The 72,089-nt window shown below is 32.7% G+C and overlaps 1 protein-coding gene and 1 pseudogene across 3 annotated transcripts; both read right to left on the bottom strand.

Annotated features, from left to right (window-relative positions):
• Positions 1-36,998: 36,998 nt before the first annotated feature.
• LOC140663534 (uncharacterized) lies at positions 36,999-43,482 on the bottom strand (annotated as a pseudogene).
• A 2,970-nt stretch (positions 43,483-46,452) lies between these two features.
• Positions 46,453-64,939, bottom strand: LOC140663742 (acyl-CoA Delta(11) desaturase-like). 3 transcript variants are annotated; one of them, XM_072888168.1, is made up of 6 exons: positions 64,848-64,939; positions 49,354-49,655; positions 48,574-48,704; positions 47,760-47,965; positions 47,301-47,486; positions 46,453-46,788 (listed from the first exon to the last, which is right to left on the bottom strand). In XM_072888168.1, the coding sequence occupies exons 1-6, from the start codon at positions 64,922-64,924 to the stop codon at positions 46,506-46,508; spliced, it is 1,185 nt and encodes a 394-aa protein (XP_072744269.1). In that variant the 5' UTR covers positions 64,925-64,939; the 3' UTR covers positions 46,453-46,505. The 3 variants fall into 3 exon arrangements, with proteins under 3 accessions (XP_072744269.1, XP_072744270.1, XP_072744271.1); XM_072888169.1 differs by lacking the exon at positions 64,848-64,939 and adding an exon at positions 53,690-53,841 and having other exon boundaries at positions 46,454-46,788; XM_072888170.1 differs by lacking the exon at positions 64,848-64,939 and adding an exon at positions 52,459-52,574 and having other exon boundaries at positions 46,454-46,788.
• Positions 64,940-72,089: the final 7,150 nt, after the last annotated feature.

Below are 72,089 nucleotides of genomic sequence, written 5' to 3'. Positions count from 1 at the left end.
GTATTTTACAGGTGCCCTGGTTAGTGATCGAGTCTTTCGTGTTGAATGGCACAAACACTTGAAACGTCTAACGCTCGATACTGTGTTGAATTTTTAATGCACACTCAACCACTACACTGAGAGTCTGTGTCAAATATCAGTCGAAGCACACGTCGCGGAATCAAAACTATCAATACCCGAAGGTGTTAACGCTCGAATAATTAACTATGAAGATGGAATAATTAATTCCGCGTCTCGAGGTCGAGGTCGAAGAAAATATTAGTACCGTGGACGAGAGATCGAACCGAAGTAGTGATGAAGATGTCGCGGCGCATTGCTCTTCGCATTAAATACTAGAATTCGTACCTCCTCTCCATTGGACAATTGGACGAATTAGAATTTTAATTAACGCCCCCTTATGCTTAGGGGGTGTTTCCTTCAACTTCGAGTCTCAAAAATTTCTTCTCTATTGGTTCAAGAGATTTTTCCATTTAGCCAATGAGGAGTTTGGTACCGTCAGAGTCGCTTATCGCTATTTAGAAATTTATTATAAACAGCTGTCACTTTAGGTGGTCCGTCAGGCGAGCTCTCTTATCGAATGCTTCTTAAGTTTTCATCGCCGTTTCAAATTTATGATTGCAGTTCTAAACAACTGCTTCGAGTTACGGCGACTCTGTTTTATTTAAAATTCTTTTGGAGTTTAGAGAGCCGTTCAAGTGTTTGTGCTCTATTTGATTTCTAAGATTTCTTTGGTTATCTTATTTAGAGTTGGTCTCGCCTTACGGAGGTTTGTTAAAATTTTATTGTCCTCGTAACGGAATATTCGTGGAGTGCGACTAGAGTAACAGCTCTCACGGTTTGATATTTCGCCGTAGAGCGTTCTCAGAATCACTATCTCTAAATGTTTGTTTATGCATTCCTTTCGAAAAGAAAGAATCGTGAAGTCTACAGGACGTAACACTTGTCTCTAAGCTAAAATATAAAATATAATCATTTATAAAGATTAATCTTACTAATCAGAAGGATCAGGGGGTGGTCTAATCCATAACTCCATTCTGTCGGGTGACAGAATGGAGTTATAACCTTTGGGCGATATATCATAGTCCGTTATGCTTTTAAATAACCACATATCTATTTTTGTTTAGAATCTTATTAAATAAAAGGACCCTTATAGGGAGTTTTTATTTTGCCGTCTTCACCAGATTTAAGAGCTGAATCCCTGATCAAGATTCTGTCCCCAATTTTGAATTGTGTGAGCTTTCTGTACCTTTTATTATAGTAATCTTTATTATATGATTTTACTTTGTTAGTAATTTTTGACGCAATGTCTCTACGTTCTTCGCGAACTTTTTCAAAATTAAGATTAACTTGGGCTAACTTATTTAGGAAATTAGTCAGTTCAGAATCTGACTGATTCTGTAAATCATACTCTAAGAGTATTTTTGCTGGAGTTGCCCCCAATGACATATGCAAAGTATTTTGTTCATCACATACTGAATGACATTGAAATGTTCGCTCCATGATTGCAGATCATTTATGATTTTGCGTAAACTAGATTTCGAAAATCTGTTGACTCTCTCTAGATATCCGTTAGCCCAGGGTGCTGCCACTGCTACGATAGTGTAAGATTCTATTTTTTTCTACAAAATTAGTAAATTTCCTGGAGGTAAATGCAGTTTTTCTAGCTGAAATTATCCTAAAAGAATTTCCAAAATCATGGAAAAGTTTTATTTTGCTTCGTTTCAAAATTATTTTATTTTCAGTATTTATTAAATTATCTTTATATTGTAAAATTGTTGACACAATTAACTTTTCGTCATACAGACTCGGTCTACCACGTTTTGTCGCCATTGCAAAATTGTTTACTTAAAAACCGTGGAAAACACACGTAAAACTGTATAACTTATAGTACATGCGAGCTTCCTGCTAAACCACTAACTGATTAGAGTTTCAGAATTGAAAGTAAATAACAAATGTACTTAAGGGGATACCGAAGCGTCGGCCGAACTCATACGCGGTTTTGAGCGCCGCCTTGAAAGAATTAAAAAAGTATTACCCACGCAGTCGGCATGAGAGTGAGCGAGACAGCAATAGGAGCGAGCGAGATAGCAATAGGAGCGAGCGAGATAGCAATAGGAGCGAGCGAGATAGTAATAGGAGCGAGCGAGATAGCAATAGGAGCGAGCGAGACGCAATAGGAGCGAGCGAGATAGTAACAGGAGCGAGGGAGACAGTAATAGGAGCGAGCGAGATAGCAATAGGAGCGAGCGAGATAGCAATAGGAGCGAGCGAGATAGCAATAGGAGCGAGCGAGACGCAATAGGAGCGAGCGAGACAGTAATAGGAGCGAGCGAGAGAGGAATAGCAGCGTGGAAGGAAAGGCTTGAGCCTCGAGTTCTCTCTGCCAGCTACTATGCCCCTCTCGCTCACTCCTATTACTGTCTCGCTCGTTCCTATTATTGTCTCGCTCGCTTCTATTATCGTCTCTTTCGTTCGCTCACGAAGAGATACTTGTTGTGTGGTAATAGTACACACTGATGCGTAATCTTTGTACATGTGTCGTTTCCAATTGTTATAAAGAAACGACTTTTTATCTCAACCAAAATTTCGTCGCAAGGCTGAACATAATGTAGAGGACTAATAGGCATATACAAAATGTGTGTAAACAAATTAAATTTGAGAAATGTGTGTATGTAATATAAACATCTAATGTCATACTTATTTTTATATCTATATAATAAATATAAATAAATTGTTAAACTTTTTCTTTTATAGTATTATATATATATATATATATATATATATATATATATATATATATATATATATATATTTGTAAAATAAATATTTTATCATACTTGATATCTCTTAGCACTTTACACACGTCTACTTCATCTTGTACGTGGCTTCATTATATCATGGCTTTGCATATGCAAAATATGCAATAAGTAGGAACTAAATATGTTACAATATTTTTTGAGAAATATATGTATATATAACATATATCTAATGTCATACACTTTTCTTATTTTTATCTGTATGTAATATAAATGAAAATAAATTGTCTATTAGAAATACAATTAGATCTTGAATATAAAATTATGCTTTTTTTTGTATTTTATACTATAATGAATGAAATTTTAAAACGTATTTTTATAATAGCATTCAATATATATATTATATAAATACATATATTTATTATTATTGTAAATACACGTATTTATAACTTTTTTCACATACATTATGGTATAAAATACAAAATAGAGATAATTATATATTCAACACCTAATATGTATTATAAATAAACAATTTATTTGCACTTATTACATACAGATAAAAATAAGAAAAGTATATGATATTAGATATATATAGTGTTACATACACATATATATTTCTCAAATTAAACTTTGTAGCATATTTAGTTCCTATTTATTTCATGTTTGGCATATGCAAAACCATGATATAATAAAGCTATGTACGATGTAAAATGAAGTAGACGTGTGCAAAGTGTCTAAGAGATATCAAATATGATAAAATATTTATTTCACAAATATATATAATACTAAACATTTATAAAATTAAAGAAAAAGTTGGACAATTTATTTGTATTTATTGTATAGAGATAAAAATAAGTATATAACATTAGATGTACAATGTTATTTACATATAATTCTTAAGTAATTAAATATTTTGTTTATATTTATTGCACACATTTTGCACGACGATTCCTCCCGCATATGGCTTTGCATGGCAATAATTTTGGTCGAACAAAGAAATGCAACAGAATATGAATATATTATATATCATTTGACATATGTATACATATGGAACGTCAATGTGTAAAAAGAAACATATAATGCCACTACACGTTAGATCGCCCCTGGCTTTATATATAACATATATAATATAAAATATATTTATAGAATATTTTATATATAGAATGGGCCCCATCCATCGCCCATTCTCGTAAGACGCAACCATTATATTTTCGTCTTTCCGATTTGTTAAAATATTTTATATATAGAATGAGCCCCCATCGCCCATTCCCGTGAGACCGCAACCATAATGTATGTATAATTTTCGTCTCTCCAAGTACAAAGAAATCAATAATATTGAAGCGTCTTTTTCCAATGATTCATTGGATTACCATTTAGGAAAAGGCGACAGTTCATTTTCTGCTATAATATTAAGAAAATATTGCCTCATGTATTCCATACGATTGGAATATTTCTCGTTACAAGGATTTCCTTCTAATGCTACAGCTGTGGCGAAAGCAGCATAAATTCCACACATGTGCCATCAGGTTATACTTGAACCTTTGCAAATATTATATCATTTGCACTTATTTGTGGATAACGACGATGAATGTAATTTTTTTCTTTAGACGCAAATTTATCGTATGTACAACCGGGTAAACTGTCGTACACTCGAAGCTTGATGCCATCAAAAAATATACAAAAATATACGCCAGTGATCACTACAATTTCCTCCAATAATTTGTAAGCTTTGTCGCTATGACTAGCTTCAATTAAATGAGGATATTCTAAATATAGCACACTTTGTGTTTCAAAATGAGATTTATTTCTTATGACGCGTAAAAATCGGTCCAATAATTCGTCGTTTAGTTTGCAACCTACAGGTAATACATTGTCCCTTACTAAATTAATAGCCCAGTAAAATGGAATTTTTTTGAAGAAATAATTGAACAAATGCTGCAATTTCGTGAAGAGGTGTGTTTTGGGGTGCTTTTTGACATATCAAAAGTCCCTATGCGTGGAAGCTACGGAAAACTCACAGTGGTGACAAAAAGATCCAAAAAACCAGTTTTTCGTAAATAACTCGAAAAGTATCAAGTTTACGAGCAAAAACATGAATATCAAAATTGTAGCTCATAAAATCCCGCACAATTTGGTTTTTTATAGAACTCCGTACGACCAATAGAAGCCGAGATAGAATTTTTAAAAATATGGGTCATTTTGCAACGCGACGAAAACGCGCTCGCGCGTCGTGCATTTTTCGTTAATATTTCGAAAATGGCCATTTGGATCGCAAAATCGTTTAAATAAAAGTTGTAGAGCACTAAATTGCAAATAAATTGCGTTTCTTTTTATTCCTGTGCAATCGATATTTGCGGAGATACGAATATTTAAAAATTTTTTGAGTGCGCTGTTAGTGGCTAAAACTACAATTTTCGTGTGAAAAAGTCGATTATAACTCAAAAAGTACTGATCGTATGCATATAGCATGTATTATAAAAGTAATAGAGAATAAAATTTTGAAACTTCACATGTATATTTAAATTCATTTTGGTAATGAGTGTATGAGATAAACGCAAGAAAGTTGCAAAATTTGAATTTTGAAAGGTATTTTGCAAAATAGCTCACTTCCGGTTGACTGTAGGCTATAATAACATATACATTAATTAAAGAATTAAATTATCTTTAAAATGAGCCGTTGCCGACCCTTCTACGATAAATCGTTTATGAGTTATAGGTGTTTAAAAATAAAGGCCAATATACATTTTTATTAAAAATTACAGTTATAGTGCAAAAACGTATGGGTAATAATTTTTTAAAAATTAGTTTCAACCTATTTTTATTAGTTCATATACATATGACAATGGTCCAGCTGCGTAAGTCCATCACAAGATGTGTTTTACTAAAAAAAACAGCATTGGAAAAATGCTGTATTTCGGATAAATTATGCCAAAATTGCATTTTTCTTTTCTTGTCTATATCTTCATTTTTGTCAACTTGATACTTTTCGAATTATTTACGAAAAACCGGTTTATTGGACCTTTTTGTCACCACTATGAGTTTTCCGTAGCTTCCACGCATGGGAACTTTTGATATGTCAAAAAGCACTCTAAAACAGACCTCTCCACAAAATTACAGCATTTGTTCAATTATTTTTTCCAAATCGTGAAATATCGAGCAATTTTACTGGGCTATAAAAGGAATAACCTGTTTATCGAAAAATTCTTTATGTCTCGCTATATCATCTTCAGTTAGTTCTTCTTTATTTTGTGAATAACTAACAATGATGCAATCATCATCTTGTTCCGCATTTGTCAGAACAGTAACAGTAGTATTAGTTGCTTCCATTGGTAAAATATTGGATTCGCAACATTGACTTTCTTCGATAATATTTTCGTCTATATTATATTGTCGACGATTTTTTTGACCAGTAAATTTTGGGCTGCTTCTTGAGCTTCTATTATATATTTAGGATTTCTAATAGGCATGTGTCTATTATGTCGATTATCCAAGATTTCGGGCAGCATGCAATCATAATAGAAACGTGTTAAAAAGGGCAGCATTTGAGTATTCCAAAATACATTGTCCCTATTAACACGTATTATTTTTAAGCTCCTTGGCGTTCACACAGTGAAAATACAATATTCTTGCTGCGTTACACTTAACTGGCCTTGAACTTGATAGAAAAACCAATGTTTTGGACTCATCTTATCTAGATTTTTCTTACCAAAACGCTTTTTAATTAATGCAGCGTTTTTATAGCCTCTTCCACTGTTAAATATTCAGCTCATAGAGGAGATTTTATTTCTACCAGGCCATCTTTATCTATGAGCCCATCAGGAGAAGCACCCAAGCATGGATTTTTAACATCAATGAATAATCCGCAAGTTTTAATCTCCTTTTTCTTTCTTTTGTCCAATTTTTTTTGCAATTTTTTTCCTCTCGCAACTAATTTCATAGCCGCGGTATCGATAGAGGGAGGGAACAAAATGTTCTTTACAATTGCAGCGCAAAATGTCACATGTAAACCGCATCTGGCATAAAATGCAACCAGCTCACGAATAAATCGCTTCTGGGATTATTTTTTAACTAATGCGCACATGTAAACCGCATTTAGTAAGAAATATTACAACCACGCTATTAATAAATCGCCTCTGGGATAATTTTTTAACCAGTGCGCACATGCAAACCGCATCTGGCATAAAATGCAACCAGCTCACGAATAAATCGTCTCTATGATAATTTTTTAACCAGTGCGCACATGCAAACCGCATCTGGCATAAAATGCAACCAGCTCACGAATAAATCGCCTCTGGGATTATTTTTTAACCAATGCGCTTTGCAAACCGCATCTGGCATAAAATATTGCAACCAGATTACGACTAAATTGCCTCTGGGATTATTTTTTAACTAATGCGCACATGCAAACCACATTTTAATAATAGACTTTATATATACTACTTATATATTTTATTTAGAAATTGTTTTAAAGATATAATTTGAAAAAAAATGTAAAACAATTTTCATAATACTAATGTTTTAATGGACTTTATGGAAGTCAAATTACGAAATATTATCGTTTTCAAAAGATACAAGTCATCACTCAAAAAGTGTGATTAATGACGTTAAAAATCCGTCTTGTGTTAATAGAAATATTTGGATTTTTAGATCAATGGACAATTTCAAGAACATTATAACATTATTTTATTATTTTGATAATTTGATTATTAGAGAATAAAGTATGTGCTTTATAAAAGTGAAAGTGTCAAATGAGTCATTGTAACTTTCTCTATATATATTATATTATTTAAATAATATTATATATTATTATATTTTATATATATATTATATATGTATATATGTATATATTATTTATATATAACTTATGAATCAAAATTCATATTTGATAAAAAATATAAATTTATTGGAAAATAAGATCGCTCTTTGAGTAATGAAATCTTTCATTCGAAAACGATATGTCATAACATATTTGGATAACAATATAATATAATAAATAACATATGATATAACAACATTAAAACAATTCCTTTTATATAAATGAAAATATTAACCTTTTCATCCAGCCTTCCTTGAAGGAAACTCTACGTTGACAGAGAGACAAATATTTCCAATCGTGCTGTTGACCCATAAATAACTAACACTACACAAATAACTTCACTACACAAAACTACACTAAACGATATTAGAGCGTGCATCAGTAATGCCAAATCAGATGCATGGCTCACTCTCCGTATGACGCACACACAAGCGCGAGTCGTGTATATGTGGCGCCGCACACGTGCCAAGCTCACATGTAAACGGCTCGCGCTTGTGTGTGTGTGTGTGTCATACGGGCCGGTTCGGTATCACCGGCGTGCATGTATATTACTCTACGCATGAAACAGACAAGGATAGTACTATTGTCCTTCCTTGTCACAGAAAAAGATTATAGCTCTGACTATCGCGACACCAGTCAATCTGCTGGTGCACTAATCTACTGCTCTTTTCTATCCATTTATTCTCAATTTTCATATGATAATATGCACGAAAGTGTTTTAAAACGAAATTATTTTTACTAGACCTTAAAATCATTTCTAAAAGTTTACATATATTTTTTCATGCATTTCCAAGCGGGAATCTATCTTATTTTGTACGTGCAAATTGCAAAACTTTTATATTAAACAAATATATGTATGACTTGACGCTAGCAGTCGATAATTTAAAACTGTAATTTTTTTTTGCTCGTTTTTAACTGAAAATTGAACACAACCCGATTCGTTACCGTTCGTTACGTATAGTACATATAAAGTACATTATATGTACTTTAATCATGGAGAAACATTTTTCATTTTATGCAACCAATTTAATAATTTCGTTTAAAAACTAAACAATCGTTTTGATCGGTAAGGTAGTACGGTACGGTATCCTCTTAAGGGGATCCTAAACGCACGGACGAACTCCGACGGGATAGCGCCATCATTTCAGCGGAATTAAAATTGTCGATAAATTACCAACAATTTTAATTCCGCCATTTACCGACATGCATAATTGCGATAGATGTCGTAAAAAACAATTTCTCATTGTGTTCACGGGTGCGTACGGGGAGATGCTTTTTGCGCTAACAGTGTCATTCTATCTCGTTTAATTAGTGACAAAGATAGAATGACGCTGTTAGCGCTTTTCTCTTTCTCATACCCAATATGTTGAAATCAGACAATATCACATATATTTTTCCAATGTATCATCTCATACGCGTCTGTAAGCGTATATAAACGTCGATGATAGGAAAATATAAATGTGTCTGACTTTTTTACGTAATTTGGACACAATTTATATTGTTTACATTGACACATATATACAGGGTGTCCTAGAACAACCTTTCGTCCGTAAAATGACGTATTCCTGACACAATTTTAAGACAATTTTTCCTTTACCAAAATTTTATTTGAAGCGTAGTTTTTGAGTTATAAACAAAAATAGTTAGCAAATCACACGTCGAGTACAAAAGGCAGGCAGGAGCGGGCGCAGCTGACCGTCCGACGAGTGATTACCGCCGCATAAGTTGCTAACTATTTTATCTTATAACATAAAATTATGCTTTAAATAAAATTTTGGTAAAGAAGAAAATGTCTTATAATTACGTCAGGAATAAGTCCTTAAAATAACGTTGGACGCTGCAATCAGCTGATTGCTACACGCGATGTGTGTATGTCTGAGTGTATGCGTAAAAGAAAGAGACAGAGTGAGTGAGAGAAAGAGAGAGAGAAATAACCGTCTCCGCGACGGCGACGCTCCTTCGATTGTCATCGACATTGTCGTCGACGACTTCAGACCGATCGATATATTGATTTTCCGGCTCAGCTGAGAGACACAACATTCTACAGACACTTCTACTTTTTCATTATATATAAATATATATATATATAATGAAAAAGTAGAAGTGTCTGTAGAATGTCTTTCAGACACTAAAGAACATTACATAAAATGTACTTTTAGATTTAATTAAATGTTGCTTTCATATATTTATACACCTTTTAGTATAAAGCTTTTCCACCACGACAAGGTATATGTAAATCGAGAAAGATTTGTCTGTTTCATTTTCCGGGGGGGGGGAAGAGGCAAGTGCCTTTATTGCCTCCTGCGAACGCCCATGTCTAACGGATATTTATTGCAATATTTGCATTTATTTATCTTTTGCAAAATCAATATAATTTCGATACATACAAATATATGCAACTTTTTTAATATGTATATATCATTAGATATATATATATATATATATATATATATATATATGTATAAAATAAGTATTATATAGTATATATATATTTGAGGCGTCTTTTTCTAAAGATATTCATTTTTTTTTATTTTGTGGAAAAGGCGACAGGTCATTTTGTATGATAATGTTAAGAAAATGTTGCCTCATGTATTCCACGCAATTGGAATATGTCACATTACAAGGATTTTCTCCTAAAGCTATAGTTGTAGCAAAAGCTGCAGCATAAATTCACAACTTGTGTTATCAGGTTGTTTTTTAACCTTTTCAAATCTAATATCATTTGCACTTATTTGTGGATAACGACGATGAATGTAATTTTTTTCTTTAGGCACCAATTTATCGTATGTACAATTGGGTAGACTGTCGTACACTCGAAGCTTGGTGCCGTCCAAAAATATACATCGCCAATGATTACTGCAATTTCCTCCAATAATTTGTAAGCTTTTGTCGCTATGACTTACTTCAATTAAATGAGAATATTCCAAATACAACACACTTTGTGTTTCAATAAGAGATTTATTTTTCACAACGCGTAAGAATTGATCCAATGAATCGTTGTTTACTAGACTATTTACAGGTAATACATTTTTCTCTATTGCAATAAAAGATATAGAGCGTTATCGAGAAAATCTTTTTCTAGTGCTATATCGTTTTAAGTTAGCTCTTCATTTTGTGAGTAACTAACAATGATGCAATCGTTATCTTGTTCCGCACTTATAGCAGTAACAACAGTGACAGTTGCTTCCTTTGGTAAAATATTAGATTTGCAACATTGAGTTTCTTCGATAATATTTGTGTCTTCTATATTACATTGTCGACGACTATTTAATTTTTTGACTCTTTTTTGAGCTTCTGTTATATAATTTGGATTTCTAATAGGCATATGTCTATTATATCCAAGATGTCTGGAAGCATGCATTCATTATAGAAACGTGTTAAAAAGGGCAGCATTTTATTGTTCCAAAATTCATTATCCCTACTAACACGTATTATTTTGAAGCTTTTTGGCGTCCACACAGTAAAAATGCAATAATCTCGCCGCGTAATATTTATGGCCTTGAACTTGATAGAAAAATTTATGGTTTTTATTCATTTTTTCTGGATTTTTTTATCAAAGATGGTCTTTAGTTGAATCGTCTTTATAGCCTCTTCCGCTGTTAAACTCTCAGCTGAGTGCGGACATTTTATTTCTACCAGACCGTCTTTATCTATAAGTCCATCTGGAGAAGCACCTAAGTATGGATTTTCAATATCAATGAATAATCCGCAAGGTTTAATCTCCTTTTTCTTTTTTTTTGTCCAATTTTTTTTGCAATTTTTTTCCTCGCAACTATATTTCATAGCCGCGGTATCGATAACAGGAGGATATAAAATATTTTTCACTGCCAACGCGCAAGACGTTGTCGGTCTCATACGACATACGGTTCTAAAGTTGGATGCCGTTAACATTTTGCGTCTCAATTGTAACCAGATTTCTGATTTATTTTGGTCTGTAGTATTGCGTTCAATTTTGTAACGCCTTTCCCGTCGCCGCGGATGTCGCTCGATCGACCAGGGTTCGGGACAAGGCTGGGCACGGGAGGGAGGAAAATAGTGACTCTCCTGCGATGTTGCGGTTAGATTCGTTTATTCTTGTAATACGATGGGGAATGTATTTACAGTGGAGGGCGATATGTATTTTGTACAAAGAGGCCTCTACTCGGTCTGTGGCGTGTAGGGTGCGTCTGGAAGAGCGATGGTTTCGACGCGTCCGGGTGTCGGGCGGTGGAGCGGTGAATCCGGTTGTCTGACGGAGGTTCGGTGCACCTCGTGTGTCGTGCGAGGGCTCGACGGATCCTGTTGCCGCGGACAGTCCTTGGCGGCGGCTCGGCCTTCGGGCTCGACCGGTGACGGGCAAGTGTTTTGCTGGCGTCCGGAGACGGACGGATGTTAACGTTTTACGCTCGGAAACGGGCGGTTGATTTGCTGGCGTCCGGAAACGGACGGTTAGTTTTTGCGGAGGCCGGGAACGCCCGGTCGAGTCAACGAGTACACCCGTCGTCCGGAGGATCGCGGTGAAGGAGCCGGAGTGGTCGCTCAGGAGTAGTCGCTCGTGTCTGGATCCTCGGAGAACTCTCTCGAGGCGGGATCAGGACAGGACTAAATGCCGACTCTCCGGCCGAGCCGGTTTATATACCCGGCAGCCGGTCTCCCACTCTCGGTTGCGAATTAAGTAGAGAGGCGGCTGAGTGGGGAGACCGAGCGCTCCAACGTCGCAACGTCTGGGGGCGCCGATTGTTTCAGGGGCGGGTGTTTGGCCCCTGGTGACTTTGTCACAATTTTATGCCAATTTATCACATTTTCGGACAACTTTTCTAAATGGTTTTGTCGAAGCTGCTCGAATATATCGGATGGTAGATCCGGTTTTTGCGATTGTGGACCATAATAACAATCTGTTCCTGATTCTTGTTTGAATTTTTTTGACCTTTCTTTTATTTGTCGATATTCTTTATTTTTTCTAGTTTTTCTCTTCGTCGCTTCTCCAAATTATCGACAATAGGCGGAACAATCTTATTCATGCTTTTATGTACTTCTGTAAGTACTTGTTGCGCATTAAATTGCAAAACTGCCCCCGCAACTTTAGCATTGTAGCCGCCTTTTTACAAATAAGAATACGTTTAGCGCCAATTAGTGCGCAGACCGACGAATTGAATGACTCTGCAATATTATTCGTATAATTTAACAATAAGCTGTCAGAATAATCACTTATATACTCGACAGCTTTTTCTATTTCTAAATAAAGGCCATGTGACTTTAAGGAATCTACATAATTTTCTTTTCCTTCATCACAAATCTCTTTGCCATGTTCTTTGCATTGCTTGTGATCGCCAAAAACATGCCTAGGAATGTTTAAAATATCTTTTTGTAGTTCCATAGCCTAACGATGTTGAGGTTGCCGTTCTTGTCTTCGTAGAGCGGTTGCCTCAATTATTTCCTTCTGTATTTCTAAAATGTTGTTTTTTACAACATTTCGCGCCTGTACAAAGCCAGGCTATCTTAATGTTTTTGGCCGAGTTTTCTCTGCTACAGTTTTCAATTTTTTACATAAATTACGCAGCAGATTCGTGCATTCTATTTTGTTTACTGTTACCATATTTTCTCCGTATGGATTATTATTTTTAATATTCTGGTATACGCTACTGGCTCCGTCAGTAGCGTCAACAAGCGTTCTAAAAATCAGGCTATACATTTCGAGGCTACAATTAAAACCTTCTGCGATGGTATCGCTCTCCATTTTTGTGGAGCTTACGTTGCGATCAAAATTTTTATAGCATTTGTGAGCTCTTGGCTCGACACTTCTTTGCTCTGTCATATCGCATATTATGCAATATTTATTTTTAACGCCGAGAAGCTTTCTCGTGCGGTAACCAATTATGGCTCCAATACCGGCAAGAGAATCGTAGGTGATGCCGTACGATCTTTTCATCCAACTACCATCCGTTACAACTGTTATGTACGGAATACCGTTTATAACTTCGTTGTTATCAAGAGCGAGTTTTTTTTCATTTTCACCAGCCGTTTTCATATTTTCTATGGATGTGTTTACAAATTCGTTGACTAACATGTCTCTACTTTTGATGTACATTGGCTCGGACATGCTAGGAACATTCATGGCTGCAAGTTGGGCATAACCACTGTAATAGTTCCTCTTACACAGCCGTATTAATGTTCATTATTTCCGGCCCTGTGAGTTCTGACCAGATGCTGGCTTCTTTATTGCACTTGAAAAACAACTTGGTCTTTAACCCACATTTTAAAAAGTTTACGAGATACAAATCGTAAAACGGGCACTGTAGTGTATGGTTGTCAAAGATTCTGTGCAGTTCAGTCCATATAAAAGAAAAGTCGAAAATGCGACGGCCTTCAAATAAATTATTCTTAATACAATTTACAACCAGAGTTTTTTTAATAACAAAATAGGGCACGCTATCGTCTGAATGTTCCGAATCAACATTTTCATCGCACGTGCTGTTATTTTTTTCTTTATTTATTTGGCATTCAATTCGAGAATCTTTTTTTGTATCCGTTATATTAGGCAATGATTCCGCAGCAGGCAGTGATTCTCGAATTCTGGATTCATCAGTTTGAGTACCTACGTCAACTAAGCGACGGCCTGCAAGTGTACTTTCTTGGATATAATTCGTATCCAGACGGCCATTTTTGATAACAAAATTGTTGTCATTTTCGCAAAGTTGAACATTTTCTATATTATACATGTCAATATTTGACTCCTGAAAATGCATTTATTGGATATTCGAATCCGTCGTATCGGGAAATGATTCTTCCGATTTTTTTAAATCGACGGATTCATCGCTAATATCCTCAACGCTTCTTGAGTCAATTAACTCTTCGTTATCTTCGAAAAGTCTGATATTTTGTTCATGCAAATTACACATACCTGTATTTGACTCGTAACATTGCAATTTTGAATCCATCGTATCGGAAAATAAATTAACCGACTTTTCAAAATCGATAGATTCATAATTAACATCTGAGTCATTTTTTATTTCTGCAGCCTATTTTAATAACCGCCGCCTGCAAAAGAAAAAGAAAAATTAGTATTTTGTAAAACATTGCACCAAAAATAAGATGTGTTACAAATATATATTTTATTAGTTATTTATATATTTTAAAAAATCTTTAAACGTATAATTTTTTTTTTAAATTAACTATTGCTAAAAATTAACTATTGCATAATAAATATAATGTATATATTTAAAAAATATTAATCAGAGCGGACATGCAAACCGCGTCTGGTGTGAAACAACCAGCTTACGAATAAATCGTTTCTGGGGTTACTTATTTTCTAATCAGAGCGCACATGCAAACCGGGTCTGGAGTGAAACAACCATCTTACGAATAAATCGTTTCTGGGGTTACTTATTTTCTAATCAGAGCGCACATGCAAACTGCATCTGATGTCAAATATTTTTAAAATAGCCGGCTCACTGAGATAGATTACACTGCAAAATACTAACTACAAAATACACATAGTCAATTTTTAGTTAAAAATATAAAAATGAAAAAGATAACTTTGTTTCAGAACATTTTTTCGAGGTATATAAATAAGTAATAAGATATATAATTGTGACATATAAAATTATATACATATACAGGGTGTCCCATTTTAATTCCTCCAGTGAAATATCTCCTGAAATATGAAAAAGTCGAAAAAATGTTTCAGACAAAAGTTGTATGGTTTCTAAGGAGGCATAAGATGGTGCCATCAGTTTGAACTTGAAGAGTCACATGAAGGTCACGTGAACGTCATTTTGAATTTCTTAAATGGAACACCTTATATATTTTTGCATATTCTTGTAGCTTATCTCGAGAGCTTTCCAAAACACTATGATTATATGTTTTTTCATTAAACGCTTTTTGAGTTATAAGGCTTCAAAGTTGCAATATTTTGACATAAAATACAAAATATCTCGTAAAATATTCATTTTTCGATTATCTTACCCTAATACTTTTATGCATAGAGTAACGAGACAAATCAATTGGCGTAATTAAAACACATAATTATATTAAAGTAAAAATGTGTAACTGCTAATTGCAAATTCAGATTTTTTCTTATAGATAAATATGGGTTTTCTTTACACCAATTGATTCGTCTCATTATTCTGTGCATAAAAGTATTAGGGTAAGATAATCGAGAAATGAATATTTTACGAGATATTTTGTATTTTATGTCAAAATATTGCAACTTTGAAGCCTTATAACTCGAAAAATGTTTAATGAAAAAACATTTTATCATAGTGTTTTGGAAAGCTCTCGAAGTCAGCTACAAGGATATGTAACAAAAAATAGGGGGTGCCATTTAAAAAAATTGAGTTGATCTTTACGTGACCTTCAAATGACTCTTCAAGGTCAGATCAATAGTATCATCTTATGGTCCCCTCGAAACCATACAACTTTTGCCTGAAACATTTTTCTTTCCCAGGCTTGGTTTTCGAGATATTCAACTGGATGAATTAAAATGGGACACCCTATATAAATGTTGTACAGGATGGCTTTCGTAAAGTGTGACAAGCAAATAATTCTAAAAATATTTTTCTCAAAAAACGTTACACATTTGGATCTTACGGAAAAAACAAAATAATGTTGGACACTTGTTTGAAAAATGCCTCTATCAAAAGTTATAAACATAAAGTAGAATGTATTCAAATAATGATGAAGCAGTAATTAAATCATTTTTAAAATGAGAAAAATAAAAAATTTAAGAAAATTGGAAGTTTTAATAAATTAAAAATTATATATATATATATATATATATATATTGTGACAAAATCAGCAGAGGCCGAACACCAGCTCCTGTAAAACAATCGGCGCCTTTCGGCACCATCAAACGTTGCGGCGCTGGAGCTCCCGGTCTCCCCACTCGACCGCCTCCCTACTCTACTCGCAACCGAGAGTGGGAGGTCGGCCGCCGGGTATATAAGCCGGCTCGGCTGGAGAGCCGGCATCTAGTCCTATCCCGATCCTACCTTGAGGGAGTTCCCCTGAAGCTCCAGACACAAGCGACTTTTCCGATACGATCCTCCGGACAACGGGCGTTCTCGTTGATCCGACCGGGCGTCCCCGACCTCCGGTTCCTTACCAACCATTTTCCGGATAACGGGAGTTCTCATTGATCCGCCCGGACGTCCCCGGCCTCCGGCTCATTACCAACCATCCTTCGGACAACGGGAGTTCTCGTTGATTCGACCGAGCGTCCCCGGCCTTTGGCCCCGTGCCAACCATCCTCCGGATAACGGGAGTCTTCGTTGATTCGACCGGACGTCCTCGGCCTCCAGCCCTGTGCCAACTATCCTCCGAACAACGGGAGTTCTCGTTGATTCGACCAGGTGTCCCCAGCCTCCGGCCCCTTACACGAGCCGAAAACCGTCCGTCTCCAGACCCCTACAAGTAAACCGCCCGTCTCCGGGCAAATAACGTTGACATCCGTCCGTTTCCGGACGACACCAACCAATCCGCCCGTCTTTGGGCGAGGAGAGAGAGAGAACCGTCCGCCACCAGGACGCCACCGACCGCACAACCAAGCACCCGCCTTTCGTACGCTTCCACCAAGCGGTCCGCCACCAGGACGCCATCGACCGAATCGCCAAGCCGTCCGCCGCCAGGACGCCACCGACCGAGCTGCCGAGCGTCCGCCATCTGGACGCTACTGCCAAGGCGTAAACCACCAGGACGAAACCGACCAGCCAGCGTCACCAGGACGACACCGATGGCCCTACACAGGGCCAGCTTGTACATATCGCTCCTTGTATATACACATCCCCTCTCGAATGTAAACAGCGTATCCGAGCATAGTATATCGAACTTTTATTGTACAAATACAATAAACTCGTCTAAGAACGACACAAGAAGGAAGTCTATCACCCGCCGTGCCTGTCCCTTTCCCGAACCCTGACCACGAGAGCAATTCCGTGGCGTCGGGAAAAGCGAAACATTAATATATACAATATATATATATATATATATATATATATATATATATATATATATATATATATATATATATATACAGGGTGATTCAAAACAACCTGATATCTTTAAAATGACATATTCTTAAGCGAATTGTAAAACAATTTTTCCTTTACCAAAATTTGATTTGAAGCGTATTTTTTGAGTTATAAGCAAAAATAGTTAGCAAACCACGCGTCGAGTATAGAAGACAGGCAGGAGCGGCGCGACGCGCCGCGAGCACGGGCGCAGCTGACCGTCTGACGGGTGATTACCACCATATAAGTCGCTAATTATTTTATCTTATAACATAAAATTATGCTTTAAATAAAATTTTGGTAAAGAAGAAAATGTCTTAGGATTATGTCCGGAATACGTGTTCTTTAAAATAACGTTACTTTAATGACCAAAAGTTATTCCGGATCGCCGGCCGTCAGACGCTACAATCAGCTGATTGCTACACGCGATGTGTGTATCGGTGAATCGGTAGTGAGTGAATAAACAGTAAATTCGTTATCGCTTAAACTGTATTGTGTCAATCGAGTGTTGTGTCCGTGGTGTCTGTATCGTCCGTCTTTGAAAAAATATTGATTGACTCTATCAGCTGAGCCGGAAAATCAATATATCGATTAGTCTGAAGTCGGTGACGACAATGGAAGGAGAGTCGCACGAAAACGGTTACTTAAAAAAAGAGAGTCTCGTTATGGAGTTTGGTCAAGAGAGATTTTTCAATGAGCATTAAAATTATAATCTGTATAATAATTATTCTTATAAAGATCGTTGTGAATTTAAAAAAGTCTCGAGAGTGAAATTTCGAAAACGCGATTTTTACAAAAATGGCAAATAAATTAGAAACGGATAAACGAAGACTAAAGTAGTAATTAAAATTTTATTAAATTATTATTACCTTTAAGAGAATCGACGAGTATTTGTATTCCTTTACGGGGGTTTATTTTATCAAGAGCAGCTTGAAAATTTCTCACTTCACCTTTTACAATTTCGTAATAAATATTATTGAAAATATCACTACAACACTATCACTCACAATTTCCGCACAAAATCACACAGCAAAATATCACCAATTCACTATTATTATTTATAAAGAATTGTTTGAGTTTGGTTATAATTTGTTACTATTTACTTTCTGACTGTTTCGTACCTAATTCTACTGCGCACTCATGAAATAGCACTGATATGAGCGTCGATAATATTAATTGCATGAAAAGAGTCTAATTTTTTAAAATATATCATATTTTTTATTTGGCATATAATAATATGTATACTAAATACATTGTTCTGTTTTATTTTCAATTCGTTATTATAAATATTTGAACAAAAATTAAATACGGCTTTTTTTACGCGAGGTTTACAAAATTGCTCTCTCTCTCTCTATCTCTCTCTCTCTCTCTCTCTTTGTTTTGCGAAAATGTTCTCAACGAAAAAGTGTTTAGTCGTCCTAAAAAGGGCGGATTTGTTCGCCCTGAAAAGGACGGATTTAATTTTATTTTTCTTCACAAAAGATGTTCAAAATGGCCTCCGTCCATCGCAACGCAAGCTTTTAAACGTCTTGACATATTAATTTGCATATTTTCTAACATGTTTTCTACAATAGATCAAATTGCTTCATGAAGTTTGAAGTCCAGATCCTCAATGGTTTCAGGCAGTTTTCTATAAACAATCTCCTTACAATAACTCCATAAAAAAAATCTAATGGGTTAAGATCCGGAGATCTTGCAAACAAACGTATTGGACCATATCGGCCCATCTAGCGTCGAGTGAACTGCCGATTTAAGTATCGTGATACAACTCTGGCGTTGTGTGGCCCGGCACCATCTTGTTGAAAAAGAATATTATTCCGGCCAGAGGGATATCTTCCAAAAATTCTGGCAATGTATTCTCCAGAAATTCTAAATAATTTGTATCATTTAAATTATCTGGAAGATAAACTGGACCCATTATTTGTCTTCCTATAATTCCTGCCCAGACGTTCTTCTTCCAACGAGTCTGGAAACTTCTAAGGCGGGTAAGTCGAGGATTCTCATCATTCTAATAATGAATGTTGTGTGAATTAAAAATCTCTTCTCGTGTGAATAGTGATTCATCATTAAATATCACACGAGAAAGAAATCTTGGATCCTGCTCCATCTTTCTTAATAAATTTTCGCAGAAATATTTTCGCCGAGGATAATCTTCTGGTCGCAAGTGTTGCACACAGATGTAGTGGAATGTGTGCAATTTCTCTTCTGCAAGAATCCTTTGCACGGTGGAATACGATAAATCGTGATCGAAAGTAACGTTATTTTAAAGAATACGTATTCCGGACATAATTCTAAAACATTTTCTTCTTTACCAAAATTTTATTTAAAGCATAATTTTATGTTATAAGATAAAATAGTTAGCGACTTATATGGTGGTAATCACCCGTCGGACGGTCAGCTGCGCCCGTGCTCGCGGCGCGTCGCGCCGCTCCTGCCTGCCTTCTATACTCGACGCGTGGTTTGCTAACTATTTTTGTTTATAACTAAAAAAATACGCTTCAAATCAAATTTTGGTAAAGGAAAAATTGTTTTAGAATTCACTCAAGAATATGTCATTTTAAGGACATCAGGTTGTTTTGAATCACCCTGTATATTTATAATATATACATATATTATATGTTTACATGTATTCTTTTTTCGTAATCTATGCATCCACTAAATAATAAAATAAATTAAAATGAAAAATCTAAATCAAAATTTTATATTTTTTTTTGGAGGAGAGAGAGAGAGAAAGAGAGAGAGAGGGAGAGAGAGAAAGGGGGGAGAGAGAGAGAGAGAGAGAGAGAGAGAAAGGGGGAAGAGAGAGAGAGAGAGAGAGAGAGAGAGAGAGAGAGAGAGAGAGAGAGAGAGAGAGAGAGAGAGAGAGAGAGAGAGAGAGAGAGAGAGAGAGAGAGAGAAAATATGAGAGACTGCAATATTAGTGTGGGCATGTATATTAGAGCTCTAGTACAATGAAAAATTTAAGAAATAGGAACAAGGAATAACATTGGAAAGAAAGAGAGAGAAATATCTCTAGAAGATATCTTTAGAAGATATTTCTCTCCCTTTTTTCCTACATTATTTTCTGTTCCTATTCCTGTTATTTTTCATTGCTAGCACCTTTAGCCTTTGCACGTAAAAAAGTTTTAGTTATAATCATAAACAACTGTAAACAAATTGACTAATCACAGTGCTTAGTAATGATTTCACTCGTCTTACTACGCGCTGTAATTGATCGATTTATTTACAGTTTTACGATTACGATTAAAATTTTTTTACGTGCAAAAGCCTTACTCTCCACGTATGAATCAAACAAAGATAATATATGTTATTTCTTTTCTCATATAATTAGTCGCTCACTTTGTCTCTTTTTTGCTTCTTATAGTATATCGCTCTGTTGCATTTTCACGCTCAACTAAACATTTATAACATTTTTGTGATTTTTTTTGCATGAAAAAGTGATCGCAAATACAAATAAGCTTGTGAAAAAGTAACGGCGATATATAATAAGCAAGCGAGAGAAAGATAGCATAACCGTACGACAATAAGAGAAAAAAAGACGGTATATTACTCTTACACGCATGAGACAGACAAGGATAATACTATTGCTCTCCTTGTCATAGAAACCGATTACAGCTCTCTCTATACGCGAGGCGAGCAACTAATTATTGCTCTGTACGTTGATTTCGACGCACAGAAATGCTCGAAATGCAATGTTTGCAGGTGAAATCGATATCTTTTTTTTAAGCTTCAAAACTTATTTCTACAAGTTTTATTACATTCCTTCATGTATTTTTATATTGGAAGAAATATTATTTTATCCGTACAACTGCAATCTTTTATATTCAGCAAATATAATTACGACATGGCACTAACAAAAAAATTTTTTTTTGTTTTTCATTGAAATTTGATCTCTCAACTTTGTTTCTATATATACTTTAATCCTAGAGAAGCATTTTTTTTCTGTACAATCAATACATTAATTTCACCTAAGTAATTTGGCATTGTCGGTAACATTGTCGGTAAAAAAGATCAGTTTAGCATCCTCTTACGAGCTTCTTATTCTTACGACGAGCGATCAAACTGAACTGGGCTCTGTGCGAGCCTCGCTTTTTGAAACGATCAAAAAGATCGTCCGCAGCTATAACTCTTGTTTCAGATATCAGATATCTAAGTCGCACCGCGGCCGCCGAAACAAGAGTTATAGTCGCGGACGATCTTTTTGATCGTTTCAGAAATATAAGCGAGGCTCGCACAGAGCCCAGTTCAGTTTGATCGCTCGTCGTAAGACTAAGAAGCTCTTAAGTACATTTGTTATTTACTTTCAATTCTGAAACTCTAATTAGTTAGTGGTTTAGCAGGAAACTCGCATGTACTGTAAGTTATACAATTTTACGCGCGGTTTATACGGTTTGTAAGTAAATAATTTTGCAATGGCATCAAAACGTGGTAGACCTCGTCTGTATGACGAAAAGTTAATTGTGTCAACAATTTTACAATATAAAGATAATTTAATAAATACTGAAAATAAAATAATTTCAAAACGAAGCAAAATATGGACGAATATATCTCGTGAACTAAACTGTGATATTTCAGAAAACGGATTATATGCATTAGTCGTAAAGAATTGTTTTGAATTAAAAGACAAACTAATTAATACAAATAGGAGTACAATTAATACAAACAGTATTAGAAATATTTCAAATGAAAATGATTCATGCAACACAAATTTAGATACAAGTTTGAATATCACATCTTCTACGTTAAATACGAGCGATGATGCAAATCATATTATTAAAGTCATTTTTAAAAAACAAGAATTAGAAAATTTGATTGTTACGAAGCAATATGTTCGCACAGAAAAATATCGGCCCCAAATACGATTCAGAAAATATAAAATATTGCAACCGGGTATATGGCAACAAGTTATAACTGAGAAACTGTGGAACGTACATAAAATTAAGTGTGCATATTATTTTAAACAAAATAAAGTTTATAATAACACAATTACAATAAATAGAAAATGTAATTGTGGTTCAGTTATTAATGGGGTTATTTATAATTTAAATTTTGAATATGATAATGTCATGATATGTGAACATACGAAAGGAACAGGCATATGTGGAAAAAGAATCTTAAGAAATACTGAATGAACACAAATTGGTAAAATATTTTGGGATAGACATTTAACTGCTGAAGTATATAGAGCTGAACAGGCTGAAGAATTAATAACAATTAATGATCCAGAACCATCGCATTTGTATTTAGCAAAAACATTAAGAAGTGTAATGCAAGAATATAGTCAAAATTTGTGTTTCGATAAAGATCTCCTTCAATCATTGTTAATAGCACAAGAGACTGTATATAAGAACATAATACATAATATAGGACTGAATTTTTATGTTCATTATTGGTCTAATCACCAGATTGCAATGTATAGAGAATATGCTGCATGAGGGTATTCTTCAATTGCTATTGATGCAACTGGTAATATAATAACCAAACTGTTGTGCCTCCGCAAAGGAGCACGGGGATTTTTTTGGGATCGTTCAGGAAAGGCCGGAGATACGTCGGACGGCTACTCCTTTGAATTTAATGGCTTTTAACTTTTGATTATTCCCTTTATTTTATGATAATAAATGATATTTTAATTAAATTCAACAATATGATGGTTCACTGCTCCCAGCGAACGCTATATCACTCGCGTTTATTATCGGTTAAAGTGAGAGAGCGGTATCTCTAGTATACACTGTCGTACAGGTAGTCTACGCATCGACTTATCTCAGGCGCGCGTATAACTCTTAGTTATTCGTGTATCTCGATCTATTTAATAATTGCCCATGACAATTACTCGTTAGGATCTAATCAACGACTGCCCGTCGCTTCATCGCGGCGGGTGCTGTTCTTCCCTCCGAACTGCATGGTTTTTCGGAGGGGATCCCTTAGCAACATGACCAAATATGGTTATGTTGCTGAATTCGTGGGTTCGCGTTTTAGTGCAGGCGAGGAAGTTCAAAGTCGAATTGCCTCGCTTGTACTTTTTGCAATTCGGCGACACCTTTCCGGTGCGTCTCTGAGAGCGCTTTCCGGTCTCGTGTTCGCGTTCGGTCTCGGGCGCGCGTGGCTCGCTGCGTCAGTGCTCGCGCGATTATCACTTCGGTCGCGATGCATTCCTGCATCAATTCGAGTCGCTTCGTTATAATTATATATGTATATATATATATATATATATATATATTAATTTATTTAATAGCCTTTTCTGGAGCTATAACAAAACTCAATAGACCTAATAATAACAAATCGAAACATATTTTTTTATATTCATGCATTTCAAATTTAACTAATCGTAACAATTTTGCAATAACGTAAATGGTATCTGAAAGTCAGACAACAAACGCTATATTTTTTTAGCTTATGGAGTGGTTGCGAGCGAAGATACCAAAATAAATTACATGCGATTCATGTAGAACATTATTAACAGCTGTAGTACGAGATTTTACCAAACATCAAAGTATAGCTGAATATATTGCAAAATGTTGGGACGATATTCTGATATGTTACATTCGTATAGATGTAGCACATTTTATGAAAAGTTACGCTAATTTCTTAAAAGGAGTAAATTGCAGAATAAAAACATTTTCTCTTAAAGGTATAGGACAATTAATTCTCGCACGAAATCAAAATCACCTCGATATAATAGCGGATAAATCGAAGAGTTATCGTGTATAGTTAATTTGCTCAGTTTTTTAATTTTTAACACGTTATATGGAGAATCTCGCCTTTTGCTTCAAGAGGGAAGTGCCTTAAGGGTTGCGGCGCACAAATCAAAATTATTTGGATATAATAAATCCTGCGCGCATAAATCCTGCGTATTTGTTTTTTTGAAATTATTTGTTATTAATGGGTGGGGGGGAGGCTCACTGACTGTCCACTCAGCCCCCCACAAAATAATTTTTTTTTGTTAAACTAAAAGAGCGAAAAATTTTTTCTTCGTGGATTTGGTGAGTGCATAATTAGCGCATTATTATATAATTTTTTTATTGCATTTGCATATTGTGGGGAGGCCAGTCGTGTTAGGCAGACGTCGTGTTACCGGCACGAATTTATCGGAACAAATTTTTAGTTCTTGCCAATTGTAAGCGCCGGTTGACTCTTGAAACACTACAAATGGACATCAATAATTTAATTTCAACAATTTTTGTAAGACCTGCTATTTGGGATAAAAGAATTAAAAATCATTCTAATAGAAATATAGTTGAAAAATGTTGGAAAGAAATAAGTAAAGAAGTAAATATGGAAGGTAAACAAAGAAGTATTATTCTTATAAGATATTATACAATTTTATTCAATGTTTATAAGTTATTAATTTTATGATTGTAAAATTAATAAATGTTAAGTACATAAGAGGACAATTTAATAACTTATCAGAAATGCAATTAATTTCGTTTTTTAATATATGACAGAGGATTATTTGAAAAAAAGTTGTAAATATATCTCTAATCGTTTTCACTTCATTAGTTGGTCTGCCTCCTGCTTGTCTTTAATAATTTCTTTGAAATTCAGTAGACACATCAGTCAGATGTCGTTCAAATCCCTCTTTATCTACTATAGTATTATGCAAAATACAGATATATTTTATAATATTGTCTGTCACATCAATGTTAGTTTCAATGCATTTTGAAAGTAAGCGCCATTTAGAATATAAAATTCCAAAAGAGCATTCAATAGTTTTCCTAGCTCTAGATAAACGTTTATTGAAACATTCCTGTTCAATATTTAAATTCTTTCTATTAAATGGTTTTAGAAGAAAAGGAAGAAGCGGATATGCTACATCTCTTATTAATACGAACGGTGTTTTTATATTTGTTTGAGGAAGATTGCTAGGCTTTGGTATATCGAATTGCTTGTTTTTTAATAATTTATATAAATTGGAGGCTTGAAAAGTGCCACCATCACTTTGTTTACCATATCCTCCTACATTTATTGTTATAAATTTATAAGATGCATCTGCAACGCCTTGCAATAGAAAAATATTTTTTGTAATTAAAAAACATTGAACCTGAATTTTTCGGACACGAATATGTTTGCCGTCAATGGCCCCGATACAATGAGGAAAATATGATAAAAATCTTCAGCTATTTTTTTAAAAATATCCTTTGTCGGTACTGACATGTGCTCTAGTTGTAACTCGTCCCACAATACAAGAACAGTTTCGGAAATAATTTTTTCTACTGTAGATGAATCCATCCGAAAAGTAAATGATAAAGTCTTGAACGAACAACCAGTTGCTAGATAAAATATAATAAAGTTATTTAATAGAAAATTTTTCGTTTATAAAAACGAAGCATTCTGCAGAACTTAGTTTTCATACATCAAGTACATCATTTTATATGCGACTTCAAAAGATTTTTATCAACTTTCTTTCAGAAATTAAAAAATTAAGAGGCATCTAAGAGCATAAATCCAAATAATTATAATTACAACTTTAATTAAAACCAGATACAATACAATATCAATGTTGATCTTCAATACAAAAATAACGGACGTTTCGGACACTTCTTATGCCCTTCTTCAGCGTTAAAATAATATAGCAATATATCAAAAATACGCCAATAGTAAAAGAGAAAGAAAACGACTTATCAACTATCTTAAATGAGTTGTTAATACATTGACAACAAACACATAACAGAAAATGAATAATAGGATTAACTATAAATTTGGTATTCAAACAATATGTTCAGTGGTGAACACATATACGAATGTTTCATATGTTTAAACATCTGAATAACTCTTGTGCTCTTAAAATTGTCTTCAATACTATTTAATAAGTTCATCATGTGTGATGGAAAAACTTTATGTTTGATAAAATTGTGATACAGAATAATTCTCAACCTATTATTAATAATAAGTTTTCGGTATTTAATCCATGATTTGAGTAAACAAACTGCATTGTCCCCAAAATTGATTCTTACATAAGAAAAAAAAATTTTCTTTCAGAAAATATATTGAGAAAAAAATAGAAATATCTAAGAGATCAATTTGCTGTTGAGTTTGAAAAAATCTCTCCTCGTTCTGGGGATGCTGGAGATTTTGTATCTACATCAAAATGGCCACATTTTCAATCATTATTATTTCTTAAAGACATTATAAGACCCAGATTTTCGACTGGGAATTTGGTCACAACTACAGAATCTGAAATTCATGCCACTTTATCAAGAGAGGCAGACACTCCAGCAGACGATGCAGAAGACTCTTCTCATGTTTCTGAATCAAGAAGAACAAGAAAATAAAGAAGATACTGCAAAATTATGTACGTCAATTATCATCATCTATAGTGCAATCTATTCAAGGAAGAAAGAGAAAGTGTGGATCAAATGAAAATTTTAATAATGCCTTATTAAATCTGAAAAGACAGAAGGTTTAATATCTGCAGGAAAAATCATCACGACAACGTGATATTAATGATGAAGATTTGTTTATTTTCAAAAGCTTGCTTCCACATGTTCGAAAAATACCAGCTACAAAAAAATTAGCTTTTCGTAATTGCATTCAAAAACTTGTTGAATAGTTCGCATATTTGTAGCAACAATCATTTACATTTTGCAACAACCAACAATCTTTCGATACTTCTTTTCCTGCAACATCCGAAAATACTTTTCAATCATTCTCTTCTTCCTCTACGAGTTCAGAAAATACCACGCAGTTTTTCCTTTCCAATCCTAATACAATCTTGGATTACTTCTTTGTAATGTTTTAATAAATATCAAAAATTGTATTACATGAACTAAATTATACTGGCAAATATTGCTTTCTCATATAAATACTGGCAATGTAAAATAGGCTTGTATGCATTCATAACATATTGTCCCATATCTTACATCACAATCTTCAATATTTTTAAAATACATTTTTAGACTAGATTTAATAATTTAAAGTTTTCTGTTTTATTTTGGTTATTATAATGTAATACGTTATGATATATTGTGCAATTATTATTTTGCATTTTTATAATAAAAAGGTAAAAAGCAAAAAATAAATAAAAAGTGTGTAACATAGATTAATCTTTTATTAATATTACATATTTACTTTAAAATGACGATAACCCTTTCTTCAGATAAGATAGGCTGCTTATGCCAGTTACACCATGTTTTCATTAAACAATACTCAATTTTTCCTAATGTATAATTAAAAGTTTCCAGAGTCATTCTTGTGTACTGGAAAAATTTTTGCTCGTCTCTCTTGAGAGCATCAAATAAAGTAATGATATTCACCATTATTTTTTCTGCTTTTATTTATTTTGTGTGTGCCGAATCTTTTTCTTTGTATTTTTGGTATAATATTATCTAATAAAAAAAATCTTTATCAGATAAAGACATCTTTACTGCAAGATATCAATTTAGAAACTAACAGGTTTCCTGCTTTAACGCACATCTACTGTGTCTCTCCCCCCCCCCCCCCAAGTGCTGATAACCTGCGCCGATCGGCGCTGATTATCGGAAAATAAAAAACCTGCTTTCTTTGTGTTCGTACCCTAATATGCGACGTATGACCCTTATATGAAACAATTGACGCGCTTTGACTAGCAGAAAAGGACAGATATACTCTCTATTTCTGTTTCTTTTTTACCAGTAAAAACTGACGATCGAGAGATACTGCTCGCTTTTTGATACGCGTGACAGCGCGTATCAAATGTTCCCTTATTGTCTTTTTTTACATTATATACAGGGTGGACCATTTTAATCCATCCAATCGAATAACCGAGCCCGGGAGAGAAAAATGTTTCAGACAAAAGTTGTATGGTTTCGAGGGGGCCATAAGATGGTACCATTGGTTTGACCTTGAAAAGTCATTTGAAGGTCACGTGAAGGTCACTTCAAGTTTTTTAAATGGAACACCCTATATATTTTTACATATTCTTGTAGCTCATCTCGAGAGCTTTCCAAAACACTCATGACAAAGTATTTTTCATTAAGTATTTTTTTAGTTAATAAGACTTCAAAGTTGCAGTATTTTGACATAAAATACAAGATATCTCATAAAATATTCATTTTTTTATTATCTTACTCTAATATTTTTATGCACAGAATAATGAGACGAATCAATTGGCATAATTAAAACACATAATTATGTTAAAGTAAAAATTTGTAACTGTTAGTTGCAAATTCAGATTTTTACTTTAACATAATTATGTGTTTTAATTATGCCAATTGATTCGTCTCGTTATTCTGTGCATAAAAGTATTAGAGTAAGATAATCAAAAAATAAATATTTTATGAGATATCTTGTATTTTATGTCAAAATACTGCAACTTTGAAGCCTTATAACTCAAAAAATACTTAATGAAAAATACTTTATCATAAGTGTTTTGGAAAGCTCTCGAGATGAGCTACAAGAATATGTAAAAATATATAAGGTGTTCCATTTAAAAAACTTGAAGTAACCTTCACGTGACCTTGAAATGACTTTTTAAGGTCAAACCAATGGTACCATCTTATGGCCCCCTTGAAACCATACAACTTTTGTCTGAAACATTTTTCTCTCCCGGGCTTGGTTTTCGAGATATTCGAATGGATGGATTAAAATGGTCCACCCTGTATATAGGGTAGTGGTCCCTATTACTGTGCCTGTCCCTATTAATGTGTCTTTGTATTTAAAGAAGCCATAAAAAAAGCTAGTAATAAATAAATAGAAAAAAAATTTTTTTAAATTTAAGTTAAACTATTAATGTATATGATACAAAAGAAAATATTCTATTTTTTAACTATTAAAGGAACGTAAACATTTTTTGAAAAATGCATATTACGATTCTGAGGAATTTACTCAAATGTCTTATCAAAAATCTTAAGAAACGCTTATTCAACAGAAGTGAATAAATTAATTATTAATATTATTTTCACCGCATAGAATATAAATTACATCTTAATTTGGTTTAATATAATGATAAAATAAAGAAATAAGCCCTTTTAAAGCATTTAAACAATTTTTTAAAGTAAATCCAGTAATACTGCGAGATTTTAAGGCTTGTCCGTATTAGTGTGCCCTCTTGCTCTCCTATATTACCGATTAACCTAACCTTTGTTTTCAATGTCGAGATAGTTAGATACGGTGTGCGAATGTTATGTGAAATTGTAAGTATAATTAAAATGATTTATAAAATATTAATTTAAACAATTAATTACATCTATTACATAATTTAGGTAGTACCTTAAAATGAGTCAGTCTTATAAGAAAAAGCGTAAAGATTATGACAAAGAGATCATGGATAAAGCCTTAGAAGCAGTAAAATCAGGAACACCGATTAATACTACTAGCAAAATGTATAAGGTTCCACGATCATCTCTTCATAGCAAATTTATAAATAAATCTAGTCATGAAAAAACTGGACCAGGTACTGTGTTAACTTCGGACGAAGAAAATAACCTTGTACAATGAATTCTCCGTATGTATTCTCTTGGCTGTCCAGTAAATAAAGAACACTTAATCAACAGTGTGGCAATATTAATTAAAAAGTTGGATAAGCCAAGTCCTTTTGTTGATGGATGAGTGGCAGGTCGCCACTGGTACGAGGGCTTCCTTCGTCGACATACAATGCTGAGAAATAGAATTTATGAGAATGTTTCACTCTCTAGAGCCTCAGTTAAGAGTCATGAAGAGTCTGTTAGAAACTGGTTTAAAGATGTTGGAAACTATTTAAAAAAAGAAAATCTTAAAAATATTGATGGTTTCAGAATATTTAATACAGATGAAACAGCTTTGCTATTAAATCCTAAAGGAGGTTCTGTATTAGCAGCGAGAGGATCTAGAAACGTTTACAACATTGTGAATAACAATGAAAAAGAAAACCTGACAGTATTAGTTACTAGTAATGCTGCAGGTCAGTTGGCTCCAACGTTAGTTGTGTTTAATTACAAGCGAGTTCTTAACAGGGACCCGGACCGAAAGCTTTTTTCAGTTCGGTTCCGGTTACGGTTTAATAAAACATCAAATAAGTGTTTCAGTTTCAGTTTCGGTTTCTTGACCAGTAAACGAAACCGAAAAAATTACGGTTTTTTTAAACTTTTTTTCCGGTTATAGTTAGTTGTACGGAAAGAGTTTGAAGTAATGATAAATTTAATAAAATCACTTTTTTTATATTTATTTTATTAATAAAATTATAGAAAGAGCTCCGATTAATAAATAAGTAAGTAAAAAGAGGCAATAGGAGCGAGGAGATGTGAATATAAAATTATAAGTTTTTTATATATAGATGATGTGTCGCAATTGTATTGACATTAAGTACATTAGTAACATTCTATAGAATGACGTAAATTATAATAAAGATTTGAACGTTTCGATTCATGTTTTGAATCCTCTTCAGCATAATATGTAAATTAAATAAATGAATTATAAATAAAAACGAAATTAATGATAAAACATTGCATAATAAAGGCGTAAGACATGTGTGAACATAAAATCCGTGATCGTATTCGCATGATTAAAAGGATCACTGCCTCAGAACCGCTGTACATATTTATCGCATGTTAGTTGTATAAATTACATATATATAAAACGATCCAACTTGTTCGGCTCTTTTATTGTACGGCTTGCATAATAATCCCGCGAGGCAATTCTCCGAGGTTTCCAGACCGAGGGAGGTATGTCGTTAGATTGAGGGGTTAAGTCTGTATTAATAAAATGAGTATAATAAATACCTGTTTGTAATAAAGTAATTTACCGCGTTAGTTTGTGTATAATGGTGGTGACTCAAAAAAAGCTTACAAGATATGCATTCCGTTTGTGTGTTGTTGAATCTATGGTATATATATCGCGACAACTGATGTTTAACGTGTGGTTATGCCGATGGTACAGATGGTAATGAGCTCAAGGGCGAAAAATACATTTAAGTTGGAAAGAGTTAGATAGGTGACATTAGATCTTAGGCAGTTTGTTTATATGAAAGCTGAATGCTAAGATAAAAGAACATAAGACCAACATAATGAAGCCCAATAACAACAAATCAGTGATCACTGACCACCGCCTAACATACAATCATAACTTTGATTGGGACAATGCACAAATACTAGACAACGAGCCCTATTACACAAAAAGACTGATATCTGAAATGTTATACATTAAACGACAAATAAATAGCATAAATCTACAAACAGATATAGAATGTTTGCCAGCTATTTACGATGATATAATAAACAAACTGCCTAAGATCTAATGTCACCTATCTAACTCTTTCCATCTTAAATGTATTTTTCGCCCTTGAGCTCATTACCATCTGTACCATTGGCATAACCACACGTTAAACATCAGTTGTCGCGATATATATACCATAGATTCAACAATACACAAACGGAATGCATATCTTGTAAGCTTTTTCTGAGTCACCACCATTATACACAAACTAACGGTAAATTACTTTATTACAAACAGGTATTTATTATACTCATTTTATTAATACAGACTTAACCCCTCAATCTAACGACATACCTCCCTCGGTCTGGAAACCTCGGAGAATTGCCTCGCGGGATTATTATGCAAGCCGTACAATAAAAGAGCCGAACAAGTTGGATCGTTTTATATATATGTAATTTATACAACTAACATGCGATAAATATGTACAGCGGTTCTGAGGCAGTGATCCTTTTAATCATGCGAATACGATCACGGATTTTATGTTCACACATGTCTTACGCCTTTATTATGCGATGAGTTATCATTAATTTCGTTTTTATTTATAATTCATTTATTTAATTTACATATTATGCTGAAGAGGATTCAAAACATGAATCGAAACGTTCAAATCTTTATTATAATTTCCGTCATTCTATAGAATGTTACTAATGTACTTAATGTCAATACAATTGCGACACATCATCTATATATAAAAAACTTATAATTTTATATTCACATCTCCTCGCTCCTATTGCCTCTTTTTACTTACTTATTTATTTTATTAAATTGTATATTTGCAGATGACAAGAAATAAAAATAAAAAATTATATTATTTAATACAATGTTTTATTTTATGCATATACATGTGTAAAAGATAAACTAAAATGTGATTAATTTGATGGATTCAGATAGAAGAATTAAGATATAAAGGACGTAGAGATAATAATTAACAATAATAATAAAAAATTTAGAACAGTTAAAAAATCTCAAAAAGCATAATGTTATTTTACTCCAAACTAATATTTTTTAAAACTTATTATTAAAAAATTAAACATTTTCTATCGAGCATTAAGTCGTCATATTGATTCAACTATGAAAAACAGATCTATACATATATAGATTAAGAACCGGAAAAAGAACCGAAAAAAACTGTTAACCGTAAATAATATTATTTGTTCGGTTATGATTTCGGTGTTATGAATTTTATAAAATTTGGTTTCGGTATCGGTTCATCTAAAAAAAGGGTTACGGAACGGTTTTCGGTTTCAATTCCGGTTCGGTCCGGATCCCTGGTTCCTAATATTATTTACAGTACACTATCAAAAGAATTTCATGTTGGCACATCTGAAAAAGAATGGATGACTGCGATGCTCTTTTATGAATATATGTATAGCCAATAAATTTTGGCCTTGGATTGTTACAAATAATATCCAATTACCAGTAATTTTATTTTTGGATGGTCACGTATCTCACCTAACACAACCATTAAGTGAATTCTGCCACACACATCAAATAGTGTTAATAGTTTTACCACAGAATACAACTCATTTCATGCAACCGATGGATGTTAGTATGTTTTCACCATTAAAGGCTCATTGGAAAAAACAAGTGCAATTTTATAGAATAGAAAAAGAAGTTCCAAGTGTTGGTAAACATGATTTTGCACTTTTATTGGAAAAAGTTTTCATTATGGATCTAATAAGAATTCTATCGCATGGTTTCCAAGCTTATGGTCTACATCCATTCTTAGTTGAAGGAGTAAATTTTACCAAAGTTTTTATTCGATCTAAGAAAAATCAACAATTAGATGTTGAAACTACTACTTCAAAAAATAAATCAGAATTATTGAAATCTATTGAAAAGTATATTGATCAATCAACGCTGAAAACATTCAAATCCTGTAAAAATGAAGAAAAATGGATGGGTCCAACTGAGGACAAAAATCTCATTTATTTTTGGAAAAAAATATTAAATGAGTATGATGAGACTGACGTTGAACCCAATTCTTTGGTTAATGTAGGTAATAAAATCCATTTAATTCTCTGGTCGTCAATTTTCTCAATCTAATATAAACAAAAATATAAATAAATATAAAATTATTTGATAGCAAAATGAGATGTCTATGGAACCAGAACTAATAAAAGATCAAACTGATATCTCACAAATAGAGAATAAAACTGATATTCCACAAGTAGAAAATGAAATTAATATTCCACAAAACAAATCACAAATAATGAAGAAAACATGCAGTCGCTGAATGAAATTGAAATTTTAGATACAGAAATAAATTAGAAATTATAATTTAAATTTCAAAAATATATTTTAAATCTATATATATGATATTTTAAATCTATATCAACAGAATATTTAAATTTATTTCTTATTTAGTAGTTTAAATCTATTTTATAAATTTTTACAGGTAATTGTTTTGTAAAATAATAATAAACAAGATGTAAATTCTATTAATCTTACTTTCTACGTTGATGATCAAGGAAATGTTAACCTTCATGAACCTCTAAAGACATCACAAGATCAACTCCTTGAGCCTTTAGATATATCGAAAAATCTATATCTCAATCCTTTAAAGTTATCACAAGATTCACACCTTGAGCCTTTACAGTTATCGCAAGAACCACTTTTTAATCAAGATGAAAATCAAAATCCTAACATTAATGTGGATCAAAGTAGTAAAGCAGTTCAAGATGCTGTTTTACAAAACTTAGATTCAAAAATATTGTCTCCATTTAAAGAATTTATATTTTGGCCAAAAGAAAATACTTCTACAAAAAAGAAGAGAGCACCAAAGGTAAAAATGCCATCCGTACTATCATTGGAGGAAGGTTTGAAATGGTATAGTGAACAAGAAGAAAAGAAAAGAAAAATTGAAAAGGAAAAAGAACTGAAAAAAGAATAAGAGTTGAAAAAGCTGTAATTAAAAAAGAAACAGCGGAAAAGAAAAAGCAAAAAAAAAATATATAATAAAAAAATAAATATAAAATAAAATATACAAAATAATATATATAATAATAATAATATATTTAGAAGTTAAAGATTAAAGTCGCTAGTATTCAATTATAAACCACGGGTTAATTAAAACGACCTAACTAGCCAAAATCATTTAATTTATTAACACGACGTTTCGACCATATGGTTGTGGTCCTTTTCAAGTGTCACTATAAAGAAAATATACAAAGGATCAAAAAATATATGAATACAATTAATACCGAATTTAACGCAAACAATACATTGTAATATCATTAAAAAACTAGTCTACTCACATGTAAATTAAGAAAAAGAAGAAAGAATACAATGGGATATGTATAAAGGTGGAACTTAATTGTGGAACAATTAAACATTTCACTAGTTAAAATCAACGGTTAATAAATTGAAATAAACGCAAGCAACGAGACACGTCATGTCACCATGAGTTTTTAAACGAAACTGTCAATTTTTAGAAAGAAAAACAACAATTCAAACGACCTTTATAATCTTGTCATAAATATTATTTAAATTTTCAGTGTCTCTTTGTAGGTTAATCGTGGAATTAAATTTCTTGATGAAAAACATTTTAAAAACAAGCTATTTCTCTCTTCTTAATAAATTTTTCATTATGTAAAATAACCGGTTTGTCCCACTCAAACTCATGTCTAAATTCAATTCTGTGTTTGCTAACAACTGATTGATTGGTAGGATGTAATTTTATATTGTTAAGATGTTCTTTAATACGCGTACATATCGTTTTGTTTGGCCTATATAGAGCGCATCGCAATCTTTACACTGTAATTTATAAACAACATCGGTTTTACAGTCATTATGTAATCTATCTTTACCACACTTAATCAATGTATTAAGTTTATTAGTTATAGTCATAACCACGTTCAAACCAGCGTCACACATAAGACGACGCAAACAAAAGCTGAAATCATTGACGTAAGGAATTGAAATAAAAAGGCTGTTTGACTGTAATTTTTTCCGAGGGTTTTTGATCCTTTGTATATTTTTTTTATAGTGACACTTGAAAAGGACCACAACCATATGGTCGAAACGTCGTGTTAATAAATTAAATGATTTTGGCTAGTTAGGTCGTTTTAATTAACCCGTGGTTAATAATATATTTGTAATAAACTATTTAATTAAAATTAATTTATCATGATTTTATTTAATCGAAAATTATATACCTGCATAACAAAATGTTTTAAGAAAACACTTAAAATTGCTATAAGATCTATTAACCAGAAGCACATTAATCGAACACACACAAATGCGGACAGGTACATTAATCGGGCACACACAAATACGAACAAGCACACTAATCGGGAGCACACAAATACGGACAGGCACACTAATGGGAGGCACATTAATATGCTCATCGCCTTTGGAGAGGTACATTAATCGGGACAAAAACATCTTTATTTATTTTTATTATATCATTATAAAATATTAAGATTTTTCGTTTAAAAAAATACTTTAAGATAAAAAAATATCTGAAAAATCGATATTGAATTTAAACAGACGAAATTAAAGTTGCAATATTTAATAATTAATGTAATAATGAACAAGTTGGCTTAAAGGCACACTAATAGGGACATCTACCCTATTTACCAAAGTTATAAAAACACAATGATATATTTTTTTTACGTAAAATTTAAATATTTCATATAATACTTTTTGCTAACTTAATATTTTTTTATATGCAGAATGGAAAAAAAGAGTTTTTGAATTAATTTTAATACGTATGTATAAACTATTAAATTATTTTCATTTATGTAGAAAAAAGTGCAATGTCTTTGAATATACAAAGTATATTTGCAACGTTCGTTCAACATTTGGATCCTAACTCTTTGAACTTCGAATTTTTTAAAATATTAGCTAACTGTTCGGAATGAAACAGTAAACATATATAACACAAAACGAACATTCAGCGAACATTAGCATGCTGCCTGGGATATAATTGTAAAATTAATATAAATATATAAATTTTTTATCAAAACAATAAAGTTATATACAACTTATAAAAATTATAATTTTTAAAGAAATTTTAATTTTTAAAGACTGAAATTTTTAATTTTTAGTATAGAAACTCACTCATAACACATAAAAAATCAATTTTAGTAACATGATACAAATATTACAAAATATAATTTAGAAATATAATATAGTTACAAAATATTATTATATACGTTTAAAGGTTGCTCTGTTGTAATCGTGTTTATATTGAAGTTTATATTCATTGGAACATCTATAACGTTTTCTTTACATCTTCGCACATCAACTGTAGATTATGTCGTTGATTCTGGATTAATTTGTTGGAAAATGTATATCTTCAGCTCTTACAATTTTAGTTAAATCTTTCCATATATAAAAGAAAATCGTATCTTCCTTTTGGCCTAACCATTCATTTTTGTCGATAGCTGGAATGCTGCTAAAGTTGTAGGCTCGATTTTTTTCTTTAATATATTTTAAAGCACAAGAATAGCTTGAATCAGATTCTTGTACAGGGCATAATTGTTCATTGGTCTGCTGCTTTTGTTTATTCATTCGCTTGAAAATTTTAAAATAATTAATGGCCTCTGTTGAAAAAGGATATAATTCACAAGCTTGAAAACCATTTGTTAAAATTATTCTTACATCCAGAGTTTCCAGTGCTTTCTTTAATTCATGACCCACGTCAGCTTTATTGATATTCAATGAGTTATTTTCCTTTCTATAGATATCAACTTGTTTTTTCCAAGCTGATTTTAATGGTCTAAACATGGATTGATCCATTGGCTGGGTAATATGCGTCGAGTTGGGATGCAGAGCAATTTAATTCAATATTATTTTTTAAACAAAATTCAGATAATGGCTGTGTGAGATGCAATGCATGTCCATCGACGTACAATATGACAGATAATGGTATTTCATTTTTTATTAACCAAGGATGAAACACATTAACAACATATTCGTAAAAATTCTCTCTTGTCATCCAGCCGTTATCAGATTTGTCATAGCTCCTTCCATTTGGCATTTTATTAAAAATATTAACAGGTTTTCGCTGATATGAAAATAATATAAAAGGAGGTATCAGTTGTTCTAATGTAGATGTTTTTTAAATTGTTAGATCTAATTTTAAAGCATATTGAGTATTTTTGAAGATATAATTAATAAACTTATTTTCAAGAATTATAATTTAAAATATCAGTAATAAACAAGTTATATAGCTAGCTATATCCATAAAAAATAAAACCGAAGTGTTCCGAAATTAAATCAAATAATTGAAAATACAATAAAGAATCGGTCAATTTATAACAAAAATTCTGTTATATTTATGAAATTAATAAAAACTTGTTGATTTTGGCGAAAATGTTTTGATTCAAATTTCATATGTGCGTAAAACATAAAATAGGAATGTTAATTTAAAATATAAATATTAATTTAATTTTTTACAAAAAAATAGTAATTTATCTAGAATTTAACTTGATAGTAACAGATGTGAATCATGATATTGACAGGAACATTTATTTATGTAATGTTGTAATTAATAGACCATAATATATACATAAATTTTCAATTTTACAATTGTAAAAAAATTATATGTAGTAAAATAATATATAAAATAATGGTAAATATTTAGAATAACGGAGCCAACTCCGATCGCGTTGACCTCGACATATGTTGTCAGGGTCATGACCCTGTATAACATCCAAAAGATTTTAGCCGTCGCTTGTTGTTTAAAAAGTTATTGACAAAAAAAGTTTGAAAAATGTGATGTAATTTTTTGTTCTTCTTGAAAGTAAAGTAACATTTTAAAATGTATAATAATAACTTTACACACACACACACACACACACACACACGGGGGGGTGCAAGGGGGGCCTTCGGCCCTCCTCCCGTACTCACCCCGTCCACCTCGCTTCACATGTATGTACATTGCAACACAAAGCAAAGTTCAAATGGATTTGCAACTTTCCAATGCAATGTACATACATGTAAAACGAGGTGGATGGGGTGGGTGCGGAAAGGGAGGGGGGTGAAGGCCCCCTTTACACCCCCCGCGCGTATGTGTGTGTGTGTGTGTGTGTGTGCGCGCGCGTGCGCGTGCGTGCGTGCGTATATTATGTGTATAAAAATATTGTTTCATCTTTTCAGAAATACACCCATAATATGTAAAATGGTTTGGTTAAAACAGAGATCAAATTATATTTAACTGTTTGTGGTTAAAGTAGAAAATATTTTGAATTTTTAATAAAAAACTATTATATTAACGATTGACTGCTTTAAATGATTCAAAATAACTGCTACATTTTCTAAACTTTTTTTGTTAATAACTTTTAAATAAACAACGAACGACGGCTAAAACCTTTTGGATGTTACTCAGGGTCATGACCTTGACAACATGTGTCAAGGTCAACGTGATCGGAGCTGGCTCCGTTATTCTAAATATTTATCAAAATAATATATAAAATAAGAGAAGGGTGAGCAAAAATTAACACATTTTACCTACTCTCCTTTCTTAAATTCTTGACATATTTCAACAATAGATGTGTATGCATAATATAATTAAAACATTCTCTATCTTCTTGTCGATTTAAATGATCTTTTTGGCGTCTAATAAACATTTTCAACACAAGTCTATTGTTTAGAAAGAACTGCATAAAAAATTTATACATTATTCCAGTCAAATTTGTGATTATTCAGTCTGTGGTCTGTGGTAATAGATTTTTTTATGTGGTGTTTTTGTTAATATGATTTTTATGTTCATTGATTCTTGTTAAAAGTCTGACCGGCATACGAAGCACCGCAGTCTTTACATGAAATTTTGTACATCACATTATTACGTGAAAAATTGGGCAAAACATCCTGTATGTACTTGAATAAACGTAGCTTATTTATGTTTGTGTATGACATTTTTATATTAAGATCATGGATCACACGAATTATTCTGAGAAATTAAGTACGGAGGAATTAAATATGGAGAATATTAAAATAATAATATAATATAAAATTTAAGAAGAATTAACATCGTATTTCCATAGTACCATTCCGATTATTATTTATTCACAAATAAGGTTCTAAGTCGATACTAGAGTAAAAAACTATTGACAACGAGTATCCATTATTCGTCAATTTATTAAAAAATTCAAAATTTTTTTGATGAAATCTTGGATACGACAGCCAAAAAGCTCTATTAATCAAGCCGGACATTGTGCCTTTCTTGTGGCAGAGAGGGTAACAAGAGTCACAATTCAGATACCTTCCCGAAAAAGTCAGCTTATGAAACCAATTGAATTCAATAAATTCATTATTTAAAATAAAAACATCAAGAAAATTCAGTCTTCCGTCGGCCCTTTGTTCCATCGTAAACTATAATTTTTGGTGATGTTCATTAGACCGATATCAACTTTCATCAAGGATAAGATTGCCAGCGCAACATAATCAACATATCCGATATAAATCGAGAAACTAAACAGAAGAGCATCCTACTTACCTAATAATATCTGTAATGATTTTTAGCATTTCTTTTTGGAATTATTCATAATCTTTAATCGAATGAAATCCATTATGCAGCCTGACTGTAATCTATTAATGGCACAAGACCAATTTTGCATATTGTACGACTGTACTGCATTGCAAATAAATACAAAAACATGATAAAAAACAATTTTTAGATACTACTATAGCTATAATATTTCATGTGTAACTGTTGAACGTGAATTATATTTGTGACAATATTCGCACAATATGTGAAATTGATCTTGTGCCATTAATAGATTACAGTCAGGCTGTATAATGGATTATATTCGGTTAAAGTTCAAGCACTATCCACGTGATTAAAGTGGCAAAGATCGTCGCGTGAATGCGACAATCGTATACTAATGTAATACATATGTATATAGATGTACGCTACGTATAAATTATTCAATTTTGTTGAAGTCATGCTTCATATAACTTTGTATGGATTTTTTATTTGTAATATTTATTTATTCACATCCCAAGGTTTGTTCTATGTAATAGACGCTCGTGCGTCCAATGTTAACTATAAGCATTCATCCTGCTGATAAGTAAATACAAAATAAGTACAGTTCAGTCTAATTTCTGCAGTCTCTTTAGATTATGAAGTTAACATCTTGTATTTCTATTTTATTAATAATTTAATTTGTGTTAGTAATTTGCTGTTCTATTATATTTAATTAAAGTTGTAATATCCGTAGTATAATAAAATATGTGCGTTTCTACGGTTTTATTTTCTACAAAATTTTCTACTTTAAGATTGTACAGAATTTACATATATTATTAAAATAAGAGACAAATTGATTAAGAAATCCATAAAATAAAATTGCTGATAATTATTTAAGTTATTACTTTATTTATTGCTGATATCTCGGAAATGCTGTAGTTATCATGAGTAATAACTTTTGTAATTGTTATTAAAAAGAACGGCATTTGTTATTAAAAAAAATGATATTTAGCATGCCATTTCTTTTGTCAAAGTCTATTCTAAGTTGCAACATTTTCAACAATGATTTCCGATATTACTAATAAAAAATGACGCACAAAGATACTTGCATATTGATACAATATAACATATGCGTGCGTGCGTGCTTTATATATTATATATCCGAGAAAAAATAGACTTATGTAATTATATATGATTATATCTAATTGGCTATATATAATTATATCCTAAAAATGGCGCGATATGATCTTATATAAACAAATATGATTATATGCATTAGATATAAAATAAAATATAATATAATATACAATAAAATGTAACACAATAAAATATAATGTAATTATATGTAATCAAATATGACATAATCAAACTTATATATTTAATTATATATGTATAATCAATTGATCCAATTTTTCAAGAATCAGTTTAATATATTTGAATCCTTTATATGGGGTATCAGAAATTAAACTGATATAAATAATTACAATCTTATTAATTGCATTTTGCAGGCGGCTTATTTATATTTTCTTATGACAATTCTTTAATACAGGTATAAATAACGAATAATGGGTTGCATACCCGGGAAAAAAAGTCCATATAAAATTGGCCATATATGGATTTTGTCAATATCTGACCATATCTTGCCAAATATAGTTATATATGATAATATGATAATTAAATAAAATCATATATGTGTTACGTCTTGTCGGCTCCACGTTTTTCCTCCCACGAAAATGAAACAATAATCGTCCGATCGGTCACAAAAAAAAAAAAAAAAAAAAAAAAAAAAAAAAAAACGGGTCGCGCAATAGAAAAAAACCGTTATTATCAAATAATGTTTAGACCTACTAAAAACTATATCTAAACAAATACCGGAAGGGATCAATAACGAAATCCTCTAAAACAACGAAACAGAACAAACGCAACTGCATAATCTTAAGAAACGAACAAATAATGCCGCTATGTACTGTCGGCTCCACGCCTTTACCTCCTATAAAGATGAAGTAAGAATCACCTGACCAATCATAAAAAGGATCGCACGACGAAAAATATTTTAAACATTGAAAACGATGTCCAAAGAAACGACCGGAAAGGACCGATAGTGAGATCCTCTAAATGAATAAATAGACAAACACAGCTGCATAATCTTAAGAAAGAAACAAATAATGCCGCTACGCACTGTCGGCTTCACGTCTTTACCTCCTATAAAGATGAAGCAATAATTGCCCGACCAGTCATAAAAGGGCCGCGGAACGAAAAAATGTTTTAAACATTGAAATCGATGTTCAAAGAAATGACCGAAAAGGATCGATAGCGAGATCCCCTAAATAAATAAATGGACAAAAACAGCTGCATAATCCCAGGAGACAACCAAATGAAGAATCTCCAAATTTCCTAAGAGGCCGTACAGAGCTCACCAATCAGCAACAATCAAAAATAAGGAGGAGAAGGATCTCATCGAACGACAGCATTTTACACGTCAAAATCTCAAAAATACTCCCGTCCAAAATTGTTAACACGCCCTCAAGATTTAATATAAAAAGGAAAGACTCGCGCATTACAGACTCACAAAATTCAAATCAGTCAATAGTGCAGCATTAGAGTCATTCAGCACAGTTACTCTCGCTCATACTTATTTCGGTCGTTCGCTGACCCAAAAAATTCACTTCACATATCAAGTTCTGGTTAAATCTTGAAAACAATTAGAGTCAGTGCTCAACAACGACCACCCGTCGAACAAAAGCCACAGCTAAACCACAACCTGACCAGCAGCTGAAACACAACGAAATCTGCCTAAGTAGTAAGTCTATTTTCCTTCTCTCTTTTTGCCGTCGTTTCTTTTCCCTTTATTTAACCCTGTTCTTTTATTAAATGCCTAAAATCGCGCCGACCCGCCGATTCTCGCGAGCCAACCGAGACCATAGATCGGACGACACGATCGTGTGCGAAAACAACAGTTTTGATTCTCCCCCTTCTTCCCCGCAGTACCCGCGCTTCCACCCCATTGAAGACGCTTTTCCCATCTACGCATTATTACCCTGAAATAGATTTTCCTTCCCCATCATATTCCCCCGTACCCCTTTCACCTTCGGTCATCGACATATTCGATGACTCACCGCCGTCGTCTCCCCCAACCTTTTTTGATTCCTCGTCCGTGATTCTCTCGGATAATTCGTCGAACTACATGATAAAATTACCCGACTCCTCTCTGGAATATTCTCCAGCAGATCTTGACACCTTCGCGCTCCCCTCTCTAGAATCGAAGCTTTCATCTATGTCCGATTCCGCTCTCCTCAACCTGATAGATAGCGTCTTCGAGGACGTCAAAATCGCGTCGTAACACATATTACACTTTTTTAAATTTTTATTATTTTTTTTTTTTTTTTTTTTTTTGAATAAACTATTGTAACGAATACCAACTAGAATAAAATCTTTAAAATTGCACTCGTTCCCCCTTCTTTTCTGGTTGATGACCTCCGTACTTATGTAACACCTGCGATCCACACACGCACGCACGCACGCACGCACACACACACACACGGGATCAGATTCCTGCTACGTGCACGCCGTTGATCCTGGGTAACGCCAAGAGCAGGACACACGCATACATAATGTACACGCACGCACTCACGAAAGATCTACAAATTGGCATTAAAAAATCGTCGTAGAAAAATGGACAAAATATGGATTTGTTAGGAATTGAATAAACTTCAAAACTTATACAGTTTTGCACCAGGCAGTCGGCTCCACTTAGCTGCGCAATAGTTTAAAAAAAAAATTTTTTTCCTCATTTTTTAAGGTCTCGTCTTAAGGTCTCCCATTTTGTAATATTTATTATAAAAAAATTCTGAATTTTTTTGTTATTTAAAGGAATGTTTAAGCTTTTATTTGCATTTTGGCCCATCCCGATACGATGATTTTTGGCCGAGTTATCGCTATTGGAAGATGTTAAAAAATTTGTACTTAATTTGGGTGGCCCGTTTTTTTTGCAGGTGAGTGTATTTAGGAATAAATATTAAATTAGAAAAAAGAGAAGATCCTCTCTCTCTTTCTTTTTCTTCTAATATTTTACAATTATTCCTACTATTTTTTCTATTGTACTTAATTATAAACGTTTTGTGTATATGTGTTTGTAGTAATGTATGGTAAGTATTGTATAAATTTTTATTATATTATTTGTTACTTCAATTCTTATTTTAGGGGAACATGTATAAAGAAATAAGATATGTATAAACTTTTTTAAAAAGTAAAACCAGAGTTTATTTTTTTTCCGGATATGTGTTACATATAATTTTTGTATCAATTTCATGAACATTTTATATCAATTTTTTAATATTAACTTTACAATAACATGTATTATATACATACATTATACACATACACATTTGTATAATATCATGGACCAAAATTCTTTTGGAATAATATTGTATACATATATTATATACATATTTATACACGTATTATACACATATTATATACATGTTATATTACACATATTATATACATATATATTTTTAATATTATATACATATACATACTTATATACATACATTATATACATATATATTTTTATAACATCATGGATCAAAATTCTTTTGCAATATTATATACATATATATATACTTATACATGTATATATATATATAATATTAACCAAGCCCGAGCCACAAAAACTATTTGTTTATTGATAATTTTATATATTCTTCGAGCAATTCTTTAATAATTACCTTGATGTTCTACTATTAAGAATGAAAGAGAAGAAAATATTGAAATTGTAATAAATCGTTATATTATTTCGAAAGAAAGAAAAGGAAAGAGAGATAATTAGGATGTTGAGGGTATTACCTACGCGTATTTTGTGCCAGTATGTGAAATACTAGTTTTACAAAAATACACAGATACCCACAAAGAAAAATAGATAAAAATTGCGAGTTTTGCCTAATCGCGTATTTTGTGCCAGTATGTGAAATACCAGTTTTGCACAGGTACCCGCAAGGAGAAAAGTAAATCGGAATTTAGAAATGAAACAGAGAAATACAATGATTAATTTCAAGAATGTGCATAAGTGGATCTAAGTACGTGGTTTAGTGATTTTAAAAGAACGAAAGATTTTGTAGAAAAACTAAGTATTATTTAAATTTAAATGAGATAATAGGATAAAACAAAAAATAAAATTGTTTAAATTTGAACTCACTATTTGTTGACAAATGCGGACGTAGATAAAACAATAATGGCTGGGGTCAACGAATATTGATTTCCAATTATCCGTGAAAAAGTTGATGATAGACATCCATCAGAGAATTATAACAAGTCACACTCACACTATTAAGTTTGAACTCATTTTCATGAAGAAATAAATTATAGAATAACAAATAGATGTCGCGGAAAAGATACTCCGAGGCTATATATTTAAAATCAAAATGAAGAAAACTAGATCACGAGTATGGTGTAACAATTACAATAGTGAATATTTGATTGATGAAAACAAATTGACTGTTTAAAGTGGATTGACTGCTGAAAATTGACTGACCGCTAGAAATCGACTGCTGGTTTGAATGATTTTTCTTGCGTAACGCAAAGTTCTACTACCTCCTCTCAATTGAATAATTTGATGAATAAAAATTTTAATTAACGCCCCCCATATACTTGGTGGGGTTTCGGTTTCGAACCTCAGAAGCTTTTGCCTATTGGTACATATTTTTATCAGAGACTTTTGGTCTTAAACAATGGAGAGTTTGATACAGTCCGAGGAAGTTATCGCTTGTTGCTATATTCTATAGAATTTATTATCCAAGGATCTGTTAGGCGAGCACTCATATCAAGTGGTTTCAGTTTTCGTTACCGTTCTCTAATTTACATATGACTCTAGTTTTAAACAACGATCTCAATTTACAGTGATTGTTTTATTTAAAAATTTCCTAAGTAAGCTAGAGAGTCTTTTGAATGTTTATGCATGGCTCAGTTTCTAGCATTCGTTATCTTACGGTTTGAAATTCTCGTCTCGCCTATCAGATATTCATTGATAATTAATATTTCATGAAAGAAAAGAATCGTGGAGTCTACCGGACGTAACATATAACATGAAGTATATATTATTCATGTAAAGAGTTAGGTGATAAGGTGTCGTATAATGATAATAATAATAATAATAATAATAATAATAATAATAATGCGCATTAATCACTGATATATTTCATTAATTCATATTACATTTAAAACAATTGTATTGTCAATAAAACAAATAAAAAGATTATAACATACAAATACATCTTCAAAGATTAATATATTTATTATTTCTTTTTTTGATTATATAACTTTTATTTTTATAATGTTTCTTGCTTTATTTTTATTTATTTTTCTTTTTTTGACTATATTAATCGAATTTCGATGTTGGTACTTTGCCGGACAACATAGGATGTTCCGTCACCTCTATTTAATACAATGTTTTTTATCAAATCTAGGGACGGGTATCTAAGATCGTAGGCTAATCCTAATTTCGCAAAAATGTCGATAAAGAATGTGGTATAATTCATTATGTTGTTTCCGGTTTCAGCCGATCTGTAATCCCATGAGAACACATGATGATAGTTGTGATATCCTTCTCCCATTGTCACGTAATTCACAAAATTATTGTCCGCCGGTTTTATATTTCTAAAAAATGAAAAACATGTTATCAAACATAACATTGAATATTATCAATATAAGAAATAAAAGAGAGATTAAACATTAAGCCTCTACTTTAATTATGTCATAAAGATTACAAGAGCTTGTAAACAGAAAACTAACTTTCTTAAGAAAATTTATTAACGATACGATAATATTTTGTTATATAAAATTATTACTTTGTTGTTGTTGACGAACAATTATGTTAAAGACATTATTAATCAATTGGCGGTAAGAGCATTGGGATCACAAATTTATAAATCACATATTGTACAGAGATTTGATGAATATATAGTGTAATTAATGTTGAGTATCAAAATATTACATAAAAATAAACTTAAAATAAAAATAATATTAGTCGAAATGATTTTGCTTTTGAGTGCGCATACGTTTCAATGAGATTCTCTTCAGTGCGAAAAATTATGTTAAAGATTTGTAGCTTATTTGTTTGTCGCAGGCAGTAATTTTAAGTATTGCAATTATGCGTGCGAATTACATACTTATCGTATGGTCTAGTACCCCACGCATGAGCGATGCTGTTGATGGTCCACACAGAATTTAGAGTGATCATGTATCGTATAAATACTTGCGATATTATAGCTCTACTCCATGTCTCGTTCCAAAAATACACGGGTAATGCCGTAGGTAGAATGAAGCCGAAGAAGAGTTGAAGTAGTAAAAAATGTCTAGAAAAATGTTATACTCTGAACATTTAGAGATCATCCAAGTATCCTATATATGCATTTTACTAAAAAATCTATTGAAATTTTTCTTAGATATAAAAACATTTCGAATTTACAAAGAAGTAAATTAAAACTTACTTATAAGAAGTAAAATGAAATTTTTGCATTATATATCACAAGAATATGATATATTTGTCGAAATTTATTTACGTTATTGTATGCAAAAAATACAAATTTATTCTATAATTTATGACAAATAAACGAAATATTCTTTACTTTTCGCCAAAAGCTACGACGGGATCCGACATAATATCTGATAAATCGAGCTGCTTGCTTTTTTCAGTAAATTCCAAATGTTCCTTTACAACCACCCAACCAACATGCGCAAAAAAGAATCCACGCTGAGTATTGTGAGGATCAGCATCAGTATCACAATATTTGTGATGCATACGATGATTTTTCATCCATTTGCATATTGTACTCTGTGAACAACAAAGACATTTCTATGAAACAAAAATATAATACATAAAACATTATTATAGCTTCTCTAATCTCAATTTAAATTTTTTAATTACTTTTTTTTACTGGGAGTGGACATTTTTTAAGCTTTTCAATCTTAGCAAAAATCTCAATAAGATAAACATTCCAATAAAATTTTATTTATACAAGATACATTTATTTGATTGCATCATAAAATTTAATTTGTAAAATACTATTTACTTTCACACTTTTGTAAGATACAAAAAATGTTCTGTTTTTATAACTGTGGACATTTTTATATTTTCATAGTAATTTTAATTTCCATAGTAAAATTTAATTAATTAATTTTAACAAAATTAAATTTTATAAAATTGTTTTAATAAAATTATCAAAATTAAATTAATTAATTTTAATAAAATAAAATTAATTTTTAACGTTCTATATAAATATCATATATAAATATCATAATATAAATTCTCTGTATAAATATCATATATAAATATCACGTATAAATATCATGATATAAATTTCGTATAAATATCATATATAATATGTATAAAGTCGCAATAATGAAAATATACTGACAATGAGATAAAATGATTAAAGATACCTGTGCACATGCGCTGAAGCATATTAGAAGTAAAATTCTTAATGGTAATTTAGCTTTATAACACTTGTGACTCCAAAGTCGGTGTGCACCAGCAGATACGCCAAAATTAGATATGATGTACATGCCGATTACTTAAAAATAAGAAATTATATTTATAAAAAATATTTAAAAAATAAGAAATTATATTTATTGTACGTAATATGATTTTTAAGATAGTATTTGTATCTAAAATAATATATAAAATAACTAAAATATAAAATCATATTTGCAAACAAAATAATATATGTAGAGAGACTAGTTAAATTATCGATATTTTCAAAAAATTGCTTATATTTTATAATATTAATCACCACATTCAACAAATATGTCAATTGAATAATCGATTCTAGTATGGAAGGGAGGTAGTAAGTATGGGACGGATTTAATAGCTCTAAAGTATACAAAACATACAAATATATTAAAATCACAAACATTCATTATTTAATGATTCTGCAATTACTGTGTAAATAAACCCTGAATGCATCCTTTTAAAACTTATCTGTATGAATTTTTATGAGTATCAAATAATGGAAGATATTAGTATCATTAATTGTTTTGTCATTAATATAATTATCTGAACATTTCATCGTATAAAAGTTTCGCCAATTTCGCCTACTGTGACTTCATTCCGAATATATCATTCTGAGGAGCGCGTCAAGATTTAAATGGAACATATTTTCAAAATCTCTTCTTTAGATTTATATAGGAATATCAAATATATCAAACTTTCAAGATACTTACTCCACAATGTAGTCATCGGATTTTCCAAATAGTTGAAAGTAAATATACCATAAATGCCAATGCCGTGCAATAAAGCGACTTGCAAAACAATATACCATATTATGTCAGTTTTAAAATTAAAGAAATCTGATTTCATCGTTTCAGGTTTTTTATCGATGACATCAATATCATTATTTATACTTTTTATGAGGTTTCCCACATCGTCGGTCACAACTTTGTTCGTGTATACCATTGTAGTAGTACAACGTTGAGAAATTGACATATCAGTATCCATTTTCTTGAATGTAAACAAATAATTTTTTCTGAAAAATTCAAGAAACATGATTATCACGTTTGTATATAAAATGTATGTCGTTTTATCAGAAGCAATATGGTAGCTAAATACTCTTTTTGAAAGAACAAATGGGCTTTAGGAGCGAATGTATGTATTATATTTATCTCATATAAGTACAATTCTCGAAAATACATAAACACTAAAAAATATAATAGAAATCAAGAATTCCTAAAAAATTAATATTAAACATTTCGGTCCTTGACTGGATCCTCTTCAGTAAGCCGATAAATGTATTAGAAATTAGATGGTCAAAGCGATGAATTATGATAACGAATTAAAAACATTCCAAATGTATGTAAATCGAAATATTACGCGAAGTAAAGCCTCGTCAACCACAAAACTTTCTCAAGAAAAGGCAAATAACAGACAAACAAATTGAACAAACAAACAATCTGACAAACAATCAAACAGACAAACAATCTCAAATTAAAACATAGTTGGGTGACGTAATAACAATAAGACTTTTTATAAATAAAAAAGGAAAAATATAACATACGGAAAGACGACTGCAATAGCGAAAAAAATGTGTATCGGTGGCGAGCACAAAAAGACATGTAGATATAACAGATAATAATGTAAATGATATATAAAAGGCGCGCACAAAAATATGCAGGCAATTCCAAAGCAAAATGTAAACCGATATATAGCTCGAAATTACTGAAACTTTCATTATCTTAAGAGGTAATCTGATTAGAATGACCAAACTAGCCAATAAATTCTTTATTTAATAATACGACGTTTCGACCATTTGATTGTGGTCCTTTTCAAGTATCACTATAATGAATAACAAATTAATAATAAATTAAGCACAGAAGATAAACGCGACAAAATCGATCAAAGACAAATTAACTTAGTACATACATTCGAATGAAACAAAGATGTATAACAATGTGTTGTACACGTGGAAGATAATTAAACATTTCATTGTTGTAAATATTAATAAGACGAACCAACAAGTGACGAAACACATCTTGTCAAAACAAATCTTGAAACTAAACTGCCGATTTTTTAAAAAACATTTTAAACAACTTTTATTATCTTGTCGTAAATATTATTTAGATTTTCTGTGTCTCTTTGTAAGTTTATTGTGTTGTTGTTCTTGATAAAAAACATTTCGGCTATTTCTCTCTTTTTTATAAATTTCTCGTTGTGTAAAATATCTGGGCTATCTCACTCAAATTCATGTCTTTGATCGATTTTGTCGTGTTTATCTTCTATGCTTAATTTATTATTAATTTGTTATTCATTATAGTGACACTTGAAAAGGACCACAACCAAATGGTCGAAACGTCGTATTATTAAATAAAGAATTTATTGGCTATTTGGTCGTTCTAATCATATTACCTACTATTAACTGATTACTAGCGATCTTGATCTAATAATTTAAAATTTTCATTATCTTCTTTCTTTTTAAAAAAATGAGATTTATTAACCTTCTCTCTATAAGAGTTAATATGATTGACTTATATCTCCGGAGAACATATGCATAATATGTTTGTATTTAAATAAATATATTTAAATCTTTTTATATATGTTTTTTATACAATATCTTTTTTATATATCTTTTAAATTTCGTAACTGACTATTTTATCAACGTCGGTTAACTTTATTCTTGGTACAAACTACAGATCTGTTCTTTTTAGCTGACTGCACTAGTTCAGAATTTATCTTTCTCTTTCCAATGCAGAAAAAAGAAGATAAACTCTGCACTAGTGCAGCCAGTTCAGCTAAAAAGAACAGATCTTATATCTTTGCTTCTTTCAGATAAGTTTAAGAGAAAGAAATGAATATGAATTTGAGTTTTGAATGAACTGAGTTGATTAAAGTTAACTGACGTTGGTGGAATCGGCTCATAATTGCGTTTGGGAATTGCATTATGTGTTATGCATATAACACATATAATGTTTTTCTATATGTACAAAACGATTTTTTGACAAATATAAATAATAAATGTATAATAAATATGTAATAGATGTATAACAGATGTAATAAGCATGTTATTAAAGATGGTTATTACGGTTAATAAAATTAACCATAATAATCTCTTAATATGGCAAATAAATTAGTAATGATAATAATCATTAGAGTTAGATTAAGCAACAGTTTAGTGTTATATTCAAAATTATAAAACAAGAAAAATATTTTATATTTTATTGTAAAAACTTTTTAAATATAAATGTGAGTGAAAAGTTTTAGAATAAAATTAAATAATTTGAGTCGATTAAAAAATATTATTTAAAAAATATAGATATAGATTAAACCAAAATTAAAATTAATCGATATAAGTGAAATCGACCAAGTTTTCTTTAAAAAAATTATCTGACAAGCCAATTTCTCTCATAGAGAGTAAGATACCCTCTTAAAAAATTTAGTATGTATAAGTAAAACTATTACTTAACTTTTAATATTTATAAACGGATAACTTTATCCAAAAAATTTAATACGATTAAAACAAAATCAAATATAGAGACTGGAAACTAATAGAGAAACAATGTTTAAGTTTTAAATTAAAGAAACAAACTTATAGATTTTTCGATTATTTATAATATTTTCCTTTGTAAACAGAAAATAATATATATAAATTTATGAAATATTATAATGTGTGTGTGTGTGTGTGTGTACGTGTTGTGATATATTATATAATTATAATACATCTCTTTATTTGAAAAATGTTGAAAATACTTTTAATTAAAAAGTTATGCACACACTGGTCTGATCACTAAGATCACTAAAATTTCTTTATTAAACAATATTTATTTATTATATCTTACCACTTATATGAAACAAAATTATTTCAATATCTTAATATTATATCTCGTTAGAACACGAAAACAGCTCTGACAATAGTTATCTATTGTATAAAAGTTGTCAGTAACAATGTGTGAGAAATTCATTTGACATTTTCTGACATTCAATGACATGTAAAAATATTAATGTTATATCCATATTCAATTGGCTTTATTTCCATATATTACGTTATATGCATTTCTTAGTAGAAAATATAGTTTTCTTCACATTATATGAATATCCCTTATGCTTACGGAAACATTATTCCGTGAGACATAATAAATTATTTTCTAAAAAGTTTTATTCGTATAAGTTTCTCTAGCAGTTATTATTTCAAATGATGAAAGTCAGACAAAACAGTAGAGTATGATTTGTTTCTGTATGTTTGATAAAATAAATACGTCTCTAAATAAATAAATAAAATATAATGTTTTATCATCTACATATAGGGTGATTCAGACCACCCGTGCCAGCCGTTTTTTCTCAGCAATGAAACGTCATAGAAAGTTAGGGAAAAAATTTTCATTACTAAAGGGCACCCAAAGTATTCATTGATGATAGTTCCAACTTCCGGTATAAACCGGAAGTAGGTGTTACTTGGGTCAACTTTGAAATTTCAAATGGGAATATAGGTCGAATGGGGTATCATTGGATAGAGCTTCGAAAAAGAAACAACTTTTATTAGAACTTAATTTAATTATCTCTTACAAGTTTCGAAAAAAAACGTTTAATGTATGAATGTCTGCAAAATGTTCAAAATGGACAATCGACATCGCTCACACATTACACACATACATAAACATTACACATGCACGCACGCACACGTACACATACACGCATTATTTACATTACATATAATTGTACGACGTCAATGTCAACAATTAGAAAAACTAATGAAAACACGTGTTATTGAAAACACCGTTCAAAGAGAGACATTCCTTTGATACAAACAAATTTAAGTCAAATTCATGATGATTCTTTAGTTTTGGTTTATCATCAACAAAGCAAACATGTTTTCCAATCAGGAAGGTTTTGATATGCTTATGGTGTTAGGTGAATGTCGCCAAAATTACAGAGCAGTCGAGCGTTTGTACGCAGAAAGGTACCCCCAACGTATTCCTCAGTCTCGGGAAGTTTTAAGGCGTTTAGCCTTTCGGATTCGAACAACTGGTAAACTTCATCCGCAATACAATTGAAACCAGGAAATTAGGCGACCTGTGAGAGATGAAAGAGAAGTCGATGTCCTTGCTGCCGTTGCTGTAAATCCTCATGATTCAACTAGGAGGATATCAATTGATTCCGGACTGAGTCAAACGACAGTTTGGAGGATTTTGAATACTAATCGCTACCATCCTTATCACTTGAACTTGCACCAGGAACTTGGAGGATACGATTTTCAAAATCGAATCAGTTTCTGTCAATATATGTCAAACTATTTAATTATTGTTAATAAATTATTTAAATTGTTAAGGGGATACTGAAGCGTCGGCCAAACTTATATACGCGATTTTGAGCGCCGCCTTGAAAGAACTAAAAAAGGGTGCGTTCCGTTTCTTGCATGATGTGCATAGAAGCATGAAAGTTTGTTCCGTTTCTCTTCATGCGCACTCTCTGCATGCATGGTCCAACTTCTGTCCGTGTATTGCTCCGCCCCTTCCGGTGCATGAGACTGCATAAAGTGCCTCTTGAGCAGAGGCAGTTCATGCAGCTCATGCATAAGCGAAAAATGGCGGGTAAAATTATACGAGTGCTTGTTGATGAAAAAGAAGAATTGTACAATATTACAGTATCGGACGAAGATTACAATCAAATAATGAATGGAGGTAAATTAATAAGATTTTCTTATTCTCTATTAGACGCGATATCGAATAGATATTATTTTATGTCATATATTATATATTACTAAATACTTCGATTTTTTTATTGATTGTTATAATTATCAATTGTTCTGGACTTTTTTTTACATACTTTAATGCTGGCTTATTAGCCAAGCGCTAAGAAAAATTGTTTTAAAAACCAGGGAAAATTAATAAAAAAATGTTACGTCTGAGGGAGAGTTAACCTATGAAAAAAAATAATTCTAAAAATATTAAGGTTTATCTTTTGATGTTTTGCTTAAATAGTTGTTTCTGTTGATTTCTAGATCAAGGACTATTTAAAAAAATAATTTCACAAGAAACGGAACGAAGAAGTATCAATATGGTTCAACACTTTATTAACGAAGATGCTAATAACCAAGATTTAAATAATTTTAATAGCACTTTTGAAAGTAACAATGTTGAAGAAAATCAGAAATCAGATGAAAAAGAAACGTTTGACTGAAACATCATAATAAACTATGGTCAGAGATTGCTTCTGAAATGAAAAATTCAAATTACAGTGTGTCTGGTGTACAAGTTCAAAACAAAATGTCAAGCTTGAAAAGAACTTATAAAAAAATTAAGGATTCTAATGCTAAATATGGCAATCATAACAGTTCTTGGGTGTATTATTCTGTTATGGATTCTTTATTTGGTGAGAAAAGCTGGGTTTCTCCTAGCTGTAGCAAGCAGCAATGGACCAAGTATACCCACCACTTTCGAATTAGCATCTTCGTCATCTTCAACGTGTAATTCTGTATCATCCATGAACTTTGAATGTGAGAATATTACTTCTCCTAAATCAAAGAAAAGAAAAGTGGAAGCTATTTTAGATTCTTTTATATCTGATTTAAAGAATGAAAAAGATCAAAAAAGAGAAGAAAGAAGTCTAGAATAAAAGGAAAAGGAAAAAAGAAAAGAGCAAAGATGGGAAGCTTATAGAACAGAAAAACGCGAAATGCATAAAGAAACATCTGAAATTCAGAGATCTCTTGTTGATCTGTTAGGAAAACTCATAGAAAAAAAGAACTTAAACATCATTTTTTATGCATTGAAAAATCTTCATTGATGTAAGAAGTAACTTCGATGACATTTAATTGATATTAAGATTTTGATTTATTTTTTTTATTTTAAAAATATAATTTAAACCTGTTAGAATATAAAGATTAATTATATATTTTTGTTTATTTTGTATATTATGTCTATTACAATACTTAGAATTATAATTCTTATAAATATTAAAACATTACATTACATATAAACTCATATATTTAATATTTTTCTATAAAGCATATTAAATAAAAAATATTAAATAAAAGAGAATATTAAAGAAAAAAATAAAGAAATAAATAATTTTTTTTAAGGAGAAGTATTTGGATGCGGAAACTGCCAATTAATGTGACAATCAACGCGATATAATTATTATGTTTCTGAAGGAACTCTTTCTGACTGATTTTCTTTTTCTTTTCCACAGTCGTTTTAATATTATTTATATTATAAATTTAGATTGTTAGTTAGAAAAACAAAATCTAGGTAAACAATATAGGAATGAAATATGTGTGTGTGTATGAGTACGTGTATGTGTATGAGTACATGTATGAGTATGTGTATGTATATGTGAATGCGCGAAGTTAAAAACTATTTAGAAAAAAAATGTGGCCCAGCCTATTCAATATTACACTATGTACCTGTTGGCGCATTTCGCTTTGATTAAGAACGACGATATAATAACTACTACGCTGATATAAGTGTATTTCGCATTCTTCAAAGCATGTCTGAAGAAAGGAGAATCCGATAGTTAGTATTGACTTACTGTGATTTACTTAAGATATTGCATATTTCGTTATGTTTATGCTGTTATTTTATTCACGTATATTTTATTTATATGTACGTTATGTTTATGCTGTTATTTCATTCACGTATATTTTATTTATATGTACATTATTTCTAAGTCAGAGTTAAATTGCATCAAAAGCTGTGTTTTGTATCAATAATTAAGGAATATTTCAGTTTTTAATTTTGCGCGAAATCAAAAATTTGCTAAGTATTTAGAAAAAATGTGGCACAGCCTATTCAATATTATGCTATATATTTGTTAGCGCAATTCACTTTTTTTAGAGAAGAACGACAATGTTGCTGTGTTCATATTAAAGTATATTTTGTATTTTTCAAACTATATCTGAAGAGAGGAAAATCCAAATAAATATTACATTAATTTTTTTAAGATTTTGTATATTTTTTTCCTGTTTATATAATTCATATATATATATATATATATATAATACAATAATACATATATGGATAATACATAAATATATAATGCCTTATAAATAGTAATAAGATATAAAAAGTTAAGAATTAATTAATAGTATTTTTGAATACAAATAATTCTTGCACATAATAAACATCATAATAAACCGTTAATTTATGTTATGCATTCTTAGTTCGTGCATAATTCTGTTTCTTTTGATGTTGCCTAATTCAGCTCCATTGCCTATTATATCAGGTGTAATATTTTCTACATTTGGATATACTACAACTGGAAAGTCATCATTTCTTAGAGTGCAAATATTATGGAGAACGCAGCAAGCTAATATTACTTGTGGAATTTTTTTTATATCAGTTAGGGGTAAGCAATCTAACAATATACGGAACCGTATCTTTAATAATCCAAAAGCTTGCTCTATGGTCATCCTGGTTGAAGATAAACAAAAGTTATAATTTTTCTGAACTACTGTAAAATGGCCATTATCTCTAAATGGAACCATTACGTGCGGATGTATTGCATATGCAGAATCAGCTATTATATGAATGTCAAAAGGAAAGTATTCATTTGACATTTCAATATAATTAGCAAGTGCAGAATTTTGAACACTCTTGCATCATGTACTGAACCGACATGTCCTGCATAGCAGTGAGTGAAAACTGATTTTGCATTACATACCGCTTGTAAGTGAATCGCATGAAATTGTTTCCTGCATATGTATAACGCAGCATCTTCTTGTGGAGCTCTAATTTTAATATAAGAACCATCAAGGGCCAATCACATTAGGAAAACCTCTTGCTTTCATAAACTCTTCAATAGTGCGATGTAGCACTTCATCCTTCGGCCACTGAATGAATCTCGGTGCAAAGCAATGTAAGGCGTAAGTTATCCTCCTTACTGCTCTGAAAGCTGTTGCTTTACCAACACCAAATTGGACGTATATTGATCTGTAAAAACAAACATATATGCTATACAACTCTATATTCAAAAATACATAAAAAAAACCTGCATTCTGATATTAATTGCCAATACAGAAAATCTATAATGTACATGATGTAAACTATAAATTTTCAGTACTGGTAGTGAATATCGAAACAGCCATTATATTAATTTTATTATATTAATTAACTACGAGAATAAAGGTTAATACCTATAAGAATCTGAAGTAGCTAAAAACCATAACGTTATTAATAGTTGCTTTCCTGGAAGTATTTGTTTTCTTCCTGTTGCGTTGACTTGACTTAAAGCTGGCCCAATCAATTGTAAAATCATTTTGTACGTTTCAAGGAACATCCTGCAAATAAGAAACATGACAATTTAAGGTTAACTATTTTTTAAAATTGCAATTAATTTCCATATTTGCTATTTATTTTCTTTTATAATAAAACAAGACTTATATTTTTTAAGTACTAGTAGTGATGAAAGCGAACTTTCAGGTGATGAAAAGCAAATCCAAACTTACAAAAAAGAAGTAATTTCTTGTGTAAAAATAAAACTTACCTGAAGTGTTCCTTGAATTCTTGTCGTGAATATCCTGGGACAACTCGTTCAACATAATCAAAAAGTTTTTCGGAAGGAATATTTGTGCCTCTAGTATTTCCTATCATAATACCATATATTGTTAACATATCTGTTTCTTCATCACTGTCACTTTCACTTTCACTGCTGCTGCTGCTCGATAAACATGAGCCTATTGTTGATATTTCATCTTCTTTTAATATCATAAAAGAAGATGAAATAGCAATAATTGAAATAATATGTGATTGCTCGTCCATCACGTTCATGTTTTGTAATGCTACGCCTTTCCCGTCGCCGCGGATGCCGCTCGATCGACCAGGGTTCGGGATAAGGCTCGGCACGGGAGGAAGGAAAATAGTGACTCTCCTGCTATCTTGTAGTTAGATTCGTTTATTCATGTAGTACAAGGGGGGGGGTGTATTTACAATAGAGGGTGAGATATATATAACGAGGCCTTGGCTCGGCCTGTGGCGTGCGGGGCGCCTCCAGGAGAACGATGGTTTCGACGTGTCCGGGTGTCGGGCGGTGAGGCGGTAGGTCCGGTCGTCTAACGGTGGGTTGGTGCGCCTCGAGTGGCGTACACGAGTTCGGCGGGTCCGGTCGTCGCGGACCGCTCTTGGCGGCGGCTCGGTCTTCGGGGTCGTCCGGAGACGGACGGATGTCAACGTTTCTACGCCCGGAAACGGGCGGTTGGTTTACAGTCGTTCGGGGACGGACGGCTGGCTTTTGCGGCGGCCGGGAACGCCCGGTCGGGTCAACAAGTACACCCGTTGTCCGGAGGGTCGGAAACGCCCGGTCGAGTCAACGAGTACACCCGTTGTCCGGTGGATCGGAGACCGGGAACGCCCGGTCCAGTCAACGAGTACACCCGTTGTCCGGAGGATCGCGGTGAAGGAACCGGGAGTAGTCGCTGGTGTCTGGATCCTCGGAGAACTCTCTCGAGGCAGGATCAGGACAGGACTAGGTGCCGGTTCTCCGGCTGTGTCGGCTTATATACCCGGCGGCTGGCCTCCCACTCTCGGTTTCGAATTGAGTAGGGAGGCGGCCGTGTGGGGAAACCGAGAGCCCCAACGCCGCAACGTCTGGGGGCGCCGATTGTTTCAGGGGCGGGTGTTCGGTCCCTGGTGACTTTGTCACAGTTTAATGCATGAAGTGCATGAAATTTGTTCCGTTACTAGAAAGCGCATGACCCATGCATGAAGTGCATGAAGAAACGGAACGAGTTCTGCACTTCATGCTCTGCGCTGGGCATTCATGCCTTTCATGCGCGAAACGGAACGCACCCAAAGTATTACCGACGCAGTCGGCATGAGAGTGAGCGAGACAGCAATAGGAACGAGCGAGATAGTAATAGGAGCGAGCGAGACAGTAATAGGAGCGAGCGAGATAGGAATAGCAGCGTGCAAGGAAAGGCTCGAGCCTCGAGTTTTCTCTACCAGCTGCTATGCCCCTCTCGCTCGCTCCTATTACTGTCTCGCTCGCTCTTATTACTATCTCGTTCGCTCTTATTACTGTCTCCCTCGTTTCTATTATTGTCTCGCTCAATTCTATTATCGTCTCTTTCGTTCGCTGGCAAAAAGATATTTGTTGTGTGGTAATAGTACACACTGATGCGTAATCTTTGTACATGTGTCGTTTTCAATTGTTATAAAGAAACGACTTTTTTTCTCGACCAAAATTTCGTCGCAAGGCTGAACGTAATGTAGAGGACTAATAGGCATATACAAAATGTGTGTAAACAAATTAAATTTGAAAAATATGTGTATATAATATAAACATCTAATGTCATAATTATTTTTATATCTATATAACAAATACAAATAAATTGTTAAACTTTTTCTTTTATAGTATTATATATTTGTAAAATAAATATTTTATCATACTTTATATCTCTTAGCACTTTACACACGTCTACTTCATCTTGTACGTGGCTTCATTATATCATGGCTTTGCACATGCCAAATATGCAATAAGTAGGAACTAAATATGTTACAATATTTTTTGAGAAATATGTATATATAACACTATATATATATCTAATGTCATACACTTTTCTTATTTTTATCTGTATGTAATATAAATGAAAATAAATTATCTATTAGAAATACAATTAGATATTGAATATAAAATTATGCTTTTTTTTGTATTTTATACCATAATGAATAAAATTTTAAAACGTATTTTTATAATAGCATTCAATATACATATTATATAAATACATATATTTATTATTATTGTAAATACACGTATTCATAACTTTTTTCACACACATTATGGTATAAAATACAAAATAGAGATAATTATATATTCAATACCTAATATGTATTATAAATAATAAACAATTTATTTGCACTTATTACATACAGATAAAAATAAGAAAAGTATATGATATTAGATATATATAGTGTTACATACACATATATATTTCTCAAATTAAACATTGTAGCATATTTAGTTCCTATTTATTGCATGTTTGGCATATGCAAAACCATGATATAATAAAGCTATGTACAAGATGAAGTAGACGTGTGCAAAGTGTATAAGAGATATCAAATATGATAAAATATTTATTTCACAAATATATATAATACTATACATTTATAAAATTAAAGAAAGTTTAACAATTTATTTGTATTTATTATATAGAGTTAAAAATAAGTATATAACATTAGATGTACAATGTTATATACATATAATTCTTAAGTAATTAAATATTTTGTTTATATTTATTGCACACATTTTGCACGACGATTCCTCCCGCATATGGCTTTGCATGGCAATAATTTTGGTCGAACAAAGAAATGCAACAGAATATGAATATATTATATATCATTTGACATATGTATACATATGGAACGTCAATGTGTAAAAAGAAACATATAATGCCACTACACGTTAGATCGCCCCTGGCTTTATATATAACATATATAATATAAAATATATTTATAGAATATTTTATGTATAGAATGGGCGCCTTCCATCGCCCATTCTCGTAAGACGCAACCATTATATTTTTGTCTTTCCGATTTGTTAAAATATTATATATATAAAATGGGCCTCTCCATCGCTCATTCCCGTGAGAACGCAATCATAATGTATGTATTATTTTCGTCTCTCCAAGTACAAAGAAATCAATAATATTGAAGTGTCTTTTTCTAATGATTCATTGGATTACCATTTTGGAGAAAAGGCGACAGTTCATTTTCTGCTATAATATTAAGAAAATATTGCCTCATGTATTCCACACGATTGGAATATTTCTCGTTACAAGGATTTCCTTCTAATGCTACAGCTGTGGCGAAAGCAGCATAAATTCCACACATATGCCATCAGGTTATACTTGAACCTTTGCAAATATTATATCATTTGCACTTATTTGTAGATAACGACGATGAATGTAATTTTTTTCTTTAGACGCCAATTTATCTTATGTACAATCGGGTAAACTGTCGTACACTCGAAGCTTGGTGCCGTCAAAAAATATTCATGGCCAGTGATCACTACAATTTCCTTCAATAATTTGTAAGTTTTTGTCGCTATGACTTGCTTCAATTAAATGAGAATATTCTAAATGTAGCACACTTTGTATTTCAAAATGAGATTTATTTCTTACAACGCGTAAAAATTGATCCAATAATTTGTCGTTTAGTTTGCAATATACAGGTAATACATTGTCCCTTACTAAATTAATAGCCCAGTAAAATGGAATTTTTTTGAAGAAATAATTGAACAAATGCTGCAATTTCGTGGAGAGGTGTGTTTTGGGGTGCCATTTGACATATCAAAAGTCCCCATGCGTGGAAGCTACGAAAAATTCACAGTGGTGACAAAAAGGTCCAAAAAACCGGTTTTTCGTAAATAATTCGAAAAATATGAAGTTTATGAGCAAAAACATGAATATCAAAACTGTAGCTAATAAAATTCTGCACAATTTGGTTTTTTATAGAACTCCGTACGACCAATAGAAGCCAAGATAGAATTTTTTAAAATATGGGTCATTTTGCGACGCAACGAAAACGCGCCCGCGCGTCGTGAATTTTTCATTAATATCTTGAAAATGGCCATTTGGATCGCAAAATCGTTTAAATGAAAGTTGTGGAGCACTAAATTGCAAATAAATTGCGTTTTTTTATTCCTGTGCGATCGATATTTGCGGAGATACGAATATTTAAAAATTTTTTGAATGCGCTGTTAGTGGCTAAAACTACAATTTTCGTGTAAAAAAGTCAATTATAACTCAAAAAGTACGCATATAGCATGTATTATAAAAGTAATAAGGAATAAAATTTTGAAACTTTTCATGTATATTTGAATTCATTTTGGTAATGAGTGTATGAGATAAAAGCAAAAAAGTTGCAAAATTTGAATTTTGAAAGGTATTTTGCAAAATAACTCCTTTTGGTTGACTGTAGGCTATAATAACATATACATTAATTAAAGACAATTAAAGTATCTTTAAAATGAGCCGTAGTAGATTCTTCTACGATAAATCGTTTATAAGTTATAGGTGTTTAAAGATAAAGGCCAATATACATTTTTATTAAAAATTACAGTTATAGCGCAAAAACGTATGCGTAACAATTTTTTAAAAATTAGTTTCAACCTATTTTTATTAGTTCATATACATATGAAAATGGTCCAGCTGCGTAAGTCCATCACGAGATGTGTTTTACTAAAAAAACAGGCACTGGAAAAGTGCTGTTTTTCGGATAAATTATGCCAAAATTGCATTTTTATTCCTTTTCTTGTCTATATCTTCATTTTTGTCAACTTTGCGGAAAAAATGCACAGGACCTAAATTGAAGGTAACAAAATTTCCTACAATTTAGGTCCTGTGCATTTTCTTTTGATCTAATTGATATGTCAAAAAGCACCTCAAAACACACCTTTCCACGAAATTGCAGCATTTGTTCAATTATTTTTTCCAAATCGTGAAATATCGAACAATTTTACTGGGCTATAAAAAGAATAACCTGTTTATCGAGAAATTCTTTATGTTTCGCTATATCATCTTCAATTAGTTCTTCTTTATTTTGTGAATAACTAATAATGATGCAATCGTCATCTTGTTCCGCATTTGTCAGAACAGTAACAGTAGTATTAGTTGCTTCCATTGATAAAATATTGGATTCGCAACATTGACTTTCTTCGATAATATTTTCGTCTATATTATATTATCGACGACTTTTTCGATCAGTAAATTTTTGAGTTGCTTCTTAAGCTTCTATTATATATTTAGGATTTCTAATAGGCATGTGTCTATTATGTCGACTATCCAAGATTTCGGGCAGCATGCAATCATAATAGAAACGTGTTAAAAAGGGTAGCATTTGAGTAAAATACATTGTCTCTATTAACACGTATTATTTTTAAGCTTCTTGGCGTCCACACAGTGAAAATACAATATTCTCGCTGCGTTATACTTAACTGGCCTTGAACTTGATAGAAAAATCGATGTTTTGGATTCATCTTCTCTAGATTTTTCTTATCAAAAACGCTTTTTAATTGAGGCAGCGTCTTTATAACCTCTTCCGCTGTTAAATTCAGCTCATAGAGGATATTTTATTTCTACCAGGCCATTTTTATCTATAAATCCATCAGGAGAAGCACCCAAGCATGGATTTTTAACATCAATGAATAATGTGCAAGTTTTAATCTCCTTTTTCAGTATTTTGGCCAATTCTTTTTTTGCAATTTTTCCCTCTCGCAACTATATTTCATAACCGCGGTATCGATAGAGGGAGGAAACAAAATGTTCTGTACAATTACAGCGCAAAATGTCACATGCAAACCGCATCTGGTATGAAATATTACAACCAGCTCACGAATAAATCGCCTCTGGGATTATTTTTTAACTAATGCGCACATGCAAACCGCATCTAGTACAAAATATTACAACCAGCTCACGAATAAATCGCCTCTGGATAATTTTTTAACCAGTGCGCACATACAAACCGCATCTGGCATAAAATATTGCAACCAGATCACGACTAAATCGCCTCTGGGATAATTTTTTAACCAGTGTGCACATGCAAACCGCATCTAGTACGAAATATTATAACCAGCTCACGAATAAATTGTCTCTGGATAATTTTTGAACCAGTGTGCACATGCAAACCGTATTTTAATAATAAACTTTATATACTATTTATATTTTTTATTTAGGAATTGTTTTAAAGATATAATTTGAAAAAAAATGTAGAACAATTTTTGTAATACTAATGTTTTAATGGACTTTATGGAAGTCAAATTACCAAATATTATCGTTTTCAAATGATACAAGTCATCACTCAAAAAGTGTCATTAATGACGTCAAAAATCCGTCTTGTGTTAATAGAAATATTTGGATTTTTAGATCAATGGACAATTTCAAGAACACTATAATATTATTTTATTATTTTGATAATTTGATTATTAGAGAATAAAGTATGTGCTTTATAAAAGTGAAAGTGTCAAATGGAACATCGTAACTCTCTCTATATATATTATATTATTTAAATAATATTATATATTATTATATTTTATATGTATATATTATTTATATATAACTTAGGAATCAAAATTCATTTTTGATAAAAAATATAAATTTATTGGAAAATAAGATCGCTCTTTGAGTAATGAAATCTTTCATTCGAAAACGATATGCCATAACATAATTGGATAACAATATAATAAACAACATATAACATAACATTAAAACAATTCCTTTTATATAAATGAAAATACTAACCTTTTCATCCAGCCTTTCCTGAAGGAAACTGTACGTTGACAGAGAGACAAATGTTTCCAATCGTGCTGTTGACCCATTTTTTAGAGACAAATAACTAACACTACACAAATAACTTCACTACACAAAACTACACTAAACGATATTAGAGCGTGCATCAGTGATGCCGAATCAGATGCATGGCTCACTCTCAGTATGACGCACACACAAGCGCGAGTCGTGTATATATGGCGCCGCGCACGTGCCAAGCTCACATGTAAACGGCTCGCGCTTATGTGTGCGTCATACGGTTTGGCATCACCGGCGTGTATGTATGTTACTCTGTACGCATGAAATAGACAAGGATAGTACTATTGTCTTTCCTTGTCACAGAAAAAGATAGCTCTGACTATCGCGACACTAGTCAATCTGCTGGTGCACTAATCTATTGCTCTTTTTTACCCATTTATCCTCGATTTCGTATGACACATATGCACGAAAGTGTTTTAAAACGAAATTATTTTTACTAGACCTCAAAATCATTTCTAAAAGTTTACATACATTCTTTCAAGAATGTCTAAGCGGGAATCTATCTTATTTTGTACGTGAAAATTGCAAAACTTTTATATTAAACAAATATATGTATGACTTGACGCTAGCAGTCGATAATTTAAAACTGTAATTTTTTTTCTCGTTTTTAACTGAAAATTGAACACAGTCCCGCTTCGTTATTATATGTACTTTAATCATGGAGAAGCATTTTTCATTCTGTGCAACCAATTTAATAACTTCGTTTAAAAACTAAACAATCGTTTTGATCGGTAAGGTACGGTATCCCCTTAAAAAATATTTTATTGTGTTATAATTTCTGATAAAAAATGTTTTATTTAATTAATCTTTTATTTGCAAAGCTTCTTTTTCGATAGGAGTCGTCTAAGAAATAAATAAACATTATTTTTTAGAAAAACAGCGAAAAAATAGTTTAAAAAAAATATTAACATTTTTTTATCTATTATTAATATTTTAGAATGAGTATTTATTATCTCTGTAAACTCTTTTTCTTATCAGAGTAATGTAAAAAACTAAAAAATATGATTTTCAAAAAAAAAAATTGCAAAAAACGGTCTTAAAAAATCAAAGTTATTTGAATCCCCTATTCGCTCATGGCTCAAAAATTTTGTATTTAAGTCTAAAATGTCATCAACTTTTTAGAAAAAATCGAAGAGATCTCATTAAGGAAACAAAAATAATTTCGATTAAAATTGACTAAAACGATGTCAAATTATTTAAAAAATTTTTTTAATATTTTTTTTTGAAAACTACATTCAAAAACAAAAAAATGACCACCTGATAAATGCCAATATCTTTATTCTTCTTAAAGTAATAACTATTTGAATTTTTTTTATTAATTTCTTTTCTTAATTTATAACTCGAGTATAGATGGAGATAAAAATCTAAAAAAATCGTGGGAATTACTTTCAATAAGTGTAGAAACATAAAAAAAATGAAGCAAATAAAAAATGTTCGCGGAAAAAAATGGTCGATTTCGTATGGAATGCCCCATAAGTTATTGCAGACATTCACACATTAAACGTTTTTTTTTTCGAAACTTGTAAGAGATAATTAAATTAAGTTCTAATAAAAGTTGTTACTTTTTCGAAGCTCTATCCAATGATACCCCATTCGACTTATGTTCCCATTTGAAATTTCAAAGTTGACCCAAGTAACACCTACTTCTGGTTTATACCGGAAGTTGGAACTATCAACAATGAATACTTTGGGTGCCTTTTAGTAATGAAAATTTTTTCCCTAACTTCCTATGACGTTCCATTGCTGAGAAAAACGGCTGGCACGGGTGGTCTGAATCACCTTATATATTGTATATATATTTATTCCTTTGTTAATTGCGGTTGTTAGGGACTATTTATTGACGTTGCCAAGGAAGATCTTCTTTTGAATTTCGACAAGAAGATTTATTAGCCATTTCAGAAAACAGGTCTGCCATTTTGTTTGTCTCTTAATTTGAGTTACGATGGATAGAAGACTGGAACTTGATAAACTTTCAATCAGGGAGCTACAAATGGAAGTCCGAAAATTTGGTCTCAAGCCAACAAATGCTCGGAATGGATGCATCGATTTGCTGATGAATCATTTTGAATCTAATCAAGCTCCATCTGCAAGTCTTCAGGTAACTCCATCTCTTGAGGCTAATACAAATTTTTCAGATCTTCAAAAGTTTTTATCTTCAAGTCATCAGGTAATAACTTTTCCAATTTCAAATATGAATTTTCCTGACCAACATATTGACCAAACCGAAGATACTTCTTGTATTCCTGTTCCTCAAGCTTTCTCCTCTTCCTCTTCTAATAATGCTTCCAAAACTGTCCAATCTGAGCCAATTTCTCATTTATGTATACTTTTCACTGAGCAAATGAAGCAACATCAACAGATGATGCAACTATTGATTACTATGATCTCGTCTCGTTTTAACCAGCATAATCATACACAAGATTCTTCCCCTTCTTTAGCTTTTCGTCGCTCTAACTCGAGTGGATCTGATGAATCTGATAATTCATCAACAAAGATTTCCGTAAATACGGTAAATTTATTAGCCACACAATTACCCGAATTCAGCGGAAAGGAGGATGATGATGTTGAATTATGGATTCAAAAGGTTGAGCGAGTGGCACGCATTCATGGAGCTTCACAAGATATGATGCTATTGGCTTCTTCAGGAAAATTGGTAAAATCAGCTCGAAAATGGTTTGAGCTCAGAACAGGTACAATTAATGATACATGGTCGAGCTTTAAGAATACTCTTTTAAAACAATTTAAAAGGAGAATTCCATACCAGATTATTATTAAAAAAATTGAAGCTAGAAAATGGAATTATCCTCAAGAATCTTTTCAAGACTACGCATTGGAGAAATTATCTCTCATGCAAAGTCTTAAATTCTCCAATGATGATTCAATTTACTTTTTAATTTATGGAATTAATAACGCTACGATACGAAGTGTTGCGGCTGTTGTTCGTGCCAATTCCCTCGATGATTTTCTTGAAAAGATGCATAGAATCACTCTTTCTGTTGGAAGTTATTTTAAAAAAGAATTTTGTCCCAACACTAGGTCTGTAAAAGCTCGCAATTCTTCTGGGAACTCTTCTCCGAGAGACGACAATTCCGATGAGGACCAAAAAGATCTGAAAGAGGATTTTTGCGTTTCCTGCGGACTCGTGGACATACCAGAGATAATTATTACAAGTTGAAGAGGAAAGAACAACAACAAACTTTTTTTTCATCCTCTTCTCCAGTTGTTGCAGTTGTTCCAGTTGAATCTACATCTTTGGATGATAATTCTTCTTCTGCAGCGGCTTCACCAGTTGCAACTGTAACAATATTAAATAGTAGTAGAAAGTTAGATATAAAAGATTTAACTATAAAGGTTAATTCATTAAATAATGTTCCGTGTACTTTTCTTGCATTATTAGATATTGGAAGTCCAATTTCTTTCATTAGTTTGACAGCTTACAATAAAATAAATAAACTAGCTAATTATTTAATTAAATCTCCTATTAGTTATCAATCTATTTCAGGAGATAAGATTCATATTCTTGGTTCTTTTGAAACATTAATTTAGAATCTTTACCTCATTTTAAAGGAAATATTTCTTTAAATGTTTTGGAGAAAGATTTAATTCAGTCAGATTTAATTCTTGGTCGAGACTTTATTTCCAATAATAATATAAAAATAATTTATGATTCAACTAATAAAAATTTAGACAAAAGATTGAACTTGTTTGTTAAAATGATCATTGCAACATTAACAGAAGATAATACACATTCTCATATCGTTTCTTTGAATTCAGATATTAAAACAAATTTTGGCTTGAATTCAGATAAAAAAATTTAAATATTTTAAATGCGAATTAAAATTCAAATATCAACTTAATTAACAAAGAATATTGTGATAAAATAGCATTTAAAAATATAACTTATGTTCATGCCCCGCATCGCTTTGCTAGGACTAAAAGATTTAAGATTCGCGACATTTCAGACAATTTATTATCACAAAATATTATAAAACCTAGCACTTCCTCTTATTATGCTCGTGTTGTACCCACCCGTAAAAAATTCAAGCCCAAATATAAAGGTTCATACTTTGCGACAAAGAATTTAAGTAAAAATAGAAATGTTGTGACAGACATTCCTGGGTACAATTCCTCCCCCCCCCCCCAATGATGCACCACCTTGCCGGGGGGCTCACCCCGGAGGTGATCTCGGTGTGGTCGTCGAGTCTTTGGACTCACACCCCCTGGGGGATCCGAAAGGGTGCTAAGAGTGTGTCGAAAACATGGATGGACACGACCAGGAGCTTAGACTCCGTGGTGTCGGATGCCACGGACCGGCGGGGGGGATATTGTCTCCGTTCCCTCCTCGTCGACATCCTGCGAGGAGCTATCCGAGAGCTTGACGGCGAGGCCCTTGGGGGCATATGCGATTGCCGGAGATCGCATTGTGAAGATGTCGATTCTTTTGGGGGAGGCCCAGAAAGTGCACGAACATGCCTTACAACATACCGCGCGGATCTTAGCGGGGTCGACCCATGGAAGTTAGATGGAGAGGCCTCACGCATCTAGCGGCTCGCGGCCGACCTGTACGGCCATTTTAACCGGGTCGGCGGATGCGTGGGGACTCTAACGAGGGATGTGGGACGTCTTCTGGGTGACCCCCAGCCCCAGAAGGGTTTCTGCTCGGATGTCTCTACGCAGGTGGAGACATCCGAGCCTATGGAAGTTGGGGCGGAGGCCCCGCATCCTCTTGGAGATGCGGGGTCCCTCCACGACATTATAAGGAAGGAGGTGGATTCCGCCATAGTCGAGAGACTAGACGGGATCCACCAGGAGATCCGGGCGATGAGAGCGTGCCTGAAGCCCTCCACCCCCTCCCCGTGAAGGGTCAAACATCACGCCCTCCTGGGCTGAGATCACGGACAAACGGGGTGGAAAGAAAAAAGCTAGAAAAGCTAGAGGAGTGTCCCGTTGCCCGTCAGGTCTATGGGTTCCGACGGGTGGGGCAACTACTCAGAAGGAAGTACCTGCGGGGGGGTCTTTCCCTGAAAAGGGAAAAGACCCCCTGCGTCGTTTCTCCTCTTCGGAGAGGAAGAGGGGGAAAGGAGGGGTCGGTACCAATGTGTTCCCGAGATGCTACAGATATCTCAAGATGGGGCACATCGGTGCCGCATGTAAGGCGGAGGTATACCGGGGCGACCGGTGTTACCGGTGCGGTGTCCACGGTCACCTCAAATGGGGATGTCGGGGCACGCCTAGGTGCGCAGTGTGCTGCGACCTGGGTGTGTCTTCCGACTATGTCCTGGGAGAGGGGGCGCGCTGTTCCCTGGTTGGGCCTTTAGGATTGGAGGGTAAGAGGAGTTGGATGAGGAGGAGAGAGAAGAGGAGAAGTGGGGAGTCTCCGGCTAAGGTGAGCGAGGTGGCTCCCTCACCGGAGACGGCATAGGGGGAGATGGCATCCCCGGACGTGGGGGATGCAGCAGAGGACGAGATGGAGGTGACCGCTGTGCCGGCTACCTCCGAGGTGGAGGAGGAGAGGGGGACGGACTTAGATGGGACCGTCCTCTTAGATGAGGAGTCGCGGAGTCCCCTCCACCCCAGGAAAAGAGAGAAGAGGAGATTCGACCGATAGTAAGGGCGAGGTTTCCTCCTGAGGTTGGGCATGAACTCCCCTCCCACCTTTTTATGGGGGAATCCCTCGGGATCGTCGTTGGCGAATTCCGCTTCGGCGATGTCCGTGAGGAGGACCCCGGAAGGAGAGGCATCCCTGTCCTTGGGCCCCGGGAGGGCGTATTTCGCCTCACCGGGGACAAGGACAAGTGAAGGAGAGGAATCCTTCGCTCGCAATATACTGCGAGGAAGGATCGAGGTCGTGAACACGGGAAGTCTTGACCCTCCTCGCTCCAATTTCGACTACCAGATCCGGTGACCACAAGGAGGGAGGCGGGAAATATTCTCGCCCCTCTCGGGGGTCAAGGGGGAGTAAGTGCGGGAACACTCACTCCCCATTGCATCTTGACCTCAGGGAAGGAGGCGGCGTTGCGAGGTGGTCCCGCAACACCATCAGTGGTGTGCCGTTGAGTTGTCTCAACGGCGCATCATAGGAAGGAAATCTCCAAACATTGGGGGGATTGGCGGGGGTGGGTCCTGGTTGCATGCGAAAGCAATCCCAGGGTCTACCCACCTTAAACCACCGAGATGTGACCACCATGGGGTTTTAGTGGGTATACTTCGCTAAATAGAGGGAGTCCCACGTACCCCCGGGGAGTTCCCGCTCCTCGGGGGATGCGTAAAGCATTTCCCCATGTAAAAAAATAAAAATGGGTACAACTTTTCGTCTCTTATAATACAATGTTATCTCCTGTTAGACTTAAATCAAACCTGTTAAAAATGTTAATTTAAGTTAAAAATTGTATTTATATAAATTGCTAATTAGGTTAAGTTTTTTTTTAAATATGTAATTTAAATATTTTACTTACATTTATTGTATTTTTGGTAAATATTCCTTTGGTTTAAAAACCTAAATTGTATTAGAATAATACTTGTAAGGTTAACACTTAATTAATTTTGCATATTGTATAAATTTTTCTCTATATAAATTTCACTGTACACCACTATGTAATTCAAAAACATTCGAGTCGAACGTCGGTTCAGAATGGCCGAACTGTAAGAAATATCATGTATCTCGCATGTATCTCGATACTACATGATATTTTGATATATATTTATGCTTTCTATTGGTTAATCGATCTGCATCGATCTGCGCAACTACGTGCGCAGTATATTTAAATTGCCATTGCCGTTTCCTAGCAACTTAATAACAAGAAGGCTCAATTACCAGAATCGCGAGATCTGATCGTCTTTGATTTTGGATCGCGTACTTAATCAGTCGTTATCTACATCGTTTCCGCGCATTATCCAATTTCTAAGTCCATTCATCAAAAGTTATTTATTAAATTATAATTTTAATAATAAAGTTAAGTGTTGTTAACATTTGTAAGTGTGTGATACATTTAATAAATGAAGATTTGAAGATATAACATATTATATTTATGCTGTTGATTTTCCGCTTAGAAACCCTCTTCGACTATTAAACAACAAAACGGTTCATTGAGAAGCTCTCTTACAGATTTATGTGAACAAAACTTTAATGAGAATAAAACAGAATAAACGATATTGTCTAAACACTTTCTCAATATT

The sequence above is a fragment of the Anoplolepis gracilipes genome, chromosome 3, assembly GCF_047496725.1.
Source record: "Anoplolepis gracilipes chromosome 3, ASM4749672v1, whole genome shotgun sequence".
NCBI lineage: Eukaryota > Metazoa > Arthropoda > Insecta > Hymenoptera > Formicidae > Anoplolepis > Anoplolepis gracilipes.
Note: the sequence above shows the minus strand (reverse complement) of the source record. Positions and strands in the feature narration are given on the sequence as shown.

Coding starts and splice junctions, on each gene's coding strand:
- LOC140663742 (XM_072888168.1), bottom strand. CDS start 64,924: ATGGGTCAACAGCACGATTGGAAACATTTGTCTCTCTGTCAACGTACA. Junction 49,656..64,847: donor AGGAAAGGCTGGATGAAAAG/GTTAGTATTTTC, acceptor TGAATTTTTCAG/AAAAAATTATTTGTTTACAT. Junction 48,705..49,353: donor TCCGATGACTACATTGTGGA/GTAAGTATCTTG, acceptor CTTATTTTTAAG/TAATCGGCATGTACATCATA.